This window comes from Nymphaea colorata, chromosome 13 (assembly GCF_008831285.2).
Source record: "Nymphaea colorata isolate Beijing-Zhang1983 chromosome 13, ASM883128v2, whole genome shotgun sequence".
NCBI classification, from domain to species: Eukaryota; Viridiplantae; Streptophyta; class Magnoliopsida; order Nymphaeales; family Nymphaeaceae; genus Nymphaea; species Nymphaea colorata.
In genome coordinates this window covers 5,766,798-5,838,886 of record NC_045150.1, presented here as the reverse complement: position 1 = coordinate 5,838,886, position 72,089 = coordinate 5,766,798, and the positions used below count along the sequence as shown (strand labels likewise).

Below are 72,089 nucleotides of genomic sequence, written 5' to 3'. Positions count from 1 at the left end.
GTGAGCAACATTTACATTTGATCGGGTTCAATCAATTGGGAAACTGAAAAGCATGACTAATAGTTGCAGGTAACAAGCAAATTCTTTGGAAAATATTTACTACTAGCAACCGAATCTATTCAACCGGTCCAATCTTCCTACCTTCTCAAACTGAACAAGCCCTGAATTCAGGCAGATTGGAACTGATCTTGATAGCACAGATCAGGAGAACAAGACTTCAACTCTCAACCATCAAGCGAACTAGCAAGTTTTCGCAAGGATAAAGAACCTAAGCCGAAGCTTAAAGAAAACAGGCATTTTATATTTCATAAGCTTCATTTATTATCATCATATTAAGCAGTACCGAGAACCAAAATATAAGTAAAAAGTTGGTACAGAACCAGAATTTAGATCAATTAAATTTAAGGAAAATTGGTATATTGGCACGACCACTTTATTAGATTAGAAAAATAAAAAAATCACAAAAAAAAAATGAATTCAGGTTTGATACTGTCAACAGTATGAACCCACGCATTTGATATTGTCAGCCTTGTCGTGGCAACGAAATAAAAAGCAGTGGGAGACCAAATCTCAAATCCTTGAAAACAAAAGCAGCAGATAAGCGAACAAGACCAACAGAAAAGGGCAAACCATTTATGATACTATGTACATAATAACATCACTCAAAAGGCTAAACAGAGCAGCAGCAGCAGCAGCAGCAGAAGAGCTTTTCCTTTCTACAGGCATACAGCAAAAAACCGGCATCGTTATCTCTTCTATCCTTCAAAATTTACCTCTTTCTTGCTCTGCTTTCAGGAAAAAGAAAAGAAAAACAGAAGAAACTAAACTCCCAAGTCTCCATCATGCCCAGCAAGAAAGCTAGAAATCAATAGGTCCACTCAGCGGGCAGGGCGACATCAGGGGACAAGAGTTCCCGCGGTCTCTGGGGACTGTGTGGGCCAACATGTCTCCCCATTTCTCCTCCTCCCTGTGCTGAAGGAAGCCGCCCTTGAATGTCTGAGCAATAAAACCAAAAAAGAGAGTAAAAAATGGATCAAAATGGCTGTCAGTTTCCCAGGGTGCTTTGGTGAGCGTGGGATTTCCAGTCTCTGGTTAAAAGGGCATCTTCAGGTCCCCATATAATCATAAACATTAGTTACTTTTCAGTCGCTAACTTATTTCTCCCTAACTATTGCCAGGACAAATACTGAAATTCCTTCAAATTTTGATAACGGACGAAAATTTTCGAGAGCAGAATCAGGATGGTGACAGTAAAAAGTAAGGTACAAAAATTTCAATGCTGTAGAACATTGCACCATTAATTAAATTAAAAGAGCATCTTGCTCAGTACGATTATTTTAAACATACAAGTAAACCTCTAGTGTCAGATGAGTTAAACAACACTGGAGTAATTTTTTTTTGTCTCAAATGGGTTCTCTGCCAACTTCCATACTTTCAAAAACTTCCTGCAATGAAGCATCTAATCTTTCCTAATGAAAACGTCCACTTTTTTCAATTTCCTGTACTATATGCACAAACATGCCCGCCATTCGCTTAAGCATGTAAAACTAAAGTACAAAAATTTCAATGCTGTTAAAAGAACATTGCACCATTAATTAAATTAAAAGAGCATCTTGCTCAGTACGATTATTTTAAACATACAAGTAAATTTCTAATGTCAGATGAGTTAAACAACACTGGAGTAAATTTTTTGTCTCAAATGGGTTCTCTGTCAACTTCCACACTTTCAAAAACTTCCTGCACTGAAGTATCTAATCTTTCCTAATGAAAACGTCCACTTTTTTCAATTTCCTGTACTATATGCAAAAACATGTCCGCCATTCGCTTAAGCATGTAAAACTTTATCGGCATTGCAATTTTATTGCTTGACAAGAAGAAGAGAAAATGGCTTCGTCTGTCTGGAGACAAATTCCAAAGAGAAGCCGCCATCAAAAATACTAGAAGTAGAAGACACTGAAAAGATCGAAGAAGATGAGGCAGAGACCAAAAGAAACAAAACATCCATTTACAGAGAAGCGGCTTACTCGGCTTCCAATTGCAGAAAGCTTCCGCACTGCGAACGACGCGGGGTAAGAAAACACCCGTGCCTCCCGATTCTCGGATGAAACCGCTCGCCCCCGAACCCACCACCCGGAACGGCAGCCCCCGGCTCTGGTTCCCGAGTCTCGGCGACACGAGCCCCTGCACCACCAAAACAACACCCATTCGATGTCGAAAACGAAGTCTATAAAAAACAGCCGCACAAGAAATTAGGGACAGGAGGAGGGCGCACACTCACGTTCACTTTGAGCTGAAGATGTCCCGGTCTGACCAGCAAGCGAGCCGACGAAAGAGCCGGCTTCGAGACGTTTTGAACCGGTTTTGTTACTCGAAAATCCTGGTAGGGGCACCATGGGTACCCTTGAATGCTCCTCCGGTAATTAACCTGACCAGAGCAGAAGAGAGAAATTAGTACAGAGAAGGGAAAAAGAGCAGAGGAGACGGGCCTAGTTGAAGTGGAATTTTATAATTTCTACCTCTGGAAAGTTAGTGAGGTGGGTCGTGGGGTTATCGATGGTCTGGTGGTGGTTCTCTTCCAGGATAGAGAAGACAAGTTGGTGGGCAAGCGCTTCCATGGAGGAGATGAGGTCGGAAGCCAACTGATCAGATTCCAATCTGGGGTGCGAGCAGCGGTCCGAACGGCAGATTCCGTCCACCACTGGACCCGACAGCAGCGAGAGCCTGTTTTCCAGGCGAGCAGGCGAACCCGCCATTGCCCTCCCACACTATGACACTAGCCTGCCTGTGAGAGAGAGAGAGAGAGATTTTGGAATGGCTAGGGTTTTGGAGGGAAAATTAATGCTCCCCTTGTTCTCTCTTTCTTATTTTATGGCGGAGCGCTTCGACCGAGGGTCCCAAAAGTTTCTTTTGGAAGAGAACACAGTAATTCCAGACAGAATGAGGTCTGATCATCATCCCGGCGCATCATAGGCAAAAGGCCGTTCTAATTTCTAAATGCAGCCAAATTACAAAATTTACGGCACCCCCACACGCCTGCAAAGATGACGGGGCCTTTATTTAATGAATTCTGACCTTAAAAGAATATTATATTGTGAGGTTAGAAAATTGGGAACTTCGCGCCTTCTTTGGTGTTTCAAAAGCAGGCCCGTGTGGTCAATTTGCCGGCACTTACGGGGGGAATAGAAAATAAATATTTTGTGCCGTGAGTCTCTTTCTGTAACATAAGGTGAAGCAATGCTCGGGAAGGAAATTAATGAATCGTCGCTTCGCTTTCCAGGCGTACCGCCGTCGGCCGGCAAATCGAAATTCTGGCGGTTTCCCGAGGGTGCTGCGCCGGCGGAGGCCAGGAAGGAATATACGATTCGTCCACAAGCGTTGGCGGGAAAGCGGTGATGTCGGTCCCGCATCCGCCGGCGAAACCGGTGGCCAGTTGCGCTCATTTCTTCACGATCTGTCGTCTTCACGGGTTCCGACGGCCGGTTCAGATGCGGTCTGGTTTTTACTGTTCCTACCGCGTTTTACTGTTGCTGAGTTGGTATGAGGTGGTAAGACTTTTTCATTAAAAAAAAAACATAAACCTCTCGGAATCCAACTTTAAACGTACAGCCAATTTGAGCTATCCCTCTCGGAGGAGCTATGGTTGTGACATCCTAGACAAATCAAATCTACAGTGATCTACCAAAAGTCTGGCCTACACAGAGGGAAACCGTCCATAGCTCAGATATCTACTTATGGCGACCTACGGAAACCCCAAGTTACCGGATAACCGGTTGGTTGAACAGAAACCGGGCCCCTGATTCAGGGAGAGAGCGGTATTCCGATCTTCGGCGTTCGAGTTTCACAATGTTAAAGCGAAGAAGCAACCAATCCATTTTTCAAGGAAGAAGTAATGGCACGTCTGGAGAAGCTGAGATGAATGTTGATATATTCTTTGATCATTTAAGTATAGGAAAGGGTGCCTTGCATCATTTTTCCATGTCTTGTCTCCCCGCCCTTGAGGAGATGTGAACGAAACGAGGCCATATGACGGCGATGTGAAACGAAGAGGAAGAAGTTCACGTGGCCCCTAATTTTTTTTCAAGCCTTTTGACTTCTTGCTGGTTAGAATTGACGAGGGATTTGAAAGCCAAAGGGACGGGGAGAGAGTTGAAAGATACCGTTCAATTTCAGATGAACGGTTTGGATTTGATGTTTTTGGATGTATATTAAATATAAAGTTAAAATTTTTGTTAGAAAATTTATTTTAAATAAAAATATTAACATCTTAATGTATTTATAAAAACTATTTTCATATTTAAAGGGTTTGGTTTCTGTCTGTGTCTGTGATTTATTGGTTTCTATCAATCCAATATATATATATATATTTGTGTATTACCGCGAAAGCATCGAACGGGTGAAATGTGTATTTCTGATTTGTTTATTTCGCTTTCATTTTTTTTTTCACGATTCTTTCGTAGGTTTGTATGTCATACAGAATATCTGTTTGCCTTTTAATTGAGATACATAGACAAAGACTCCATCATGGAGCTAAAGAATTTTACGCATCTTTAAGTGCATTGTTCTGGTCTCTGCTTAAAAGAGAAATACAAGGTTTTTATGCTTGTGAAAATGATGAATAGAAAATTGTTGCTTTATTTTTATCCATTGACCATTTGATATTTGTTATTGTTGTATGCTTTTTGTAATGGAATGTGCCGAAGATTGTTGCTAAATCGATCGAATGACCAGTTGACAGTATGCAAGCTATAGTACAGAAATTTGTTGTTTATGCATTTGTGCAGAAATGTCATCAAATATATTTTGCAGTTGCAGCTATAGTGCTTCTATGTTGCAGGAAGCTAGACATGTTTGTAAGCACAAATGATGGTGTATATTTAGAAGATGTAAACGACTAAATAAATATGGATGGAGATACAAACATGGATGGTGAAATTAATGTAGATGAAGAAAACACCCTGGGCGATGAGACATACAAAATTGGAGAAACTAATGTAGATGAAGATATTAATTTAGATAATGAAGTTGATATGGATGAGGAGATTAACATAGACAAATCGGTTACAAACATGCTGAAATCGAAACTTGTGCAGAAGAAACCAATTTAACTCCAAATATTGACCATGAATTTGTGCCTTATGTTGAAATGAAATTTGACAATAACAAGAAATAATGCATGTATGACTATTGAACTTGACCCACATACAAATAAGTGGCATGCGTGCAACATTCAATACGCATACAATTTCTACTTGCATTCTCCTTCAAAAGTGATTTTTCGAAAGACATCGAAGAAGATTTGCACTCGTAAAAACAAATACAGTGAATGCTATGGTTGAGTTTCGTGTAAAACCATCAACGGCTATAGAGGTGTTCACACATGATGCCAGTGGAATGGAGCATGTGAGATTTATGCATCATCAATTGTACAAGCACTTACAAAAGGTTGCAAGTAGTTGGTATGGAAAAGATAGTAAAAAACGCTAAAGTATTTGAAGAAAAAACGTGATAAAAACCCAAAATTTTATCACACAATTGAAATTAATGGGACAGACCAAATACGAAATTGTTTTTGGGCAAATACAACTGCCTAGAAATTGCTATTATTATGGTGTGGTGTCATTTGATAAGACATATATATATCATGTCATTGCCCTATAATTATTTAAAAAAATTTATTTTATAATTTGAAAACTGTTTTTTTATTGTCAAACGGTTGGGCCCGGGCCGGCCCGACACCCACCCTTACTAAAAATAACGTAAAAAGAAAAAGAATAAAAAGAAATACAAAGAATCAAAGTTTAAGAAAAGATTGTTTAAAATTCAAACAACTTTGTAACAGTCCCTTCAAAAATCGTGTATAAATATCATCATAAGGGGAACATCACATCATCCCATCAATCCTTTTTCTTCAACCTCCAGCTAAGAAGAGTTCGTCCCCTTCTTCCACCTCCCATTCCTCCATAAATTGATGATCTCAATGACAAGACCTGGCTCTTTTATCTTCGTTATCTTTTGTAACCTGCAACAAAATGTCAAAGTCAACATAAAGAATTTTGTCAATAGACACCAACCGAAACAAAGTATACCAAGCTGAATGGTATTAAGAGAAAGTGACATGCCGTGGTTTGCCATCATTGCAGAGGCGGCAGCAGGCGAGGACCATGATGACCACGCTTAAGCCGCGGGCTAATAGCCCAACAACTGCCATTTCTCTCATTTTGCAGGAGTTTAAGAGCCCAACAACCACCAATTTTCTCGTTTCTGAACAACGAAATGCATACAAAAAAGAAATGAGTAAATGGTTGAAAATATATAATAAATACTTATTTTTGAGAAAAAAAAGAGCCTGCGGGCTAACATTTTCATATAAAAGTTTGTTTCGTTAAGGGGCTGTTTGATGCATTGGAAATATAGAGTTGGAGTTTGAGGGCGAGCACTTGTCTCACCAAGCTTATTCGGTTGAGGACACGACTCGAACCGGGTCCGTGCCTCAGCTGAACCGATGCGAATCAGCATTTCCGTTGGTTAATGCTTCCTGCTCTTAATTGATCAAGTGAACAGGTTAAGTGGTCATAGTTCGTTTGTCATGTCAATGTAGCAGTTTCGTCAATACCAACCCGATGCAGCACGTTAACTTTTTTATTATTATTTTTTAATTTAATAAATGTATTTCATTATTATAAATAAATTTTATATTACAAAAAATTTTATTTTATAATTTAAAATTTGTTTTTTATTGTCAAATGGGTTGGGGCGACCCGACGCCCACCCTTACTTAAAAGAACGTAAAAAGAAGAAGAATAAGAAAAAATACAAAGAGTCAAAGTTTAAGGAAAGATTGTTTAAAATTTAAACAACTCTATAACAGTCCCTCCAAAATTCGTGTATAAATATGATCATCAAGGGAACCTCACATCATCTCCAACATTCTTTATTCTTCAACCTCCACGTTCATTTGCCAAAATAAATTTTTTATGAAATTCTCTGCTCTGGTGTACAATTTGTATGCTTCTTCCACCTCCCCTTCCTCCCTAATTTGATCATCGCAAATGGTTGGGATCTCAATGACAAGACCATCACTATAGGTGTCTCCTCTATCTTCGTTATCTTTTGTAAACTGCAACAAAAAGTCAAAGTCAGCATAAAGAATTTTGTTAATAGAAACCAACCCAAACAAAGTATACAATGAAGCTGAATGGTATTAAGACAAAGTGATATGTCGTGGGGTTTGCCGTCGTTGCAGAGGCAGCAACAGGCGAGGACCATGACCACCATGCATAAGCCACAAGCTAATTGCGCAACAACAGCCAATTGTCCCATTTTGCTCGAGTCTAGGAGCCCACCAACCGCCAATTTTCCCATTACTGAACAGCAGAATGCATACAAAAAGAAATGAGTAAAGTGCTTGAAAATACATAATAAATACTTATTTTTGAAAAAAAAGAGCTTGCGAGCTAAAATTTTCTTATTATAAGTTTTTTTTCACTAAAGGGCTGTTTGATGCATTGGAAATATAGAGTTCAAGTTTGAGGGTGAGCACTCGTCTCGCCAAGCTGATTCGGCGGAGGACACAACTCAAGACGGGACCGTGCCTCGGCTAAGGACATGACTCGAGATGGGACCGTGCCTCGGCTGAACCGGTTCAAATCAGCATTTCCCTTGGCTAATGCTTTCTGCTCTTAATTGATTAAGTGAACAGATTAAGTGGTAATAGTCAATAACTGATTGTCATGTCAATGTAGCAGTTTCGTCACTTCCAACCCGATCCGGCCCGTTCACAATTATTTTTTTTATTTTTTAATTTAGTAAATATATTTTATTAATAAAAATAAATTTGATATTATAAAAAATAATTTTATAATGTAAAAATTATTTTTTTTTATTTTCAAACGGGCTGGGGTGGCCCGACGCCCACCCTCACCTTAAAGAACGTAAAAATAAGATGAATAAGAAGAAACACGAATAATCAAAGTTTAAGGAAAGATTGTTTAAAATTCAAGCAACTTTGTAACAGTCCCACCAAAAATCGTGTATAAATATCATCATCAAGAGAACCTCACATCATCCCCAACATCATCCCCAACATTCTTTATTCTTCAACCTCCCCGTTCATTTGCCAAAAGAAATTTTTGATGAAATTCTCTGCTCTGGCGAATAGTTCATCCGCTTCTTCCATCTCCCCTTCCTCCCTAATTTGATCATCGCAAATGGTTGGGATCTAAATGACAAGACCATCACAACAAGTGGCTCCTCTATCTTCGTTATCCTTTGTAAATGACAACAAAAAGTCAAAGTCAACATAAAGAATTTTGTAAATAAAAACCAACCGAAACAAAGTATACAGTGAAGCTAAATGGTATTAAGAGAAAGTGATACGCCATGGGGTTTGCCGTCGTTGCAGAGGCAGCAGCGAGGAACACGACAACCATGCTTAAGCCGTAGGCTAATAGCTCAACATCAGCCAATTATCCCATTTTGCTAGAGTCTAGGAGCCCACCAACCGCCAATTTTCTCATTATTGAACAACGGAATGCTTACAAAAACACATGAGTAAAGTGGTTGAGGGGCGAGCACTCGTCTCGCCAAGCTGATTCGACTGAGGACACAACTCGAGACGGGACCGTGCCTTGGCTGAACCGGTTCGAATAAGCATTTCCCTTGGCTCATTCTTCCTGCTTTTAATTGATTAAGTGAACAGGTTAAGTGGTAATAGTCAATAACTGATTGTCATGCCAATGTAGCAGTTTCCTCACTTCCAGCTCGATCCGGCCCGTTAACAATTAAATTTTTATTATTATTTTTTAATTTATAAATGTATTTAATTATTAACAATAAATTTTATATTATAAACAAATATTCTTATAATTAAAAAATTATTTTCTTATTGCCAAACGGGCCGGGGTGGCCCCACACCCACCCTTATTTATAAGAACGTAAAAAGAAGAAGAATAAGAAGAAATACAAAGAATCAAAGTTTGACGAAAGAATGTTTAAAATTCAAACAACTAAGTAACAGTCCCTCCAAAAATCGTGTATAAATGTCATCATCAAGGGTACCTCGCATCATCCCCAACATTCTTTATTCTTCAACCACCTCGTTCATTTGCCAAAAAAAATTTCGATGAAATTTTCTGCTCTAGCGAACAGTTCCTCTGCTTCTTCCACCTCCCCTTCCTCCCTAATTTGATCATCGCAAGTGGTTGGGATCTCAATGACAAGACCATCACTACAGGTGGCTTCTCTATCTTCGTTATCTTTTGTAAACGGCAACAAAAAGTCAAAGTCAGCAAAAAGAATTTTGTGAATAGAAACCAACCCAAACAAAGTATACAGTGAAGCTGAAGGGTATTAAGAGAAAGTGATGTGCCGTGGAGTTTGCTGTCGTTGCAAAGGCGGCAGCAGGCCAGGACCACAATGACCATGCTTAAGCCGCAGGCTAAAAGCCATACACCTGCCAATTGTCTCATTTTGCTGCTCTCTAGGAACCCACCAACCGCCAATTTTCCCATTACTGAACAACAAAATGCATACAAAAAGAAATAAGTAAAGTAGTTGAAAATATATAATAAATAATTTCTTTTGAAAAAAAAAAAAGAGATTGGGAGCTAAAATTTTCTTATAAAAGTTTTTTTTCGCTAAGGGGCTGTTTGATGCATTGAAAATATAGAGTTGGAGTTTGAGGGCAAGCACTCGCCTCGCCAAGCCGATTCGGCTAAGGACACGACTCGAGACGGGACCGTACCTTGGCGGAACCAGTTTGAATCAGCATTTCCCTTAGCTAATGCTTCCTGCTCTTAATTGATTGAGTGAACAGGTTAAGTGGTAATGGTCAATAACTGATTGTCATGTCAATGTATCAGTTTCGTCACTTCCTGTCCGATCCGGCCTCTCAACAATTAATTTTTTATTTTTTAATTTAATAAATGTATTTTATTATTAAAAATAAATTTTAAATTATAAAAAAATATTTTACAATTGAAAAATTATATTTTTTGTTGTCAAACAGGCCAGGCCAGCCCGACGTCCACCCTTACTTAAAAGAAAGTAAAAAGAAGAAGAATAAGAAGAGATACAAAGAATTAAAGTTTAAGGAAAGATTGTTTCAAATTCAAACAACTCTGTAACAGTCCCTCCAAAAATCGTTTATAAATATCATCATCAAGGGAACCTCACATCATTCCCAACATTCTTTATTCTTCAACCTCCTCGTTCATTTGCCAAAAATTTTTTTTGATGAAATTCTCTGCTCTGGCGAAGAGTTCGTCCACTTCTTCCACCTCCCCTTCCACCCTAAGTTGATCCTCGCAAATGGTTGGGATCTCAATGACAAGACCATCACTACAGGTGGCTCCTCCATCTTCGTTATCTTTTGTAAACGACAACAAAAATTCAAAGTCAGCATAAACAATTTTGTTAAATAGAAACCAATCGAGACAAAGTATATAGTGAAGCTGAATGGTATTAAGAGAAAGTGATATGCCACGGGGTTTTCCATCATTGAAGAGGCGGCAGCAGGTGAGGACCATGACGACCATGCTTAAGCCGCAAGCTAATAGCCCAACAACAGCCAATTGTCCCATTTTGCTGGAGTCTAGGAGCCCGCCAACCGCCAATTTCCCCATTACTCAATAGCAGAATGCATGCAAAAAGAAATGAGTAAAGTGGTTGAAAATATATAATAAATACTTATTTTGAAAAAAAAAAAGAGCTTGCGAGGTAAAATTTTCTTATAAAAGTTTTTTTCGCTAAGGGTTGTTTGATGAGTGGGAAATAAAGAGTTGGAGTTTGAGGACGAGCACTTGTCTCGCCAAACTGATTCGGTGAGGACACGACTCAAGACGGGACCGTGCCTCGACTGAACCGGTTCGAATCAGCATTTCCGTTGGTTAATGCTTCCTGCTCTTAATTGATTAAGTGAACAAGTTAAGTGGTAATAGCGAATGACTGATTGTCATGTCAATGTAGCAGTTTCGTCACTTCCAGCCCGATTCGGCTCGTTAACAATTAATTTTTTTAACTTAATAAATGTATTTTATTATTAAAAATAAATTTTATATTATAAAAATTTATTTTATAATTTAAAAATTATTTTTTTATTGTCAAACGGGCTGGGGCGGCCCGACGCCCACCCTTACTTAATAGAATGTAAAAAGAAGAAGAATAAAAAGAAATACAAAGAATCAAAGTTTAAGGAAAGATTGTTTAAAATTCAAACAACTATGGAACAGTCCCTCCAAAAATCGTGCATAAATATCATCATCAAGGGTACCTCACATCATCCACAACATTTTTATTCTTTAACCTCCTCGTTCATTTGCCGAAAGAAATTTTTGATGAAATTTTCAGCTCTGAAGAACAGTTCGTCTGCTTCTTCCACCTCCCCTTCCTCCCTAATTTGATCATCGCAAATGGTTGGGATCTCAATGACAAGACCATCACTATATAAGTGGCTCCTCTATCTTCGTTATCTTCTGTAACCGGCAACAAAAACTCAAAGTCAGCATAAAGAATTTTGTTAATAGAAACCAACCGAAACAAAGTATACAGTGAAGCTGAATGGTATTAAGAGAAGGTTATATGCCGTCATTGCAGAGGCGGTAGCAGGCGAAGACCACGTTGACTATGCTTAAGTCGTAGGCTAATATCCCAACAACAGCCAATGGTCCCGTTTTGCTGGAGTCTAGAAGCCCACCAATCGCCAATTTTTCCATTATTGAACAACGGAATGCGTACAAAAAGAAATGAGTAAAGTGGTTGAAAATATATAATAAATACTTATTTTTGAAAAAAAAAAGATCTTGCGAGGTTAAATTTTCTTATAAAAGTTTTTTTCGCTAAGGGGCTGTTTGATGCATTGGAAATATAGAGTTGGAGTTTGAGGGCGAGCACTCGTCTCACCAAGCTGATTCGATTGAAGACACGACTCGAGACGGGACTGTGCCTCGGCTGAACCGGTTGGAATCAGCATTTCCCTTGGTTAATGCTTCCTGCTCTTAATTGATTAAGTGCACAGGTTAGTGGTAATAGTCAATAACTGACTCTCATGCCAATGTAGCACATTTACTAGATATATTCACTCAAGTATGTTTAGCAAATACTTCAAAATAGAGTTCTTGGTATGTATAATTTGTTTACCTACTTTTATAAAAGAACATACTGGTGAGGTGAGAGAGTATTTTATTAATCAGAGCTAGAAGTTACAAGATATAAAGAGTACTTAATTTCATGTGATCGTAGCACACAACTTTTGTCAAGTTGTCTATGCAAATTGTGGGAGTCTATGGATGTTGTTTGTTACCACATGCTTGTAGCACACAACTTTTGTCAAGTTGTCTGTGCAAACTGTGGGAGTCTATGGATGTTGTTTGTTACCACATGCTTTTAATAATGAGAGTGAAAGAAGTAAAGAACTTCCTACGGTATACATACTTGAAAATTAAATGAAACTTGCCAAGAAAGGGGTAGGGAAGGATGAATTTGCTGCAATGCGATTAGCAGATGTAAAGTTGCCTTTGATTGTAAAGGAAAGCTTTCAAATGCTGGCAAACATGTGTGTTAATCATGCATTGTCCAACAATGCATGTTATATCCTTGCATCAAACGTGTTGGCAAAACTACTAGAAGATATGCAATGCAGGTTCACAAAAGATGCTTGCTGAAATAAATGATATTGCCAATGCAACAAATTGTGGACCTGTTTGTGCTAAGGGAACTGCAAAAATGAATTGAGTCAGGGATTGAGCAAACCAAACAATAAAGGTTGTGTGCAACTTGTCAAAGACATGGCTATGACTCCCGCATGTGTCTTCTAAGAATGAAAGCAAGGTAAAGTCATTGTATTCTATGACCGGTTGTCTTATATAGTACTAATTAGGCAGCTATAATTAATAGCATTTTGTATTTTTTTTTTGTGCAGGAGCACTTCAGATGACAATGACTTAGCAAAACACAAAATCTGCCATGAATGTTGAAGATCTGATCATGGTAAGAGAAATTGCCCAAAGATAAAACTTATCAGTATAGACATTTACTTACCTCACATTTTATGTAGCTTTTTACACTTACTTCATATCTTATATGCTATGGTCAGTGGTATGAACTTTAACTTGTACACATCATTGTTTATTTTTTTCTTGTAGTTTGTCAATGAGAGCCATACACTAAAGTGGATGTAGTGGACGTGGCAGTGTTGGATATGGAGCTCTAATTTTCCGGATTAATTATTGTATTTAGTGTCATGGAGTGCCTTTTAGCTTGAAAATATTTATGTATATGTTTGTTATACTGATGACTGTGTATATTTTTTTGAGATACTTGAACATGTTTGCTTGCTTATTGTTGGTTAGTACCAGTTTTTTAAAAAAAAATGAGTTCTTAGGCTGACTCTTCCTACAATATGTAAATAAAATTACGCTTGTGTTGCTTGTTTCTCTCCACAAACCTAATTGCATCTGAAACTCATTAACTTGAAATATTTTTGTTTCATCTTTTTCCTTTTTTAGTGCTTTCAACTTTGTTTCCCTTGGTAATATGGTTCTCTCTCTTTTTGTCTCTTACACACACAAGCATTTAATGATGGATCCTACTCTGCCCATTAGAGTTGGACGAAAAAAGCTTGTCATTTCAGTATTATGTTATGTTCAACACATACTAAATGACATCAAGATTGTTGTTTGCCCCATTAACTTTACTAATATCATTACCAGCCATATATTAAGGAGTTGGGAAGGCTAAAAAGCAATATTGGACATGAGAATGTGGTGAATGTCGAGGGGAACTGTTGGGAGGCACCATTTTAGAATTGAAGCATCATCACATTAAAACCACTAGAATTTGTTTGGGTAATTTGAAAGCTATAACGCATGCAACTTCGACATGTAAGTTTAAATTGAACCTATTAAGACACCCATCTAAACTTTCAAACAACATAATTGAAATATGAACACAAAACACTAATGGGCTTTTCAGAAAGCATGTGCAAATCATCTTGTTCACATGCATTGCAAACATATGTGTCATACATTGCACAAGAAAACTCTGTCTCTCATTCAATACGCTTTCATATATGTTGTCACATGGAACACAGTCGAATGATTAATATTAATATTTATATTGTTAATATGGTGGTGATTTATGCCATCAACCACTTTTTCTTGTCCTTTCACTGGAAGTTTAGCTTCATGCAATGCTTTAATATTCTTGTTCAGGTACTCGATCTTTGTTCTTGCACAGTTCAATTTGCTCAGCATGAAATGCACATTCTATTCTTTTTCAAATGGCAACATTTGCTTGTTTGCTGTCAAAGCAACACAAAAAAAATTAATGACACTGAAATTTTATCCAATAACAAATCCAAGGTTGAAGATAATGAGATTAACAAATCCAATTTTGGCATCCATAAAAGAGACTTCCCATGTTCAGTCCATGCTATATAATGCTAACTGGTGCTACATGTTCACACGTACAATGCAACAACGGGTATGTAGATGAGCTCATCATTGCTACTTCCATTTTTCCTTATATGGGAGACTGAACAATAACAATGTAAACATTAGCTACTGCAACTTTACTAAAGTGAGATCAAAGGATAACCAAAATGTGATCAAAGGAGAGAAAGAAATTTAAATGGATTATGATTTTTTTCTTTTGTGTCTTTAGGTCAAAAATTTTGGAGATGTAAGTAGTTTTGATTCTATAGTAGCTTAAGTTGGCCAAGGTTTTGAATATGCTTCACCTCATGCTTAAATAGGACCTTTTTAGTTATTGGTGGATCGTAGTCAAGAAGTATCAACGGGGAAGAATGAAAACAAAGTTTGTCATCAATTTAACTTATTATACACACCACTTGCATGCACCAGTGAGCATGTTTGGGTCTATTGAGACACATGAATGCTTATGTTGTCTATCTACTTTCCCTTTGCAATGGATGTCTTTTTTTATTGTTTTGTGCTTTTGCTCAATTCTTTGCGATATAATATCATGCATTTCATCGACTTAACAGACCTGCTTCGATGACTCTTCATCTCCAAGTGATACTATTGAATTTGTTTGGTGTTCCCATGCCAGCCCAAGAATTGGTTGATCATGTGCAAGAACTTCAGTAATTTGAAGCACATCCTTGAAACCCACCATGGTCGAAACCTTGTGGCTATCAAGGTTCATCACACCGACGGGACTTGAGGCCAATTGGATTTCAAAGAGAGGGAGGGAATGAGTACCGTGTAGTGGAGGGTATTATTTATAGCATCATCACATATTCCATTATGAAATGCACAAAACAAAAATAGAGCACAAATGTTTCAAAACAAATGACATACTGGGTTGTAGTTGAAAAAGCAAACGCAAGAGACAGTGAGGGTGTTGAGACGGTTCTTCAGGAGGCTTGTTATGGCAACATTAATTTTAGATCCATTAATCATGGTATTTCCATGATTAGTTGACCGTTACAAAGATTGACATTACCTATGGAGTTAGTGAAGTAAGCAAATATATGCATGCCCCCAACATGCTCATTTCTATGCTATTGATCGAATTTTAAGATACTTAAAAGAAGCTCTTGGGCGTGGTATTTGGATGAAGCGAAATGGAAATATCGATATAGAAGGTTTCTCAGATGCAGACTAGATTGAAAGTATATCCGACAAAAAGTCAACTACAGGGTTTTGTATTATGGTTGGTGGCAATTTGGTCTCATAGAAAAGTAAAAAACAAAAAGTGATTTCAAGATCCAGCGCCGAAGCCGAATATAGAGCAATGGCAAACACTACATGTGAACTCACTTGGCTCAAAGCGATGCTAAAGGAAATAGGCTTTGAACAATCACATCTTGTGAAGTTGTATTGTGATAATTAAGCTGCAATACATATAGCCACAAACTCAGTTTTTTATGAAAGGACGAAGCATATTGAAATTGATTGTCACTTTATACGCGACAATGTTCAAAACAAAGAAATTATCACTCCTTTTGTTAGAAGTGAGGAGCAATATGCTGATATCTTCACCAAAGCAGTTACCAGAGAAAAGCTTAGGAGCACTATGATCAAGTTGGGAGTTGTTAACAACTTAACAGACACTTCCAATTTGAGGGGGAGTGTTGAGACAGTTCTTCAGGTGATTAGTTAGATAGTGTTACCTATATTAAAAGTTGCCCATCATGGATTGCCGATAATATATCTTTCCATGTTTTCTTACCTTGTATCTGTTATATTGACCACGTTAAAAGAGTGGTGATTGTAAAGTGAAATGACATAGAAAAGAAATACAACAACGAGTTCTCCCATGCTTCCGGTGGACATAGGCATTCAAGCCGAACCACGTATATTCTGTGTTTTCTCATTCTTCTCTCTAATCTTTAGAGGGAATGCGTACCGTAGTAGAGGGGCGATCAGATTGCTCTATTGGGTGTTGTTGGTAGTGATGGTCAGACGATGTCTCGCTGGAAACCAAGGCCAGTCAAATTTTACAGAGAGCGTAGGGAATGTGTACCGTACCTTTTGCTCAACTTTGGCAGCGACGGTGGTGGTTGAGTGACATCTTACCGACAAACGACGGTCGACCACACACGACCCCTGTCGAGAGAAGAGAGATAAGATGGGATAGAGAGATGAAGAAGCAAAGCTTGTCTTGCTGGTCAGATTTGTAGATGCAAAAAGGGAGAGGGCGACACAACATGAAAGAGAGTTTCAGCAAGGTTCGCAGTGTCACCACCATCAGGAGGAGAGCGAGACAATGGGAAAGGGAGGCGAAGCGAACTACAAGACACATCGAGGGAGAGAATTGGATGGGGGAGGGAGACACAGTAAGGGAGAGGGGCCTCGTAGGTGAGAGGGAGAGGGTTCGATCAGAAAGAAAGCTATATATATATATCTGAATCTGAGAGAGAGAGAGGGTGGTGCAATCCTCCAACTATCTGGATCTCCATTCGATCTTGGCTGCATGCACTGCGTAACTAAACACACCATTCGATTGCATCGGGCCGTATAATGTGAGAGGTCGAAGGGCTTCTCCTCCAAACCTGGGCGAAGATAAAATTATACTTGTGCTGCTTGTTTCTCTCTACAAATCTAAGTGAATCTCAAATCCAGTGCCTTGTAGTAATTTTTGTTCCATTTTTTCCCTCTTTTTTAATGCTTTCAACTTCTTTTTCCTTTGGTTATATGGTTTTCTCTTTATTTTTCTCTCTCTCTCTCTCTCTCTTTGTATCTCTTATGCACACAACATCAGGGGCGGAGGGAAGGGTGGCCGGCAGGGGCCTTGGCCCCCCCACAAATTTTAAAAACTTAAAAAATTTATATGTAAATGTAAAAAAAAATTAGTTTAATATAGATAAAGAAATTTAAAAATTTCTATTTTGGCTCCTGTATCGGAAATGCGAATGTGATGAATGTAGAGGGGAACTGTTGGGTGGCACCATTTTAGAAATGAACCATCACCACATTGAAACACCTAGAATTTGTATGGGTAATTTGAAAACTACAACACATGAAACTTCGACACTTCAATTTAAATTGAACTCATTATGACACCTACTTGACACTTTTATTGCAGATAATTGAAATATGAACACAAAAATACCAAGATAGTGTTTGGATGACACTCTCAAAAAACATGGTTTTGTGAAAACTTGGTTAAAAACTCAGTTTTGTAAACTTGGTTTGGATGACAAGTGAAAAAGTTTGCTTATAGACAAAAATAAACTTTACTTAAAGAACCTGGGGATGCATGTTTGTTAGGTCCTTCATGAAAACCAGGTTTTTGACAAAACCCAGTTTTAATGTCATCCAAACATTATTGAAATAGTGTTTTGGGATAAAACCAAGTTTTAAGAGTCGAAACCCAATTTTAGGTTGTCATTCAAACACCACCTAATAATTCATCTCATTCCACATGCATTGCAGACATATGTATGAGACATTACACAACAAGCTGTCTTCCGTTTCAATACACCACACTTTCATCCATGTTGTCACATGCAATACAACCTACCTACTAATATTAATGTTTATATTGTTGTTAATATGGAGGTGACTTATGCCATCAATCCTTTCATTGGTAGTCTAGCTTCATGCAATGCTTCAACACCCTTGTTCAAGTGCTCGATTTCTATTCTTGCACGGTTTATTTTGCTTATCAAGAAGTGCACATTCTATTACTTTTCCACAACTTGACCATCCTTTTTGTTACACCGTTGCAAGAAATGACAACATTTGTTCGTTCCCTGTCAATATATATATATATATATATAATAGTGGCGTGAGTCACTTATGTCATTTAACAATGGTAGTTCAATTCAACATGGTAACAGAAAAATAAAGAAAAATACAAATAAAAATATTTATAATAATAAAATATATAATATTATTAAAATAAAAATAATATTAAAAAATAATATCGAACTGAATCGGGTCTCATAGAATAGACCTGGGCCGGTTTTTTAGGCTCGAATCTAAGGTGGGTACCTGGTTAGGTACTTGGTCCGATGTTCAGTTATACTTATTTATTTATTATTATTGTTAAACAATATAAATATAAGAGAACTTGCCGATTCACAGTTTCAGCCAACAAATTGTGATTTGGCTAAACACCAAACAGGAATATACAAAAATATTTAAACGGAGAAAAGTGCCGACAGCCTTCAATCGACCAATTTCGCACCCAATTCAAATAGATCTATGACGTCATCAACATGGTTTAGATCCGTCGACGTCCCTTTGACCTTTTGACCCTCTCCTGCCCCTTCTAACTAAAAACATAAAAGAATTCTCCGTCGACGTCCCGGTTGTTTTCAGTCCGTCCGATCCATGCTGTCTCATTTCTCAGCCGTTGGATCTTGAAAGTAGAGCAGGAACGAAGCGTGAAGAGATAGGAACCTCCCCTCACTGATTGGCTGTACTCTTTCGTAAATTTATCTTTGGGAAAATGAAAGCCTCCGAGTGGATTCCTGGCTGGCTTCTGATACCTCCTCCTTTCTCTCTCTCTCTCTCTCTCTTTCTATCCCTCCTCTCTTGCTTTTCGATTAATTTTATTTTCGGAGCTGTTATTATTTTTTTCTTGCTTCTCTGCGTTCCTGTCGGAGTGATCGGCTGATTGGTTCAGTGAGGGACGGAGGGAGAGGGTTGGCAATGGTGGGGAGGAGTGACCAGCCCTAGGGTCGATCGGTGATGATGGGCGCGGACGTCGCCATGGAGGGCTTGAGAGAGCGGGCGACCTTCATGAGGGAAAGCTTGCAGAAGAGCCAGGAGATCACGGACAACATGGTCTCGATCCTCGGTTCCTTCGACCACCGCCTCTCTGCCCTCGAGTCCGCCATGCGGCCCACCCAGGTAACGAGATCTTGGAGGTTCTCTCCTGATAGCACCCTAGGGTTTTGCGATTTCTTTCCTTTTCTGCTACCGATCAGCTCCTTCAGCCTCTATTTGAAGCGCTTTTGGTTGATCCCGTGTTCTTTGTTTTCCGAATTTAAGGTTTCGTATGGGTTCGTGAAGGTTGAGTAATTTGTTTTGTTTTCTTTGGTTTCTCTTTTTCTTTGTGGTGGTTCCTCTAAGTTCGAGTTTTGCTTTTTTCAGGTGAGGACGCATGCGATCAGAAGGGCACATGAGAACATTGATAAGACGTTGAAGGCGGCAGAGGTTATTTTAGCTCAATTCGATCTTTGCAGACAGGTTTCCTCGCCTTCTTATTTTTCTGTCAAGCTCGTACCTTTTTGTTTCTCGCATGGGCGGGAAAAGGTTTTGCTTCTTTTTACTTTAAGATTATAACTTAATAATGATGTTGAGCTGCTGGAAGATTTGGAATACGGGAGAGGCTCGAGTTTGCAGGCTTTACTCTGTTCCAGTCCTTTACTTTCTTTTGTTGCTTCGTTGATTCAAAAATGTAACCCAGAGCCTAGCATCGATTTTGCTAGGGTTTAGAAACTTGAAATTTTGAACAAACTTGTGTATGCATGTGGTGATTGTTGCTATTATTTAGTCAAGCATTTTGTGTTAGTTTACCTTTTTTCGCTTCAGCCTTTCCATGTTGTTTTTCTAAGAACGGTTTGATCTGGGAAGGAGTTCTTCTGACGTTTCAAGTGAAGCAAGGATCAATTATAGATGCTTAGCCAATGCTGCAGGAAGCTTCACTGTGGTCTCGTTGTAATTGGCAATTCAGCTGATGAGGCTTGGTCTTGTCGCTTAGCGGATGGGCGTATTGGTTGCTATGATCCGTTGGAATGTTGTTGCCTTCATCTGTTAGATTGTATTTGGTTCTTTAGGTAGACTATGGTCAGTAGTGAAATGAAAACCGCAACTAACACAGATGCAACTTCACACAGACGCAATGAACATACCGTGCCAACCCATGGATATGTCATTATTCTATGCTCATTTATTCACCAGTATACCGAATAAAAAAAGTACCACAATTATCAACCAAAAACATACTTTAAGCTGCGGTGTGAAGTGTGAACAACTCAATAGTTTCCTCATATAACCCTGTGGTGGCTCATTTTTTTTGGGACATGCAAGACTTGGTCTTGAGAATATTTCATCTTTATCTCTTTTACAAGTCCACAAATCTAAATCCCCTTTGCCAAAGGTCGATCAGAAAAAAAGAACCCAATACAATTCTAATTCTAAGACAATTCTTCAAGTCTAGAAACTTAGTAGTCAAAAGCATATTTTGGCCCTTGGCATCCACCTTCCTAACTAGGCTGGGCCTCTCAGGTACCCAAGTCAAAATATAATCTTTTTCCTCTTTCTTTTCTTCTTTTAAATTTACCTTATTCATTTTTTCCCCTTCTGTTTCTTTTTTGTTCTACTTCTTCTTCTAATTTTCTTCTCATTTTTCTTTCTCATTACCTTTTGAAGAGATACATTGGATATCCAAAAACTGCTCGGCAATAGTCAGACAGGCGAGTAATATCTGGTGATCCAAAAAGGTTTGGGTAAAACTATATCTCAATGTTGGCTGGGTAAACATCCTTTAGTAAGAGGAGTAATTACGAACCCTGTAGAGTGTAGACTATCTCCCCAGAAGCAGGAAACAAAATAAAACTCTAGGAGAATCCTTTGGTGGTAACATTCCACGAAGGTGAAATCTTATTGGAATTTATTGCAAATTGATAGAACGCTTGTGTATATGTACAAGAAATGAGGGCAAGTTTGAAATTTATGGTCCATATGTTGACAGTATTGTAAAAAATGATGCACATATGATAAATGGACTCAATACTTGGTATTACTAAGTATTGAATCCATTTGTCATTTTTGTGTTTTTTTCACAAGCTTGTTTCTCATTTTGAGGTAAGGGAGGTTGTGAGGTATTATCTATGACAAGACTCATATGTCCACAGATGATTATGAATGTTGCAACCCATTTAAAACATAGGAATGAAAAAAATTGGAACTCAACAGTCCATATGTTGATAACATGTGAATGTAAAAATAGCTAGCTACAAGTTATTTATCTGTATATGGTTTGATAGTTGACCCTACAAAGGGTTATAGAAGTTATTTGACAACATGTAAATACAGGAGCTATGCAATATGCATATGATTGTCAATATGGGATATGATCATTTTGTGAAGCCTCAAAAAACATATCTATATTAAGTTTCATTAGCATCAAAAGGTTGATTCATTAAAAAAGGCAATCATATGCCTATAACAGTACCACTAAATGTTATGTATCATGAAATATTATGTGCAAGGAAATGCATTAATAATTTATCAATCGAACACTAACATTTTTGTCACCTGTGAAAGACTGTTTTTAGGAGGCCATTTAGTTAAGCACATCCATAGAGTACAACTCACATGCTGCTTTGTTTAGTAACTTTAGTTATTTATGGTTAAAGGTGATGGCAAATAAATCTAGGGATTGGTGTCACAAAAGCATCAGAATGTATGTTAGGGACCCACATGGTAGGACAGGTCAAACAGAGAAAGGCAAGAGAAATGATAGACTATTCCGGTGCTGATGGTCTATGAATAATCTCAACAAGGGCAATTTGATAAGACATCACATTCTCATAATATCATTTAGCTTGCATGCACATGTGTGTGGTAAGGAAATCTCGCAATATTTTTTGAACTATTGTAATGACAGTCCAAAATTGACTCGTGTTCTCAGTATTCAGATCCCAGTCGAACCTGTACTTGGTTTCAGGCTTTCAGCTCACACCCCAAAAAAGCTATGAACTGAGACAATTGGTAGTATGTGACAGACAAGCATACAAACCTTTAAAGAGATTCTAGCTGATCTTCAATATAAGACCATCCATAGTTCCCCTCACATGAAGTGAATTATTTACCCTCCCTTAAGGAACACACTGTTGGTACATGTTGGACCCTAGGTCCTAGTGTTGAATTTGACTCTTATACCACCATAACGAGCTGGTCCAAATTGACCATGTACTTAGTTGGGTTGTCCTCAGTTTGCTTCAGAGCTAGCTTCTGTTCACACTTAAAAATTCTACAATCAGAACAATTAATAGCATAAACCCCTACAGCTTTTCCAAAATTTTTGATGTAGGACTGTTCTACGTTCCTTTGCACAAGTGAGGTGCTAGAATGCCAAAACATATTATTGTGATAATGTCATGATATTTTTCCTTTTCTCAAAAAATCTCCATCTAATGTATTTTAAATCTCCATCACGATATTTGCTTATTTTAAAATTTTAGAAATTATTTTGAAACTCTGTTGATATATTTGTTAGGATTTAGGAATTAGTAGAAAACTCTTAATTTCATTTGTTCTGTTATTCCTATATTTGTCATTTTTTTTATTTTCTGAGTTTGTTATGGAGAAGCTAAGTTGCCAAGAAATACACAACAGAAATCTTGCCAGTAAAAATCTGGGAATATATATAATATCTGTGTGTTTGTCAATATAGTCGTAAGAGACACACAAAATTTTACAAACCTTTACCCCTCCTCTTGAGGGATACAATATGAAAGGATGCATGTAAGTCTGAGTGAAAGTGATTCCTTCGTATCACAAGTGCCTTCTCCCTTGATTCACCACTTGGTAGTTTGAGAGGTCAAAGCTTGTCCGTGCCCCTTAATCCGTGTTGTAGAGCCAGTAGGTGTTGCTAGTTAACTTGTTCTAATGGCTTTCTGTTTTGATCAATATAAATTAACTAATTGTTTTTCTTCACTTTTGTCTGCTTCTTGAGGGCATGTTGGTTTATCTCTTTTACTGGGCTTCTTCTGGAACTCAAAGTACTGAAAGATTGGTATGGTTGTCGTGGGCTGATGTGGTCTCTTTAAAAATGGCAGGCAGAATTTAAGATAATGAAGGGGCCTCGAGAGGATCTTAGTGGCTTTCTGGAAGCAGTGGATCAGCTGAGAAACAACGTTAATTTCTTCAGTTCTAACAAAAGCTTCAAAAATAATGATGGTGTCCTTAATCATGCAAATGGTTTGCTTGCTAAGGCTATGCAGAAGCTTGAAGAAGAGTTTAAGCAACTGTTAGCTTCTTATAGGTATGCTTTTTGCTTCCTTGTGACAGATGGTTTTAGTTGATATTCCTTGATAGCTGTATTTTGTTAGAGCATGATATTATTTATTGAGAATTGAACCATAAGAATGCCATGAGTTATCTTTGTGCAAATTCTTTCAGCATGAGTTTTTTGTCAGCCAAGCACCAGCTTTGATCTGAAATACTTAGATGTGATGCATATGGCAAAAATGAAATGCTTGACACCAATTTCATGTCTTTTTTTCCCCTGGCCATGTTAAAACAACTTTCTGTCCATTCTCCCACTTGTGAACAGCTGTTAGGTGTGCCTTTTTTTGTGTTGCTTTATCTTTCAGTTTTCCATTTGAATAGTTCCTGTATGTATGAATCACACTGATCTAAACCCTTAGGTTGCACTTTTACATGATATTCAATTTTTTCTTACATAAACTAACTGCATTTGTAATTTCTTATGGTGCCAAATAGTTCCGTATTTGGTGCAGGGAAGTTTTTTAGGCCTTCAATACACTCTAATAATATGGCTTTTTCTCCACTTCAGTAAAGTTGTGGAGCCGGATCGACTGTTTGAGTGCCTTCCCAATTCTTTGCGGCCATCTACTGGATCTCCTGGTCCACATGGTGATTCTGGTGTCAGGAATGCTCCCATTCCCAATCATGCTGAACAAATGAAAAGTACAGATGCTACAGTACATACACTTCCAACGCTTATACCTCCGAGGATAATGCCACTGTTACATGATTTGGTAGAACGGATGGTACAAGCAGGTCACCAGCATCAATGCATAAAAATCTACAGGTATATAGACCTTTGCTTTTTGGCTTTTGTGGCTTTGCTACATTTTCCCAACTTTATGTTGGTCTTTTTTTATTTTAAGTTATGTGTCAGTGGAACTAATTGAATACTTGTAAAAATTTAGCTAGGTGGACACTGGACATTCATTGTGAATAAAAATTGCAAATTCTGAAATGAAGCACTTGTTGGTACAAAATGATCGCACTAGCCATTTCGATTGTTTGGAGAAATATGCTTCTCCCTACATTCCTACAATTATAGGATACAAATTGCTTTTGCTAAAGAAAATGTTTGAGAAGCAAAGGGGACTGTTTGTCACTTCCCTCCCACCACCATTACATGTCTGCACTGCATTTATAAGTTACAGATAAAATGTGGTCAACGAAGTAAAATTCTTCAAAATGTTGTATGTGGAGGGATTTTCTGTTTCTGTGTATGTGTCTGTGATGCAGACTAATGCATGTGTTCATGTGCCAGGAGATGGTCTTTTTCCATTCTAGTGTCGTTTCTCTTCCTTCCTATCAGAGTTTGAGTCGGTTTGACACTCATCCGCCTGTGTCTGCTCCTATTCCTTCATCACATGGGTGCGGATATAGAACTGCGATGTATTAGTGTGCACTCTACATGAATAAGAGGTCATCAACAATAAAGTTGGGGTTTTAAAAAGTATAAATTTTAAATATTTCAATAAATAATTGACAACTATCTTTTTGTATTTTTAAAATTCTGTGAATAATAATTTTAATATTGAAAAAAGTGCAGGCTGTTGCCCTATCTCTTGCTCTCCTCGGCAATCAGGTGGAGAGGGGCACCAGCTTGCCCCCCAAGTGTCCCATCTCCTGCTGCCATGGGGAAAAAGGAAGGCTTTCTCTCTTTCTACATGCAAACCTTAATCAGGATGCAATAGATTTGGAGACTAGAGGTATTCAGTCCCTGCAGCATAGGCTGTTTCCTTGTAACACTTCTATAAGATGAGAAGTTTGTGTTTAGTCCATGGCTGACCGTCTGGCTTTGAGTGTGCAATGTTAGAGGCATAACAGAAACAAGAAATTTAGAAAGGAAAATGTCTGGTCATGTGATTACATTTTTCCTTAATTCTGATTATCTTTGCCTTTATGCTTGTGATGCTGCTTAGTTTTGGGTATTTTGAGAAGGGCATTTTGGACGATATAACAACCTTGAAATTTGAGATCCTGGTTTTCTCACATTTATGTGCTGCATATCAAAAAATGTGTCTTTCTGACCTTGTCGGTTTTCATATTTTTAAGTTAACTTAGTTACATGGTTAAAAAAAAAAAACTGAATATGTTGTGGCATGATGGCATCGAGGTGTTGCTAAAACTGGAATTGGCCGATATACTTATTTTTTGTGTCATAAAAGTTTCTTTCTTCTCCACCTTGGATGTATTATTCTAATCCAAATTGCAGATACCTTTTATATATGCAAATGAGCTTATTTTACAAAATGTGCACATACAATATATATATATATATATAATATTATATTATGTGAAGAGGGAGAGTGAGAGAGAGCCAATGCTGCAGGATGTTAGTTGCTGAATGGTTAAAATTTAAGAAGTCATTGCTAAAGGACCATAAATTGTCACTAAAGTCATCATAAACCATTGCCGTTCCATAAACCGTCACTAATGCAAATGTAGTGATTGCTTTTTAGTGACAGATTGTAAAACTTATAGACATTCAACATTCGGCAGGATTGAATCATTATATATATATATATATATATATATATATATATATATTAGCATAATCTATGTCACACGGACGCGGCTAAATAGGCCACGTACCCGTGTCGACTCGCCGACAGGGTGATTCCGACACGGGGACTCGGCTGGACACCGTTTGGATTGGTTTTGGGTCATATCCAATCCAAACCCGTTAAACTGACCCGACTTATTAACTTTACGCCGAAAACCCTCGTCCCTCGCCCTCGACTTCTCTCCACTTCACTTCACCGGCGTGCTGCAGCAGAGGACTTCGGCGGCAATGGCAGGTGACGGCGACGGCATCCGGCGGCAGCCGGAGAGGGAGAGGTAAGTGGTTTTTATTTTCCGATAGTAGAACTTAGGTCTAGGGTTGGGGTTTTTTATTACGGTTTTGGATTTGTCGATTTGGGGGTTTTTTTCCGTCGTTCTTCATCCTAATCTCTTCGTCTATGCACTATGGACATTTTATCATTTTTTAGAATATTTAATGTAGCCGTGTCCGCGTATCCAAAAAATTTGAAAATTGCCGTATCCGCACCCGTATCCCTGTATCCGCACCCGTATCGCATCCGCACCCGTGTGACATAGCATAATATAATACAAAAGACAGTACTTGAGATTTGAGAAGGAGACATATGGGTCTTGCCAATGTTGACTATGATTCCGAGGCACTCAGCTCCTCGAGCAGGGGCATCTATTGCCAAGAGTGCCAGGCATGCTGTTGACTCATGATGTTTTGGACATGTTCACAATGATTTTATCTTAACATTTCGTGTCTATTTTTTTTAATGCTTATGAATAAGCCTACATATTTCTGATGTTTGCATATATTGTTCATGTTCTGGAGCTACTGATATCATTTATACCTGAAATTATTTAAGGGTCATCATGGCTTTGGTATTTGGTTGCATGCTTTTAGGGATAGCCGTGCTACCGTTTTGGAACAGAGCCTTCGGAAGCTTGGTGTAGAAAAGCTAAGTAAAGATGAAGTCCAGAGGTTGCAGTGGGAGGTTTTGGAGGCTAAAATTGGCAACTGGATTCATTTCATGCGCATTGCCGTAAGTTGTGAACCCTTTAATTTCCCTTTTTTTGTTCTGCCTAAATATCTGAATCTCTGTGGTTCAGGTCAAGATACTTTTTGCTGGGGAAAGAAAAGTTTGTGATCAGATATTTGAAGGTATGAACAATCTTAAGGACCAGTGCTTTGCAGAAGTTACTGCAAGTAGTGTTGCTATGCTCCTTAGTTTTGGAGAGGCTATTGCAAAAAGCAAGAGGTCGCCTGAGAAATTGTTTGTACTCCTGGACATGTATGAAGTAATGCGTGAACTTCAGCCTGAAGTATGTAGATTGCTCCTTTATCTGAAATATATTATTTCATTTCATAGCTTGGCATATCATCTGGTTGGCAATTGCTTTATTATATTAATGTATAAATAGATTGAATGCCCTGGAAAGTAGTTAATGCTGTTTTGTACAATACCTTGCCTTGGTATCTAAAGTCTAAAGTCTAAACTTTTCTATCATATGTGCTTAGATCTTGTGTTAGTTCAAGTATCTTCTTTTTTATCACATGTTTCTTTTCTCTTCTGTGGATAAATTATACCGCAAATTGTTAGGGTTATTCCAGTTAATTTACCCGTTATCTGAGAAGAGACTTTATTTTGGCTTCTCCTTATGCTGCATAGAAGTTTGATAGGATGTCTCTATCTTGTAAGGGCTATGTTCAAGTTAAATGATGTTAGGCTCTCGGGCTTCTGTTTGTGGGTTGTTATGCGTTAAGCCTCAAACAAATAAATTTAACTTAACTGGTGAAAAAAGGAGCCAAATATTTGTCATTGGCTAGTGAAGATGTGTACTTTAATATGCATGGACTTGGTGTATTTAACTTTGGGGCAATAAAATAGCATAACTGGTTAACTAGGAACTGATCCTTTCCACTGGTTCCTAAGATAGTAGAAGATATTTTTTTTACTTAGTTTGCAAGTTAAACTAGATAGTCCATATGTTGTTTGTTAAGGCCTCGCCTAGTCAACGCCTAGACATAGACTAAGCGTGAGTCCACACCCGTCCACTACTTAGGCAGCAGGGTATGTCCTGGCGCCTAGGCATGCTTAGGCTGGGGCCTAGGCGCCAGCACACCTAGTCCATGGAAAAGTGAAAAGTCACCTTCCCTTTCAATTAAAGTTTCTTAATTGAGTATATATTGTTATGTACTTTATTTTGTATTGATTACTTATTTTTCTGTTGATCATACTGTTATATGTATACTGTTATGTGTATATACTGTTAGTCACTTAGTCTGTTATATAGTATTGTGATACCTCATACGGTCATACCTGTTATATTTATGTATATGTTAGTATGGTTATATTACGTACTTATATCATATTGTTTTATGTATTGTTCATTTTTTATATCTGTTATGAACTTACATGTATATACTGTCATGTATTATTAGTCCGTTTTGTTATATTACCTGCTGTTGTACCTGTTACATGTATTGTAATACCTTCATATGTTTTGTTGATTTGTTATAATACTGTTACTGTTGTACCTGTTATATGTATTGTAATACCACTTGTTATTCCTGTTATATGTATTGTAATACTTGTTATATGTATATACTGTTAGCCTGTTATATAATATGTAGTATTGTGATACCTGTTATATGTATACGTTGGTATGGTTATGTACTTATATTTATTGTTACTGTTATGTACTGTTAGTCTTTCTTATTTTATTACGTTTTCCCAGATGGATTAAAGCCTCCTTGCACATTTACATTCCTTCTTATAAGGATTAGATTTAGTTTGTTTTTTTTTGTTTCTTGTATTAGATTACATTTAATGAGTAACATTATACTTCTGCTATTGATTTTGTATATTCAATAAAGCCAACAATTAATTTTTGATTATTTAAGTTGATTATGCTTGTTATATTACTACTCTTCACATTACAAATATTAGTCATAGTTAATCAAAATAACTTGACATATGAACATAACTAAAAAAATTAAAAAAAATTGGTTGATTTTTTTTGCCTAGACTCGCGTAGGCGCCTTGACAACATAGGATAGTCCTGTTGGTGAGATAGTTATTTCCTAAAATAAAGTGGAATATTTTTCCTTTCTGGGGAGGATAAATTCAACCTACATAGGAGTCTACCTAAATACGTTGTCCATAAAAAGAAAACCTTAAAAAAGAAAAAGTTTATTCCTACCAGTTATATGTAGTTAAAAATCTGACTAGTCTTGCACCTTATCTCCTTGTGAGACCTAGGAGAAAGAGTTCCAGATCACTTGAAAGTTGAAACAACTGGTTCGCCTGCATTCTTATTTAAATTCCAAAGGATAGCAACATAAGTGTTCATTTTTCTTATTAAAACATTAAAATAGGGGTTGATCCCCATCTTCTTCTTTCCTTTCCTTGCGCTTCTTCTTTTCTTCCTTCCAAATGTCCTTTCTTTTTTGTTAACTTTTCTACTTGTCTTCTTCTTGCCAAGACCCAACACTATTTTGTTCTTCCTTTTTTGTTTATATGACCTATTTTCTTCTTTTCATTTGTTCATACTACTTTTCTCTAAGTAACTTAGATTCGTGTGTATGCGTGTGTGACGGAACGTACGACACGGCAAGTTCAAAAAGGCATGGGTTGGGGGTACATCTGGGTATACATGCAACATATATATATATATATATATATATATATATATATATATATATATATATATATATATACATAGATAAACACTTTGATTATCATATTTAAACCATCTGGTTTTTGTCCCTGATCTAATGGTATGGGACCTACCAATTTCCTTATATATAGGTCCCCATACCTGTGCTGGTGTGCTGACATGGCAATGCTAGTATTTTTTGTGTGTATGTGTGTGTATATATATAACAACATCAGGGCATGTTTTGGACCAGAACCGATTCAAAACACATTAAATCTTTTTTTAACAAAATGCATGAATTTTTTGTGGGATTGTATATATATAAGACCCGATTCAGAATGCATTAAACCTTTTTTGCTTTTAACCAAATGTGTAACTTTAGGATTTCGTGTGCATGTGTGTGTATACATCTAAGTCACATGGGTACTTTAGTAAGGTCCACGTGCCCGTGTCATTGTACATATAACCAAAATGGGTACCTGGACACACTTGGGGTACCTATAGATCCAAACTGCTTAATTTTATTTTGATTTAATTTTTTTCACCTTACTTTTCATTCTATTCTTAGAGTTATTGTTCCTTAACATGTAATGTTTTTATTTATATCACTTGTTTATTAAAATGTTGCTTTCATTTTGATTTTTTGTGTTATTTTGCATATATACATACATATATCCTGTCGTACCCTAGTACCTACATTTTTTTAAGTTGTCGTGTCCGTACACGTATCTCTGTACCCATACCCAAACCGTAGCCATACCCATGTGACTTAGGTATACATATGTGTATATATATAGAGGTTGTGCTTCCTTAAGCACGGCCTCAGCTGATAGAGTTATTGGCAGTGGTGGGCTGTCCATGCAGATGGCCCACTGTGTTTTACCATGTTATTTGAAAAAAAAGAAAGAAAAATAAATCATGTTTGATTACATGCATGCAAAGCTCATGAATTAAACATAAAGTTTCATTTTTGCTTGAAATCATATATATATATATATATATATCAAAAGGACCGTTTTGTCAAAATTTTATTTTTTCACTAAAATTATTGGGTGGGATCTAGGTCTGATCCAAAATGTACCCACCTGTGTCCAAGTACCCGTGTCCCATTCATGCTGTGTCAACACCAATTCTTGTACGCTTCTGCGTGAGTTAATGTTTTTGTTACATACTACATCTTTTAGTGTAGTTGCTGACAAATTACACACATTTTATCATTTTCTACCATTAGTTTACCATGGTCATTTGTTAATACATATCATTGGTAAGACATTGCATGTTTAGTTGTGAGCATTAATTTATTTACGGCTTATTTTTTTTTGTCTGGTCAAATGGTTATTGTCATTCAGGAGCTTTTTATGTATGTTATGAATTATGTAAGATGCATTAATCTTTTCTACACATTTTTTTGTGCAAGTGATTCATTTGCATATCTTCAACAGGGGAAAATTGCGGAATATGTCCACCTATAGACTAAAACTGCCTTCTGACTAGATATTGTTCATGCATCTCTTCTAGTATGATGCCTATGGTCTAGAAACCAAAACATGTATATGATATTTGAAAAGCCTAAGCAACAGGGTGGCAAGTCTCTCCAAATCCTATTTTGCCGACTGGGGTGGGAACTATAATCAACATATATATGAAATAATTAGTGTGTGAATTGCAGAGTTCAACTAGAAAATTTACAGTATTTGAACATTTCACATGATATTATGAGCTAATACTGATTTAAATTTCAGTATGTTACTGTTGTATTTCCTGTCTTCGGGATTGCTAAGGGTAGTTGTAGTGCTTTTACCTTCTCAAATGACTGCCTAAGCTCTTTAAGTCTTGTTCCTTTGTAGTAACGTGGGCTTTTGTTTGCCAGTTTGAAGCAATTTTTGAAGGCAAAGCATGCACTGATATGCGTGATTTAGCAGTGAGTTTGACAAAACGATTGGCACAGACAGCCCATGAAACTTTTGGTGATTTTGTGGAGGCAGTTGAAAAAGATGCTACAAAGACAACAGTTCAGGATGGAACAGTGCATCCGCTGACTAGTTATGTCATTAATTACGTGAAATTTCTCTTTGAGTAAGGCCAGATTCTCTCAGCTGTTCACTTGTTCTGTTTCCAGTTTGGGTATTTTTTCTGTATAGGTTTTATCTTTCACATATTTAAATGAGAAATTTATCAAGAAAATAAAGGGGAAGAATATATAAGTATATTTTGTATTATAGACCACATTATATAGGGGAGGCAGCCACCTATTTAGAGGAGAATGATATTAATCACATACCGGGAGAATGTAAAACATGTGTATATTTTAAATAACATGATAGAGAGGATTCTGCATCAAGTCACCTCTTTATCCTTCTCTTTTTAGTGATACGAGAAAGAGGAAAGCCAACATATCGCTCTCCTTGCTAATGTTGTTTATTCTGCCAACTGTTTGACCAAGAGTCTCCTCATGTAAGTGGGGTAGTGGGTGAGGGTAATATGGCACCTTCCTCTCTAACCATATACATGCATGTATCAGAGAAGGAGAGAGAGAGCTCAATTCTTTTCTCAAGTTCATGTCAGGGCCATATAGGTGCAATGGCTAAAAAGTACCATCTCCATGTGACACGTCACCAAATCTTAAAACGAAGATAAAATATTCTTAACAATGGCACATTATTTAATGTCGCTTGTAATTACTATTAGGTTACTTTTTTGGAAATTGAGGAAGACTAAATTAGGTTATGCAACTTACCATCAGTGAAAACCTATGTGGCTATGTCACTAAGGTGCAAGTCCAAAGCAAATTCAAAGAACTTGGATGTGTGGACTGCACACACACACACAGATATATATATATATATATATATATATATATATATATATATATATATATATATTTCTAAGTCACATGGGTACTTCAGTAAGGTTCACGTACCCGTGTCGCCGTACCCGTACCCAAAATGGGTGCTTTGACACTTGGGTACCTATAGTCTATAGATCCAAACTGGTTAATTTTACTTTGATTTAATTTCTTTCAACTTATTTTTTATTCTATTCTTTAGATGTGAAAATTCGATTGATGTTCATATTTGACTAGGGGGCTGCTTGGTTGTCCATATGTTTAAAGTTTTTCATAGGTTTCTTAAACACACTGCTGCAAAAGCCGTTGATATATATTTTCTATGTTATTTATTTGTTTATGTTGATGTATATTCTTTATTTTGATACATATTTTTTAAGTATTTTTTATTGATTATATATATATACAGCCGTACTCACGCACCCAAGATTTTTGAAAATGGTCAGTACCTGCACCGGCACCTGTACCCGCACCTATGTGACATATATATATATATATATATATATATATATATATATATATATATATATATATATATATATATATGAAATGGGTAGCTATCAGACCCTTATATAGCAAACTTGATGGGAATTGTCTAAGTCATTGATTTTAAGGAAAATCATATGGTGGAGATTAAATTAAAAAAAAATTGGAAATCCATTTGTATTTTCAAGAGATTGAAATGCCCTTCAAAGGAGGAAACAAATGAGTTTTCTTAATCAAAACCCCAAGTCTCCTGTGAGGGATGTGTTTCAGTTTCTTGGAAATACAACTACGTTTTCATTTGTTTTTAAATTTAGTCTTCAGCATCTGATCCTTTTAAAATTGAAACTTAGACAATTCACACCAAGTCTGCCATACAAAGGTTTGGTAGCTATCTGTTTTCTTATGTACACATCATAGTTATAAAAAACCCATTTTTTTAAAAAGGACCCAATAAAAACATTAAAAACAAGGACAATGAAAAAAACCCTGCCTTTTTCCTTATTTTGGAAAAAAACACCAACATGAACTTTTTTTATGTTTTTTTTTGCGTTTTTTTCTCATTATGTTTACATTATTTTTGCTTTACAGATTAGAACTCAAGTCAAAGTTATTTATCTTCATTTCTATCATAACTAAAACATCGTTTTTATCATTTTATCAAGTTGTTTTTATGTTTTCATGCTAGTTTTCATTTATTTTACATTTTCCTAATTTTTAGGATTTGTTATTTTCTTAAAAATTACCGATTTTCCCCAGGATTTTCCCTGTATTTTCAACTTTACTGAAAGATGTCCAAGAAAACTCTCGCTGTTTAATCCCCATTAATGATATTTGTGAATAATATATAATATATATATTATATATATATGTTTGATTTATGTATTTATGTATGAACTATGATGCTCAGGTTTTTACAGCTATATTTTCTTGGAAGCTTTCTTAAGATTTTTGTTTTCTTTGGAAACTTCCAGAAACTAAAAGCAGAAAATTTTTGCAAAAGCCCCTAAAATAACAGGCAATAATTAAAAGTAGACCTATGTTTTTTCCTTATTTATTGAAAACATTCATAACTATATGTCTGTTATGTCAACTATTAAGTTGGTGAACTATTGCTGTTTTGCCCTTAAAAACAGGACATAAATATATCATTTTTGTAATTACACCCTTCTTTTACATGACATTCTAAAATGAATGAAATAATACACTTAACTAATGACCAATATTAATATAAAATATGGCTCATATTATTTTTGAACATGATTTAATAATATTTTTTGGTTTAGTTAGGCAACTAATACAAACTAAATCAACATAAACATTGTTTATACCAATGGTATTTTACTCATTTTATCTTATTGTTCCATCTTAAGTTTAGGGGTTCTATTGATGGAATGTTTAGGTGATTTTTGAATTGGGGAGCAAACTTATGATTATTTGTAGCAATATTGAAACAGTAGGTACATTTTTATCATCCCCAAATCGTTATGTGTGGCTTGGAAATTGGAAATTTTCGATCAGAGATGTATACAATCTGTAAATAGAAAATTGTGAGTTTGTTAACTATTTTTCTAGAGAAATATTGAAACGTGTGTGCTTGTGTTTGTGTTTTTTGGGGGAGGGGGGGAGGAATGGGGGAGAGAGAGAGTCTGATATTTAATGAAGTTTTTCCCCCCTTTTCGTAACTTTTTTTTTTTTTTTTGGGGGGGGGGGGGGGGGGGGTTTGGGGTTTGGGGACATTGTGATAAAATACATTTTGGCTATAAATTCAAAATATTTTGATGACTTTTACCTTTCTTTTCTTCAATTTTGCCATTATTATTCTGACCATTTGAATATTGTGGCATGTGGCAATGATGTGTGTGTAGAATATGAAAGTACTCACAATTAAAGGGTAATACAGGAAAGGATGATACAGTTGTGAAAGAAAAATTCTGAAAAGGTTTCAAAAGTTTTAGAAAAAGGCTTGCTCCTTGTCACAGTTGACTGAGTGTAGAATTGGGTTAAAAAATGGTGTAACATGCACTAACCACAGTCTACAAGGATTTGACCTTGTCCAAGCACTGCTTTGTGGCAGCATCCTTGTACTGAAGTGTAGACACAGGTATGGCCGCCTGTTAGGCTGCCTGTGTGACAGTCTACCTTTCTGTTGCCGATATAATGTTTCATTTTTTATTTTATTATGACTTTTTTGGGTGGGTAAGGGGCGCGGGCATATGATCTTCATTGGTTTATGTGGCTTGTTTTGTCATCTGATATGAGTAATGGAATTATGTGCAGCTATCAATCTACACTGAAGCAGCTGTTTCAGGAAATTGACAATGGTGATGAATCAAATTCGCAGTTAGCATCTGTGACAATGCGAATAATGTCTGCTCTTCAGGTCAATCTGGATGCAAAATCCAAGCAATATAAGGACCCTGCATTGACTCAGCTGTTTCTTATGAATAATATTCACTACATGGTTAAGTCTGTTCGTAAGTGAGTATCTTTACTTGCTTTTGTTGGGGCAAACGCTTGGCCCACTTCTGGATTGCATACACAATGATTCTTGTACTTTTCAGGTCTGAGGCAAAGGATTTGTTGGGCGATGACTGGGTGCAAAGGCATCGCCGGGTGGTACAGCAGCATGCAAATCAGTACAAGAGGATTACTTGGAACAAGGTTCTGTATCTGTGTTCTGCTTGCCAGTTCCTTGCTTTTGTTTTAGAAAAATTCCAAATTGCACTCCAAATAGTAAAACAAAAATGCTGGTCAGTGCATAGGTGATAGTGCATCTAAAAATCCTAGATGGGGCCTAAAGCAACGATGTAAACGGTTGAAAATTTCACCTATTGTAAAATCTTTAGCAGAAAAAATAAAAATATAAAGATGGACTTTCAAGCTTCCTGCACTGGTGTCTGTGGAATCTGCCTAGGTACTAGCCCATGTATAGGGAGTATAGATGCTCCTATTTGGGGCATAAGCACAGCTTTTGGCCACATAGAGGCCCCAATGCAAAAAAGCGTTTTCTCAGGTTGACGAATTTTTTCTTTAATAGATAACTCTTTTCTGAAATTTGATGAGAAGAATTTCTTGAAGCAATAATCTTTTAAGGTATTTAAGTTTATCATTTCTTCAATTTCCGCCAACAGATTACTTTCTGCCCTGAGTACAATTTTTTAATCATGTATGCCTGCTACATGAGAACAAGTTGACGCTTCTTTCGAAGCTCAAAAGCCACTCATAAGACCATGGGTTTGTTTTCAAATGAATTAAATGGTCCTGAGCTGTTACTTGGTTTTGAAGAATCTTGTAGAGGTAAAACTGGGGGCTTTTAGGCTCATTCCAGGGGACAACGTTGGGTTTGATGCATTCCCCTGAAGAGAAAGGATTCTTGGTTTTCTCCTTTTTAATGTTGTGAAAAGTAATAAATTTTTTGGATCCCTTAAACTGTTTTTTCTACTTATAAAGATCTCCTGTAACAGTCACTACCAATGTATTTATGATGAAATTCCTGGATTTTAGGAATGTTTAACGAAGTAATTTTGTATTGGTTTAGCTTAGAGATAGTTGCTGCTTATATCATTGATATGTTATGCTTACTTTGCTGTCTAACTGAATCAAGATAGCTATTTACTCTCTTGTTTGTATTAATCTATCAATAAAAATCCTCAGATTCTTTTAATTTATGTGTCCAGTTGATATCCTATTGATGATAATAAAAATGAATGTGTCCTGGAATTTGTTTAATTTATGCGGCTGGTTGATATCCTATTGATTTTTATGGGGCAATCCGGCCTTGAAATTAGTAAATGCTGGAGCAGACCTTTCATTACTGTTCTTCTCAATGTCCTCCAGATTGTACAGAGCCTGTCAGTTCAAGGTTTGACTTCGTCAGGTGGTGGTAGTGTTGCTGTCGCAGATAGTGGAAACAGCAGTGGAGTTTCAAGGTCGACGGTCAAGGAGAGGTAAAACCAAGCAATCAGAAAAGGTTCCTCTACATATTTCTATTTCTATGAATACATATTTCTATTTTTATTGAATTGCGTATTGATGAAAACCAGGTTTAAGAACTTCAACATCATGTTTGAGGAGCTTCACCTAAAACAATCTCAGTGGACTGTGCCAGATAGTGAACTTCGTGAATCTCTAAGGCTCTCTGTTGCAGAAATCCTCCTACCTGCATACAGATCTTTTGTCAAACGCTTTGGGTTAGTTGCTTCGTATTGCAATGACAGCTTTCCTATTTTGGTAACTTATTTACAGATCATGATTACATGGTCTGTGAAGAAAGCAGTTTGATTTCAAACAGTTTGATTTCAAACAGTTTGATCTCGTGACTGATTCACTTTACACTGTCAAATGATTTGATGTAAATTGATCTAATTCATTGTATGCATTAGAAAATGCAGCATAATTCATTAGTCATATTTGTGGTTCAATAGGAAGAGGTAATACTTAACCAAATCCAGCTCATTGATTAGACATAGTTGTCTTAATCCATTTTTTGGTTGGATTTGGATCTGGGTTCAGTCATATGGCTGCAAACTTAGCTGTAGTTTGTTTTTAATTTGATATTGCTGTATATTACTTTGTTAGATTTCGTGACAGCTCAAATCTGATCCTATATTACTTTTTAGCCACTTATTGATTTTGGTTCATTGTTTGAGTGCAGACCGCTTATTGAGAATGGAAAAAATCCTATGAAGTATATCAGGTATACACCGGAGAACCTTGAGCAAATACTGAACGAATTTTTTGAGGGTAAAACATGGAATGAACCGAAGCGATAGTGGGAGACAATGTCTGTTGCTCCTAATGTGTAAGTAGACTTGTTAGTACGTGTGCTGGTATTAATGATTTGTCTGGAACTTTTATTCATTTTTATAAGCAATAAAGTGGGAATCTTTGATTCCCGGTCATGTTATTTCTATCTTGATTTATTTTGCTGCCAAGGAAATGTTCAATCAATAATATATATATATATATATATATATATATATCGCTGTGTGTGTGTGCGCATTAGTTGGACTGCTTATTAAATTCCTTTGCAAAATCCAACTTTGGCAGATGTATTGATGGGTTTAATGGAACGGAGAAACTTTTCAGTTGTTGGAATCCAATGTGCGTCAGGATTTTTAGCGATTTAAAAATTAATGTCTGAAAATGCATCAAATTTATAAGCTCAAACGAATATATTTTTTTGGTGAAATGAAAACACCAACACAGGGTTTGCTTTATATGTTTCTGATTGCTGAAGTTTTCTCTTAGTTCAGGTGAAACAATTGGGGTTGCAAGATATTAACACGTAGGAACGAAGAATGTGTATGGTCTTTAGTTTTGTGTCAACTATTTTATGACGTCATTTATACCAACCAAGATTAAGCAGAATAACTAGGGTTGCTTTATATGTTTCTGATTGCTGAAGTTTTCTTTAGTTCAGGTTAAAACATTTGGGTTGCAAGATCTTAACACTTATGAAGGAAGAATGTGTATGGTCTTTAGTTTTGTGTCATCTGTGTAATGATGTTATTTACATAAACCATGATTAAGCCGTTAGCCGAGAAAAGAGCAAAGAATAATTAGAACTCGAGTAATGTTAACGTAAATCCAGAAATTAGAGGGCGGACATGAAGATACCAATCTGCTTCATTCGTGTTACGGAACAAGGTCTTTTTGGCTTTTCAATATTTAATTAGAGCGCAGGTTAGGTATTATTCTGGCGATTGGCTTAATTCTCGCCACTACATTTCTCTGTTTTGGTTATATAAATAACTATTCTAGTTATTCAGTGTTATACTGTGTCGTCATCGCGATTCTCCAAATTAAACCCTAAGCATATTCTTGCATATGGGGCAAGAATGTCACATCTTTTCTTCGTCATTAGTCATGTCCGCTTCCATTCATTTATTATTTTTAGAGATCATTCGCTATTTTATAAGAATAATCCTTTTTCCACCATCGGAAGGATTCCCAAATTTCATGGCATCACTGCTGAACAAGATGGCGGGAGTAAGTGTACAGGTAGGTTTTGTTTCTATTAGTTTTCAAAAGGCTGAAATAATTTGAGATTAATTTGATTCCAATAAATGGTATGAGGTTCAATCAAAGGTTCCCGAAAGTGAATTAAGGTATTGTCCAACATTACCAATTTGTGAAGGCATCTTTGAAGTGGCTTTGGTGTAGTAATTCATTTTTTTTGGGTGGTTCTGTGCTGCGTCTCAAATTGATATGTATGAGGGCTCGGCTCACTACAAGGAAACAAATGTTTACTGGCCCGCAATAGACCATTGTTAGGTGATTCGCTATTAGGTGATGCAGATGAACTAGAAAGACATACGACGAGTGGCTCTTTCATGTCAGCAGTGAAGGAAATGAGTTTGCATTGCGAAGCAAGCGAGTTTGTAGCGTGAGCAAGGAAGACGTTTGATGCTGTCTAAAGGTGAAGTCAGAAGTTTGGTGTTATTTAAACATGGAAATGTCATGTCAAGTGAAAAAACAAATCATTAAAATTCGAAGACGCGTCCATTGTTGCGATCTTCTTTTAGAAGGAAATGGCACGATCTCAAATTCACGGGTCCTATGGCTTTGGCTATTCTAAAAAAAAAAAAAAGAAAAAAAAAAAGACTTGACTCGACATCGTTGCATGAAACAGGTCAAAATGGTCGTTGAGTTCATTCACAAACATCAATCCTCACGCGGATCAACCTTCATAAATGCAGCCATAAATGACTTGTCACCAGCAACATCAGTTTGGCAATTGGGTCTTCTTACCCTTTGAATTTTCTCTCTTTGTAATACCTGCACCTTCTTCGCTTCCAAGAACTTGCATGACAAATAAATGTCTTATAATACCAACAATAAACGTACATAATTCATCATAGATCTTGGCATCCAAACAATTCAGAGAAAAAGCACTTTCTGTAATAAGCCGTGTTGAACCACACTGTATATGAAAACATTAGGAGCTGATATGAAAAAAATTTTAGACCTCAGCGTGTTTACATAGTACTCTCAAAAGTTAAACATGTTTATATATGTTTTGGATGCATCTTTTTTTCATGTTCCGGGTGAATAGGATGAACATTTCATGCTTAGTTTTTATCAAACACTTTGTTTTTTTAAGGCATATGTGACAATAGTTACTGTCTTACCCAAAAAATTAGCAAAACATCGTGACAATGCTGACTTGTTTTGGGACAAATTATTTTGAAAGTAACAATTAATAAAGGACCTTTTAGGATATATAAAATACTTTTAGTATTTTTGAGTGCCTTTTTTACCATGCTTTTATTATTTTTGAGTACCTTTTTTACCATGCTTTTAACTTACAGTAACTCTTCAACACAGAGTCAAGGTTCCCATGAATTCGAAATGAGATGAATTCGACCCATATGACCGTTGCGCCAACTCCTTATCAAACATTTTCATTCATTAGTACCGATTAAAGAAAACTTGATACCGATTAAAGAACAAAAAAAAAGGAAATGTGGTCCGGGCCAAACGCTCAACGCGGTGAGGGCGATGGATGACGTCCGTCTGGAAAATCCCGATCTTTACGCGTCTTATACGCGCCTCATTAAGCCGGGGGCCCTTCACTCTCTAGTCTTGACTCTTTCCCTCTTTTTTCTTGGTTTATTTCTTACTCGCTGCTCTCTACCCAAAACAGCGAAGAAGGGAGAACTTCTCCAAACTTGCCTGAGAAGAAAGCGCTAGCCGTCCGGCATCGAGACTTGACGGAGCCCCAAAGAATGGCGGAGCAACAGAAGCCCGCTACCGGCTATCCGGCCGCCTCCAGCCAGTATCCAGCCGGGTACCCACCGCCGCAGTCGTATGCCCCAGCCTCCAATGGCTACCCTCCTTCCGGCTACCCTCCATCGTATTATCCACCGCCGCCACCTCCTCACCCGAACCAGGCATATTATTACGGCGAATCTGGGGGATACCGCGCGTCGCGCTTCTTTCGGCTGCTGATCATCGCCACGATTGCCATCTTCCTCATTGTGGGTGCGTTTTTTTTCATCATCTGGCTTATCTTTCGGCCGCAGACACCCGGTTTTTCGGTCAACGCCGTCACTGTCCGCCAATTCAACGTTTCTGGCGGCCAATTGACCGCCAATTGGGATGTAACTTTCGCCGTCGACAACAGGGACAAGAGGATGGCGGTTTCCTACGGCGGGATCCAGGCGTTGGTCTTATACAACGAAGCCAAATTGGCTGACACGCCCCTCTCTCCTTTCCAGCTGGAAAAGAAAAGTAACACAACCCTCACGGCCAAGTTTGCTGCTGTCTCGGCGTTCGTCTCCGACAGCGGCAAGTTGGCTTCTGAACGAAGCGCAGGTCAGGTACACTTCAGGTTTCGTGTATTGTCGGTCGTGCAATTCCAGGACGACGGGTGGCGCATGCGGTGGAGGTCGTTGGATGTCCGCTGCTACGACGTGGAGGTCGATTTTCCAAGAACGACAACTAATGGGACTGAAGGAACCTTGAAGTCGCCGAGTGGCTGCTCAGTGTACATGTGAGTTCCGTGTCCTGCTTCTTGCGCGCCTCGTGCTCCGTGTACGGACGATTCACCGAGATGAACCCGACACTTGTACTCTAAGATCCGCGGCTACCACAAATCTATGTGAATTTTAAACTTGTGATGATTCAGTCTTGCCGATTATCGTTTTTTTTGTGTGGTTGTGATGTTTTTACTCCACTTCTCATGAATGGTCATTCGGATATATTTCTACCGTTACTCCACTCAGCTATTTCGACCGTTACATGATAATCTATTCGGAATTCTTTCTGGCTAGTAGGTTTGATTGACCATTTCCAACATTTTCACACACACACACACACCCGCACACACACACAAAAAGAAAATCATAGAAGTACTATAACCCTCTCAAAATTTCTTAAGAATGAAAAGCTTCATAATTCTTACAGAAATTTGTTCGCCTGGTTCCCACTGGTGCTCACATCCATAGCCACGTATGTGTTAGGTTTTCATTTGGTCAAAGATGATGCTGCATATGGTTCAACGACTTTGGTTTACGATTGGCATCTGTGGCCCATTTCGCAGGTATGCATCAGCCAAGCATTTAGAATATGCTGGAGCTTGAAATATGCTCCATGCCATTGTTCTCGGTTGTGAGAAATGCGATATTCTACGGGACCATTTTCCGGGAAAAATTGCCATATCATTTCTTTATTTTGTGGAGGCAAGGACATGCCCGCCCCCTCCTTCTTTCACAATAAAGCTTGACTTTCCTCTTTCAAAATCTTTTGTAATAAATTATGGCTCCCTCGAAACTGTTGAAACATTAAAATAACAGATGACAAGCAGTTTTTCTTCCTTGAATAATTTGCTATTGAAAAATTGTTAGTGGTGGACTGTTATTCTTTTTGGAGTTAATTTTGTGTACTCTTGAACGTGTTACAAGCAATGGAAGGATGTTGTTTTGCTTTGCCTTGCTCTTTTGCAATCTATGCCTCATTGCTTGCTCCATCCTATACACCACTTGCCCCTCCTAGACAATTTTTCTAGTTTTCCCTGTTTATTTTGTTTTCCAATCAGATGGTCCTTAAATATGCTTAGCCTAAGCCACATGGGTACGTGTACGAAAATGTGGAGATAGGCACAACACCTTTAGAAAATGTGGATATGGGGTACGATAGGGTATCCATATGCATGCATACAAATTACAAAGTACCACAAAAATTTCAAAGTGCCCACAATATTTAATTGAACAAGTGATATAAATAAAAGTAGTCCATGTTAATGAACAATAACACTTTAAAACAAAAAGACAACTGAGTTAGAAAACAAATTAAATCAAGTAAAAGTAATTTGTTTGGATCAGTTTCTATCCAAAAACTGATCAAGTGTATCCAAGTACCTGCTTTGCCGTGTGATTGTGTCGGTATAGTGGCAGGGGTATGGCATACGGGGACCTTACTAAAGTGCCCATGTGATTTAGTGCTTAGCATATTAAATAAAACTGGTTTGTAAAAATCTCAATCCAATAATTATAGGTTGTTGCTAATTAAGTGGACATGGTTTTGATCTAGATGGACCCATAAAGTCAGACTACTGTATTTGACTTGGTCATGGATTTGGCTTGTAGCGAGTTTGATAGTCTTTTACCAGTTGAGAAAGATCATTTCCTAAATACATGAATGTACGTGTGTGTGTGTGTGTCTATATATATATATATATATATATATATATATATATATATATATATATATATAGAGAGAGAGAGAGAGAGAGAGAGAGAGAGAGAGCATTTCTGGTTCATAGCATTGGTGATGAGTGTTATTTTGTATCGTACGATACAATATGTTTTATAGGTGGGAAAACCTATATGATAAGAATACACAAAATGCATGTGTATCGTGCTTGTACTGGCTCTGTCTTACAATATGGCTCTGTTTTTCAAAAAGGGTTTGATGTCCATTTTTGTTCAGATTTTCTTAAAAAATCTCTCCCCGTTCAATTTCAACATTTTTAAGAGTTGTGATAGAGTGTGTTTTCTCTATTTAAAAAAAAATCGCCAAGAAGTTGTTGTCTTAATGGAGAAATCACCATCTTGAAGGGATGTGGATGAAGATGAAGAAGATAATAATTCTTGTATCCATTGATAATGATCTTGATGTTACTTAATCATAAACATCATTTCAATTCTCATTTGACAGTGAATGACTGCAGATTATTTTTGATGTGATGTAAAATAACTTCAAAGTTCAGACTTATTATATTATCTAGCTACCTATGAATGATGAATGTTGTGTGTAGTGAGTTTTTTATATAAGACCTGTTTTTCTTGATTTTTCAAGTTTTTTTTTCTGAATTTTTAAAATATTTTTCCTGATTTTTTTTTGCCATGTGGAATCATCTTGTTAGTATATTTTTGATAAAATAGGCTAGAGAAACAGTATGGGGCATTGGGGTGGACACTATGTCACACGGATACGGGTACGCAGACACGGTAATTTTTAAAATTTTAGGATATACAAACACAATGAATATTATATTCAAAAAAATTAAGAATGATAATAAAAAAACATGAAATTAATAATTCACTCTTACAATCTCATAAATCATAAGAAAGAAAGCATCAAAGGCAAAATCCCCAAATCGTCAAAATCCCCAAATCTCCAAATCGGCAAAATCGCACATAGCATTGAAGAATAAGATGAAGATCGACGGATTAACCGTCCAATCTTCAAACGAAAACATCCCCAAATCGGCAAGAAAAACCCAAACAAAAAAAAAACCCAAATGAAGCATGAAACCCTAGCTGTGAAATATCGAAATGAAAAAAAAACACTTACCTGTCTGTCGCCAGCTGCCGCCGGACATCACCGGATGTCACCGTCGATCGCTGGACCTCGTCGCCGTCGCCGTCACCCGCCATTGAAGAACTCTGCTGTCGCCGGTTATCATCGAGGGTAAAGGAGGACGGTGAAAACGTAAAAAAAAAAAATCAAAGTTAAGACTCAAGTCGGGCTATAAAAGAGGTTTGAATCGTGTCTGACCCAGACCCGATCCAAAACGTATCCAAGCATGTCGGGATCGGCGTGTCGAAGTGTCGACGCTGGTACGTGACCAAATCTGCCATGTCCGTGTAGCATAGGGTGGACACAGTGTCCTTGTATTTCATTTCTAATTCTTATGTGTGCCTTTGAAAAAGTTCATTTTCATATGGTGCATCATGAATGGCTTTGTGGCTATTCATGGAAAGAGAGGTTCAATGACCATAGAACAAGTCTAAAGAAGGCTGAAGCAAGTACATCTATGGAGCATGACTCCATTTCTTTTTCCATCTTTCACCTGATGAGAAGCTAGCTCTTGTAGCATTCCATTAGGCTGGGGGTTTTATATTGTATGTTTAGGTTGAGTGTTTATTGATTGTTTGAGCTTGTGACTGTATGGTAGCGGCCATCACAAAATGTTACCATATGGTAGCTTTTGGTTGCTGTTATATTCTTGAATGTAGCTACCCTGTTGTTAGGGCTGAACACGAGCCGAGTCGAGCCCGAGCTCGGCCAGCTCGAACTCGATTCGACTAAGACCTCGAGCTCGGCTTGACTTGAGCTCGAAAATAGCTCGACTACGCTAGCTCGATCTCGACTCGATAGTCACGTGTCAAGCTCGAGCTTGACTTGATTAAGCTCGATAAACTCGTTTGAAACTACTCATCCTTACTTGTTGAGCTCGAGCTCGATTAAGGCTCAATAAACTCGTTTGGTACTCATCCTTAATCCTTATCGAGCTTGATTAAGGCTCGATTAACTCGTTACCATGGAAATCAAATGTCTCATTAATGTTTATCCTCATAATTATTCTTTGCCTATGATTTCCTTAAAAAACTTCAATTTAAAAAATAATAATAATAAGAGGTCCTATTTGAGTTGACAAAATTAAACATTATATTGGTTGGGAGTCAGATCTTCTGAAATTTCTTTATACACATTAAATGGAAGAATAATGCTAGATCACAACTTATACAAATATTAACAACTCAGACATTGAGATTATATCTGCCCTGTTTAATGCTTTTACATTTTTTAGCAGGAGACTGAATGATGTACAAATTAAAAAGGATACCTTTCCAGTTATCTCAGAGGTCGTTTGATTGCTGTCCATTGAAACAGGATACTCAGGACGTCCTGTCCTCATGAACAATGACGTTCTTTGTCCAATGTTTAATGATTTTAAGAACAGAACACCATATGTTCTTTTAATCCAGCGTTTGTTTTGCATATTTCTGTTTAGTCGATTCTATCCGTCTTGTCTAATGTTTGTTCGCTAATAAACAAATCTAATTATAATTATAAAAGATAAATTGAAATTTTGTCAGCAATACCAGATACTTTGTTGTTTTATTTATGTCAATCTAATATAAATTGGAATATGTCAATGAATCCAGATTCATATTAGATATCTAATTAACCAATCAAACTGCTTAAACAAATTAGGTTTGGATGTAAAAAAAAATCGTAATCCAATTAAAAAATGAGATATGTTCCAAATTTAAGAAATATCAAATTCAAATTCCTTCTTAAATGAATATTCTAACAAATAATAATCATTAATATCGTCAATATGTACATACATAATTTGAAAATCTGCTGTTAAAAAAAACATATAATGCAGTTCATATTTCATAAGTGTTGTTAAAAAAAGCATATATAATGTCGTTTAATATTCTGGTCAGATTCGGATTTAAATTTGAAAGTTAGACTCAAATGTGTATAAAGTTTTTCAACTACCAATTAAATTCAAAATATGCAAACATTCCAATGAACAGAATATGACAAAAAGATTCAATACACTGACATTCATGCATCCACCTCAAATGTGCTCAACAAAGACAATTTTAATACAGGCAACCCTATGAAACAACAGCTCACACTGAATCTACTCCAACAACAAATTCTCCTCTTGAGCTTCTCGCTGTCTCAAAACCAAGACAGCTTAAGCGATGAAAATGCAGTCTTTCTGCTTGAAACCATAGACTGCCACTTCCTCCCCTTCTTCCAACATGAGAGGATTTGTAGGCAAACATCCTTCCCACCAATAGAAGGCCAACCGTCTGGGATGATGCCATGAGTGGACCAGACTCCACGCGAACGATGACTTGAAATACATAAACTAAAATTCCTCAAGGTTCTACAGTTTTGCTGCTGAACAACAACGAAAAATGGATGGCAATAACTTACTGGCAGCACAGGTCCTTTCTGCATAATCAGTAACAACTTTTACCTGTATGAATAAGAATTATAAGCCATTTTAAATTGACGTGCAATAATGAGATAAATGCAGGCTATGCACGAAGTTAAGATATCGAAAACAAGGAACGATGAATAACCTCCACAGTTTCAAAGTACATCAATAGCTTGTGCTTTCGTTATCAGTTTAGAAGTACAACAATAGATGAGAACAATTTAAGTACTAGAACTTCGTTGAATTATACCAGCTCATAAATTGAGAAGTTGAGATATGCCCTCATCATGAACTGGGAAAAAAAATAAAAAACAAAATCAACGCAGACATATCCAAAAAAGAAGACTTTTTATTCATTCCGTCTGAAGGTACCTTAATTTTCCTTTTTACATGATTTTTGTAAGTCTTCAAATTGCCATTACAAAATTAAAACTGAAGAGAGAGAGAGAGATAACTGCTCACGGCTCTCCCTCGAACTCTCTCTCCCTCTCTCTCTATGCCAGTAAGGAGTCAACAGTTGCTGACTGAGAGTCTAGTCTCGCCAGCTTCTGTGGAGGCTGCGATGAAGAGGGTGATGCAGGGGAAATGACGTCAAGGTCATTGCATGGCAGTAACGAAATAATCCTTCAACTTCCTCTTGCACGATTGAGCTTGAATCCCCACTCCTACTTGCTCCACCACCTTCTTCCCAACAAGATAATCCTTCAACCTCTTTAAATCAGAGGGCTTCACCGGCTTCACTATGAACTCCTCTGCCCCTTCCTCCAAGCACCTACTTACACATTCACCACATGCTTATGCTTAGAAGCAGACTCAAAAAATACAAACTAGAAACTGATAATCGAAAAAGAAATATTGAGGGGCTGGTGTCATCATGTATTCTTCCAAAAAGTCAAAAGTTGTATCTGCACACCAAATTACCAAATGCATGCTTACACTTGCCAGCACTCAGGACATTTGGTGTAAGAAACATAAAACTGCATATAGGTATCCTGAACGTAACTTTTATATAGCAAGGACTTGGTATGCTCCAGGTTTTGGAGAGCTGCTTTTTACCAAAAGTGGTTATACATATCAGTTCACATATTTCAATCGTTTTATGAACTTTCCAAAAGGAAATTGAAATAATGTCGTACAGGGAAAGACAAACGCACACATAAAAGGTATGGCCGTATGGTTATGCGTATCAAGAATCACAACAAAAGGATCTCAAGGATGTATAGTTAAAAGGATGTATAGTTAATGGTAGTCGTTCAAACCAAATGATCTCCCTTTGCATAAACCACACTTGAGCCTCAAGCACCATGATTCCATGAATTAGTACTTAATGCATCATCAAACATTTCGTAAGCATGATCAAATGAAGAAGAAAACATAATCGTACTGAAAATTTTGAACCAGCCATGAATTTGCTTCCCTTTCTTTTCATTCATGACCTTTTATATTTATAATTACTAAGTCGGAAAATGTAAAGAAAAAGTTCAGGCAGAAAAATACACCACAGCGAAGTGGCTCTGTGCAGAGAGAGAATGAGAGAGAAGGAGAGAAAGGGGGATGAAGATTACCATGATTATGGCCTTGATGTTATCTCTTGTGAGCTTTATAGAGAGGGCAGCTTCATCCGGCGCATTCCCTGTTCCTGCAGAGGCAACATCTCCGAGAAAGGCTAGAAGCTCGTCCACCATGTCGGGGTGATGGTCAGCTTTGCTCCCCGTCCTCGCCATGTGGTCATCAATGATCTGAGATCCAGAGAACAACAAAACAAAATGAAGAGGAAAAGATTGTGATGTTGCCAAATAGAACAAATCTCCAAAAGAAAAACAATAGGCAAAAACAAAACTGACCAAAAGGGATCGCTTTTATTTTCCAGATGGAAGAAAAATTCAGGAAGAAGTTCAAGACTAAGAACATCAACTAAAGACTCCTTTTCGTTCTCCACCAACACATACTAAAAGGGGAAACCAAATACTACAACCGAAAGACAAACTGGAAATAGAAACAGCCATTTCTTTCATCGGTTTTAGGGGCAATAGTCACTCACTCGAGGGAAGACGACGGGAAAGAGGGGAAAACAACCGTTGGAAGAATGAAAAGAAAACATAGGTACATATTTAAAAACGAAAACCCCAGATTGAATCATCAGATAGAACAAAGGACATATAATCAGAAACGAATATCATAACTTCCTTTTAATCAATACCTCGGCTAAGAGATGCTCGAGCATGGCAAAGAGGTAGAGAGGCGCACCCGCACCGACTCGCTCAGCATACTTTTTGGCTTTGAGAAATCGGGCGATCTACTCACCGGAAATTGCAGACTGGCCTTCTTCGATGACTTCAGTTTCCCATGCCCGCCCTTGGCTCCTGTAGAACTCATCCTCCTTCTTTTCCTTGCGGAAGATGATAACATAAGATGCAGGAACGCCGAAGACGAAGGAGATGGAGGGCAAACTAGATTGATCGGTGACAGATTTCGCAGCTTAAATATACAGCGATCTTTCGACAAGGGCGAGGGCAGCTCGGGGGCAGAGACGGAGAAGAAGGAGAGAAAGAGAAAGGGTGAGCAGCTCACCACAGAGACGGAGGAGGAGGAGGAGAGAAAGCGAGGGCCGATCGGGGGTGGGAGGCTGTTCTGTTCCACGCTGTACCGAGGGTTAGCTCGGAACAGCATGGAACAGAGAATAATTTATAGTCCCTGTCCAACTGTTCGTCATGTCCATCCTGTTCTGCGGACGGTGTTTGATGAAAAATCAATAAAACAGAACACGCGTGTCCTGTAACCATCAAACGCCCTCTCAGTGTACATCGTGAAGCACCGAGATTACATCTGCCCTGTTTAATGCTTTTACAATTATATCTTCTCCTCGTTTGTTAACTTGAAAACCAGAAAGCGTGCAGGACAGCTTTCTAAAAAATTAAAAAGGATACCTTTCCAGTTATCTCAGTGTACATCCTGAGCACATCGTGCATTGTTGACTCAAAGTGTGTTGTTGCATCATAGCTCTGCATAAAGCATCAATTATCGTTTTTGACTTCTAAGAAAACAAGTATAGGTTTGAAAAGAATAAAATTTATTTCCCAAAGTGTAGGCAATGGATAGAGCAGGTCTTAAAAACTTAGGTCCAAGTGGATGACTCCCAAAGAAGAAGGATTACTCACAGTGGATATGAAGCAATGATCGCTAGCAAAGTCATTAGCAGGTTCATATCTATCATAAGTATCAAAAAAGGTCACCTCAACTGGTCCAAGAAGATCAATGCCAGGCTTTAGTTCTGTCTCTGGATTGTCAGTCTCAGCTTCCGTGGAAACAAAAGCAACATATTTTCCTTTTGGTGCTATGTTGTGAGAGTAGGAGCAACAGAAGAGATACCTGTAACCAACATAAGAATAAGTTATACGCATCAATATCAAAGTCATTTTCAGTGATTGGTGAAATAATGGAACTAACACTCTTAAGGGAAAGCTTTCCGACTCTACCATGCAACCATTTACAGTTTAACCATCTCCTTGGCCCTAGAGTGTGTGATCAGTGTTGACCTTGCACTTGATGAAAATGTTTTTACTGATGGACAATAGAGTTACAAAATCTTCATTGCTTATGGTTAGGCCAGTGATCCACAAACCGAACTTGAGAATCTAAAGGTGGAGTATTGCTGAAGAACAGCAACTCCAGCTAAAAATGTAGACAAACAATGAAACAAGTAAAAAACTTGGACATGCAGCCGAAATAAATATTGCTGAAAACATATAATGACGGCAACTGGTGTCACAAGCACTTCAAAAGTTAAATGCCTACATGTCTGATTTGCGTTCAAGCTGTTTCTGAGGCAGAATAAATTGTACTGAGTGTGACTCATTTGTATTTGGAATGGGATGATTCATTATACAAATAGTCCGGGCAACCTTCCCAACTTTTTTAACCTATTAAATTCAAAAAATGGTAATTAAAAGTCAGTCATGAAAAAGAAAAAACAACTTGAAGCAAAAAGCTGAGACTGGATGCTGGAAAATGTTTACCTTGTTTGGTAAATAAGATGGATCCATACAACTTTCTTGCACTTAGCAGTTTCACCTTCAGATGTCACGCCAAAGGCCTTTCCACTTTCATCAAATTCCACCTGCAAAAGGTACCATATGTTAGTTAGTTTTTTAAAGGTTCATGGCTAGCTAACGAATTTTATTTTTACCTATTTCATGAACATTCTTATATATAACAAAAGATCTTTGCTAAATATGAAAAGGAAATCAAAATTCCAGAGAAGGTATCAACACAAAATCTGAACAACAAGAATACATAAGAAATATATCAACACAGCATATACTTTAAAGAGAAAACAAAAAAATGACAAGGGCTGCTGCATCTCTGCTTATAATTCCTGACAGGGCAAAGTTCAGGGAGTTGGTCCTCTAGGTTCTTATGATTATCAAATGTCAGTTTAAACCAAACTTCAGCGTCTCAACATTAGCGGAAGAAAGATCGAGTACCTTGCACTCAGGCTTGTTCAGCATGTAGGTTCCCCATACACAGCACTTAAACGAGCAAATGCCTACATATCTTGTTAATTTAATATGGCTAAGCATTAAGAGAAGAACTTAAAAATTTGCAAGTTAAGAATTGAGAGAAACCTGGGGAAGCTCTCCCAGTCCATACAGAGGATAAATGTAAGGTGAACCCCCTTGAAAGCGTGCCAAAGATTCTGCATAAAGCTAACAAGAACAAAGCCTGAACTTAGTCCCCCATAACTGCACAGATGCTGGCCGATACATGAGTTCAACTATAAAGCGTTTTTTGGTTTATTATATGTTTATAAAGTTTTATTAATTGCTTTGAATAACAAATAGAAAGTAAAAATTCTAAATTTGAGGCCACTCACTTATTTATCAATATATTTCAGTGAACATTGCAATTCACGAACATTGTTGATGTGCTTCATGTGAAGCTTCGACTTGTCATTGTTGCTTGAGATAGTGTTGTCAATATCAATTCACAGCAGGTATCATAGCGCAAACCAATACTGACAACAGTGGAAGGAAGGTTGCATCTTTTCCACTGCACTTCACACTTTTCATCATCCACGCTTATGACTTGTTTTCCCCAACAAAGGGATTCAAAACCATGTGCCTGACCAAAATCTCTACTCCCCTTCAGGCAACAAGGCGTGTCCTGATTTTCCACTAGTACTGATTTTCCTGTGGAACTGTTTTCTACTGCTTCCTTTCAGATACCACCCTATAAAAAAAGCCTTATTCCACCGGATTGTTAGACGATTTGTTGGTATTTCTTTCCCTTTCCAACAGGATCAAGCAGTGAATGGGAAAAGGAAAAGGATGAATTAGCAGTGAGTGGGAAAAGGAAAAGGATGAATTAGTTTGGCAAGACGTCGTTGTTGGGTGCTTTTGGCTACTATTGATTATAAGACTTTGATGTTTATCTCTATCCCCAATTGTAAATCGAAGTTGGTCTAACTCCGGAGAAATTTTTTTACAGCAGGCTAATCAGCCAAGAAACCGGCAGTCCCCAACAGACACGAACAACCAGTACCACCATGCTCAAATGCTCAAAAGAGTCAAAACATAAAACACTCGTTCATCAAAATAGACTTTACGAAGAGAACTTACAATAATAAAAGGTTCGCAGAGACTCACCTAAGCACAGGTAGTGACCTTCCTCGCCCAAATACCCACACACTGACACTCGAGCACTTACCCACACGCTCCAGGCACGGACAAGTCGGCGGTAGGATGTTCTGCAACTCACAACAACATTTCATTGTTACTTTATTACTGTGGAAAGCAGCATTAGGGCTGGGCATAAAGAAAACATATGAAATATCTTCCGACAAAGCACGGGAAAAAAGAAAAGAACAAAAATGCCAAGGAAACTTGCCCTCCTTGCTGCATGCACAGGCAGGAACCTTTGGCTGAAGGCTGAAGGGAGAAGGCTGAAGCGGCCGCGGGGGGCAGAAGATCTTCGTTACGGTTGCAATGGGGGAAAAGTTACAAAACAAGAGATGGAGAGAAGAAGAAGTTTCGAGACGGAGAGAGGGAAAAGAAAAAAGAAAATGAAAACTTAAGACGGTTTCCCGCCTGAGACCCTTTTGGAAACCAGTTTTTAAAAACCGAGTCAATTACACATTCGAGGCGAGTCCAGCTTTAATGAGTGTAATTGAATGAACTCGAACTCAACTCGATTAGTTAAACGAGTCGACTCACTGACTCGAGCTCAACTCGTTTAACTAATTATACAGCTCGAACTCATCCACGAGTAGCTCGACTCGTTGTGCACCCCTACCTATTGTGGAATGAATGAGCGAGCTCTGTGTGTACCTAGATGCATGTTAACTGGGACTCAAATACCTTTTTCTGCCCTCTTCTACCTATTGTGAAATGAAGGAGCTCTGTGTTCTTATCATTCATGCTGAAAAGTGCACATGAGGGCCCTAGGTCCTCAACTGCCACCTTTCTGAGTGCTTAGATGCATATTAACTGGAACTCAAATACCTTTTCTTGCCCTCTTCTTCTTTTTCTTTTTCTTACGTTTCTTGACATCCAGTTGGTCCTCTTTGAATGCCCACTCACTAAGCCTGCCCAGTTTTTTTGACTACATTGCTTCCATAAGCCATATGTCCTCTTTATAAACGTTTATAAACGTATGTATGAACCTATCTCATTTAGTTACTTTATGCCTACCACAGCTAGTAATTTCAGTTTTCTACTGACTGCTTCAACTATAACCCCAGCTCTATTGGTCTGAGTTAATCTACAGTTCCGATGGAGACATTTCTGGATAAGTTTTGGTTTTATGGTTTTGGGAAATCGTTATACTGTGCAGGCACTTGGATATTACTTGGAGTTTTTTGTTGCTTGGTTGAAGTGAGAACACATGGCTTTTAGAAAGTTGATTCACTGCTTTTGTTATGGAAAATATAAACTTTAACTTGTGTTTTTGCTTCTAGAGAGTGTGAGAGGGCCTCGTCCTTAATCAAAGGATATACAACCAACTGATTCAACTCTAGTTGCAATTGGTTTCTTCTTGGACCTCCGTTGCATATGGTAGAGCTTGATACCGATTAAAGAACAAGAAAAGGAAATTGGTTCTGGGCCAAACGCTCAACGCGGTGAGGGCGATGGATGACGCCCGCCTGGAAAATCCCGATCTTTACGCGTCTTACACGCGCCTCATTAAGCCGGGAGCCTTTACTCTGTACTCTTGACTCTTTCCCTCTTTTTTCTTAGTTTATTTCTTCCTCGCTGCTCTCTACCCAAGACAGCGAAGGAGGGAGAACTTCTCCAAACTTGCCTGAGAAGAAAGCGCTAGCCGTCCGGCATCGAGACTTGACGGAGCCCCAAAGAATGGCGGAGCAACAGAAGCCCGCTACCGGCTATCCGGCCGCCTCCAGCCAGTACCCAGCCGGGTACCCACCGCCGCAGTCGTATGCCCCAGCCTCCAATGGCTACCCTCCTTCCGGCTACCCGCCATCGTATTATCCGCCACCTCCACCTCCTCCGCCGAACCAGGCATATTATTACGGCGAATCTGGGGGCTACAGCACGTCGCCCTTCTTTCGGCGGCTGATCATCGCCACGATTGCCATCTTCCTCATTGTGGGTGCGGTTTTTTTCATCATCTGGCTTATCTTTCGGCCGCAGATACCCAATTTTTCGGTCAACTCCGTCACTGTCCGCCAATTCAACATTTCTGGCGGCCAATTGACCGCCGATTGGGATGTAACTTTCGCCGTCGACAACAGGGACAAGAGGATGGCGGTCTCCTACGGCAGGATCGAGGCGCTGGTCTTATACAACGAAGCCAAATTGGCTGACACGCCCCTCTCTCCTTTCCAGCTGGAAAAGAAAAGTAACACAACCCTCACGGCCAAGTTTGCTGCTGTCTCGGCGTTCGTCTCCGACAGCGGCAAGTTGGCTTCTGAACGAAGCGCAGGTCAGGTACACTTCAGGTTCCTCGTATTGTCGGTCGTGCAATTCCAGTCCGGCGGTTGGCGCACGCGGTGGAGGTCATTGAATGTCCGCTGCAACGACGTGGAGATCGATTTTCCAAGATCGACAACTAATGGGACTGAAGGAACCTTGAAGTCGCCGAGTGGCTGCTCCGTGTACATGTGAGTTCTGTGTCCTGCTTCTTGCGCGCCTTGTGCTCCGTGTACGGACGATTGACCGAGATGAACCCGACACTTGTATGAACTGTATTTCAGCCTTGCTGATTGTCTTTTTTTTTTGTGGTTGTGATGTTTTTACTCCACTTCGCATGAATGGTTATTCGGATATAGAATTCTATGTTTTTGTGAATGATAACTAGGAAAGTCTTGCTTCTTCGTTCTTGCGTTTTCCAGTGTTAAGCATAGGATTTCCTCGCTGATATTTACTCAGCTATTTCTGCCGTTACATGTTGCTTCTGATATTTACTCAGCTATTCGGAATTCTTTCTTGCTAGTAGGTTTGATTGACCATTTCCAACATTCACACACACACACACACACACACACACACACACGCACACACACACACACACAAAGAAAATCATAGAAGTACTATAACCCTCTCAAAATTTGTTAAGAATGAAAATCTTCATAATTCTTAGAAAAATTTGTTCGCCTGGTTCCCACTGGTGCTCACATCCATAGCCGTTACCTCTCAAAAAAAAAGGCAACGTATGTGTTAGGTTTTCATTTGGTCAAAGATGATGCTGCATATGGTTCAACGACTTTGATTTATGGTTGGCATCCGTGGCCCATTTCGCAAGTATGCATCAGCCAAGCATTTTAGAATATGATGGAGCTTGAAATATGCTCCATGCCATTGTTCTCGGTTGTGAGAAATGCGATATTCTACGGGCCCACTTTCCCTTCAAATTTTGAAAGAAAAATTGCCATATCATTTCTTTATTTTGTGGAGACATGCCCGCCCCCCTCTTTCTTTCACAATAAAGCTTGACTTTCCTCTTTCAAAATCTTTTGTAATAAGTTATGGCTCCCTTGAAACTGTTGAAGCATTACAATAACTGATGACAAGCAGTTTTTCTTCCTTGAATAATTTGCTATTGAAAAATTGCTAGTGGTGGACTGTTATTCTTTTTGGAGTTAATTTTGTGTACTCTTGAACGTGTTACAAACAATGGAAGGATTGTTTTGCTTTCCCTTGTTCTTTTGCAATCTATGCCTGATTGCCTGTAGGCTGTTTCATCCTATACACCACTTGCCCCCCCTAGACAATTTTTCTAGTTTTCCCTGTTTATTTTGTTTTTCAATCAGATGGTCCTTAAATATGCTTAGCCTAAGCCACATGGGTACGGGTACGAAAATGTGGAGTCAGGTACAACACCTTTAGAAAATGTGGATATGCGGTACGATAGGGTATACATATGTATACATACAAAGTACAAAGTACCACAAAAATTTCAAAGTGAAAACAATATTTAATTGAACAAGTGATATAAATAGAAATAGTACATGTTAATGGACAATAACACTTTAAAACAAAAAGGCAACTGAGTTAGAAAACAAATTAAATCAAGTAAAAGTAATTTGTTTGGATCAGTTTCTATCCAAAAACTGATCAAGTGTATTCAAGTACCTGCTTTGCCGTGTGATTGTATCGATATAGTGGCAGGGGTATGACATACGGGGGACCTTACTAAAGTGCCCATGTGATTTATTGCTTAGCATATTAAATAAAACTGGTTTGTAAAAATCTCAATCCAATAATTATTGGTTCTTGCAAATTAAGTGGACATGGTTTTGATCGAGATGGACCCATAAAGTCAGATTACTGTGTTTCGACTTGGTCATGGATTTGGCTTGTAGCAAGTTTGATAGTCTTTTTCCAATTCAGAAAGATCATTTCCTAAATACATGAATGTACATGTGTGTGTGTATATATATGTATGTATATGTACACACACACACACACACACACACACACACACACACACACACACACACACACACACACATATATATATATATATATATATATATATATATATATATATATATATATATATATAGAGAGAGAGAGAGAGAGAGAGAGAGCATTTTTGGTTCATAGCGTTGGTGCTGAGTGTTATTCTGTATTGTACGATACAATATGTATTGTAGGTTGGAAAAACCATATGATAGGAATACACAAAATGCATGTGTATCTTGCTTGTACTGGCTCTGTCTTACAATATGGCTCTGTTTTTCAAAAAGGGTTTGATGCCCATTTTTGTTGAGATTTTCTTAAAAAATCTCTCCCCTTTCAATTTCAACATTTCTAAGAGTTGTGATGGGGTGTGTTTTCTCTATTTAAAAAAAAATCGCCAAGAAATTGTTGTCTTAATGGAGAAATCACCACCTTGAAGGGATGTGGATGAAGATGAAGAAGACAATGATTCTTGTATCCATTGATAATGATAATAATGTTACTTAATCATAAACATCATTTCAATTCTCATTTGACGGTGAAGGACTGCAGATTATGTTTTGATGTGATGTAAAATACTTCAAAGTTCACACTTATTATATTATCTAGCTACCTATGAATGATGAATCATGAATGTTCATTATGTGTGTGGTGAGTTTTTTATATAGGACATGTTTTTCCTGACTTTTCAATTTTTTTTTCTGAATTTTTTTAATATTTTCTTGATTTTTTCTAACATGTGGAATCATCTTGTTAGTATATTTTTGACAAAATAGGCTAGAGCAACAGTATGGGACATTGGGGTGGACACAGTGTCTTTTTCACAAGCAGCATGTATATTTCGTTTCTAATTCTTATGTGTGCCTTTGAAAAAGTTCATTTTCATATAGTGCATCATGAATGGCTTTGTGGCTATTCATGGAAAGAGAGGTTCAATGACCATAGAAGAAGTCTGAAGAAGGCAGAAGCAAGTACATCTATGGAGCATGACTCCATTTCTTTTTCCATCTTTCACCTGATCAGAAGCTAGCTCTTGTAGCATTCCATTAGGCTGGAGGTTTTATATTGTATGTTTAGGTTGAGTGTTTATTGATTGTTTGAGCTTGTGACTGTATGGTAGTGGCCATCACAAAATGTTACCATATGGGTAGCTTTTGATTGCTGTTATATTCTTGAATGTAGCTACCCTGTTGTGGAATGAATGAGCGAGCTTTGTGTTCTTATCTTCCATGCTGTGTAATGAAAAGTGAACATAGGCCCCTAGGTCCTCAGCGGCCACCTTTCTGACTATGCTATAGTACCTAGATGCATGTTAACAGGGACTCAAATACCTGTTTCTGCCCTTTTCTTCTTCTTCTTTTTCTTACTTTTCCTGGCCTAGCCCCTGCCTAGGCACCAGTTCCTCTTTGAATGCCCACCCACTAGGCCTGCCTAGTTTTTTTGACTACATTGCTTCCATAAACCATATGTCCTCTTTATAAACGTATGTATGAACGTATCTCATTTAGTTCCTTTACACCTACCACAGCTAGTAATTTCGGTTTTCTACTGACTGCTTCAACTATAACCCTAGCTCTGTTGGTCCGAGTTAATCTACAGTTCCGATGGAGACATTTCTGCAGAAGTTTTGGTTTTATGGTTTTTGGAAATAGTTATACTGTGCGGCCCTTGGATATTACCTGGAGTCTTTTTTTTTTTTTTTTTTTTTTTCTCGGTATTTTTTTTGCTTGGTTGAAGTGAGAACACATGGCTTTTAGAAAGTTGATTCACTGCTTTTGTTATGGAAAATATAAACTTTAACTTGTGTTTTTGCTTCTAGAGAGTGTGAGAGGCCCTCGTCCTTATCGAAGGATATACAACCAACTGAATCAACTCTAGTTGCAATTGGTTTCTTCTTTGACCTCCGTTGCATATGGTAGAGCTTGACTGTATGCTTTATGCATATAATGTGTTTATACGCGCGCACACTTTTTTTTAGCAAAAGTATACTCTTTGTTGAAGTTTTCTTTACTGGTTGCTAGTTATGCGTTTGGTGCATATATATTGCATCCTGTGAGCATTTTTTCTATTGGGTGCTTTGATTTGCTTGAAGCGGATGTTTTGTCTTGCGCGTCTCGAGGGTCTGTTGACGCTTGCTGTATATAATCCTGCTAGTTCATTTGAAGGAAATCTTTTGGTTAAATCTCGATAACTGAAAGTGGGCCTGAATCACGATTCACTTCCTGTTACAAAAGTGATTGAGGTGAGGCGACCAATCTGACGTCAAACATAGGGTTGGGGTCTCTCCTTTTAAAAGGCAGTGAGATCATAATGCCAAAAGGCACTTCTTGCGTTAAATGTTGACACTTGCATGTGCATGATGCCGAACTTACGCCGGTCTTTTAGTGAAGCTCTTCTATCTGGTGATCTCATTGTTCAGTATTTCTTTAACAAGTGGAAATTTTGTGGAATAGCTTTAATCGGCAAAAGTATTTGGGCTTGATCTTCTGTAACTGATATAGTCTTCACACTCATGGGTTGATATCTCTAGGTTTGCCTCTTAGTTATGCTTTTATCCAGTCAAAACCATGGACTGAAGAAATATGGATTTGGGAAAACAGTATTTAAGTGTGAGAAGAAACAGCAGCAGGATCAATTTTTTTGAAGAAGGGAAGTATGAGAGAAATTGTTTATTATTTCCCCATCTGTATCCTGTAAGCTGGATAACGAGAGCAGAGGTTGTGCCGAGTGGTTTCCCCCCGTCTGGTCGTTCCAACTTTCGAGCGTCGTGAACAAGGAAAAAGGGGGACTTCAAAGTTTCACCAATTTACAAAAAGTTAGAACTGTTGCTGAATCTGAAATTTAATTCAGAAACCAACAGCTCACTGATGCAGCGACAAAGAAAAAGGAAAAGAGGATTCCTCCTCTAATTCACCATCAACGCCTAACTAATGTGAGGTTAAACAAAAGAAATACCAAGAGAACGGAAAAAGAAAAAGAAATGCAAAATAGCCATTAGGGTTTCATCCATTTAACCAAAAAAACTGATTACAAATAAAGTCTTAGTCGTCCTTAAACAGTGCAAAGAAATGGAACCCGTGAATTTGGATCCAAGTGAAACAACAATAAATGAAACGTAAAAATACTATAATTAGTCCCACCCCCCCCCCCCCCCCCCCCCCCCAAAAAAAAAAAAAAAAAAAAGCTAACAAACAAACCCAAGTTGTGATTGAATTTTTCTTTTTATGCTTTGGTCCTGCATCATTCTTTTGGGGTTGGAATCTTTCAGCTTTGCAAAGATTTTCTAAGGGAGTGCGTTTATTGATTCCTGACCAACTTGGGTCCCAAACAAGGCAAGCCCGTCAACAGTCTGTTTCGGTTAATGTGGGACTTGGTCTTCTTATGTTGCTTGAAGCCATCGCCATTAACTTTGGCTCCACCCAGAGGACTGGATTTGATTATTGGCACAAAATCATAAAAAACAAGAGTAAGAGCCCTATTTGGATCTTGATCGGGGTTCTGGACCCAGTGGTTCAATCTAAACTTAGGGCTAAGGATGAGAACTAGTTCGGTGGTTGGGCAGGACTAGGAGGGAACACAAGCTGAGTCGAGCCTGATTTCAGTCAGCTCGAGCTTGGCTCGACTAATGAAACCTCAAGCTCGAGAATAGCTCCGTGGAAGTAGCTTGAGTTTGACTCGGCAGTTACGTGGAGCTTGAGCTCGACTTGATTAAAGCTCGACAAACTCGTTTGAATAGAATTGATATTCATCATTATGTGTTGAACTCGAGGTCGACTCGATTACAGCTCGACACACTCGTTTGAATAGAATTCATATTCATCGTTACGTGTTGAGCTCGAGCTCGACTCGATTAAGGCTTGACAAACTATAAACTCGTTTGAATATATAGACCTTCGGTTTTATGTAATTTTTATAGATGACTATAGTCGATTCACATGGCTTTACCCACTCAAAAACAAATCTGATTTCCTGAAATTTTCCAACAATTTCATAAATTTATTCAGTGTCAATATGACAAGAACATCAAGGTTTTCCTATGGCCTTTGGCCCTTCTCGTCACTCACATGTTGGATTAGGAGAAGATGACAGACATCAATGCCCTCAACCACATGACACAAGTCCAATGGGTCCTCTTGGCACCACCATTAATTCTACACTATGTCATAATTATGGTCCAAATCCAAGTGTTTCTCCATCAAATGAGTTCCCTATTAACGAGGATGTGGCAAATTCCAACTCCAACAGAAAATATTTCTAGCGAGCAAAGGACTTCAGCTGAAACACAAAAAAAAGCCAGATTTGGTCAGAACTATCATCACTAGATGCATGAATGAGATCCAAAAACCATGTCCAAAATATACTCTCCTGGCCACTAATCATCCTGCCATTCCAAAGGAATCAAAATCTATCACAGAAGCTTTCACCCATCACAGTTGGAAAGCAGCCATGGATGAAGAAATGCAAGCACTCGTCGCCAAGGGTTTCACTCAAATTGAAGGACTTCCATGAAACCTTTGCTCCGGTAATTCGTCCAGCAACTAAGTGCTAAGTGTTGCTCTCATATCACACATTGGGAAATCCACAACCTGAGATTAAAAATGCATTCCTTCATGGTGTTTTACATGAGAATGTGTTCATGTCCCAACGTATGAAGATTCCAAAAATCCTAATAAAGTTTGTCATCTTTAGATGAGCTCTCTATGGCTTGCGGCAAGCATCCAGGGCTTAGTTGATCCATCCATATAAGTTTGGCATCATCATGAAAAAATTATGAATTTACTCATAGATGTCGATGATCTGATCCTGACAGGTAGTGCACTCACTTCATTTGTGACAACTCTAGGGACATCGTTCGCTATCAAGGATATGGGGCATCTCCATTATTATTTCCTTGGCATTCAAGTCCTTCGAGATGACGCCGCTGGGATGTTCTTGAGTCAATGTAAGTATGCATATGATTTACTTGCGCGGTTCAAGATGGTTGATTCAAAGCCGGTAAACAAGTGGCTCGGGAACAATTCGTGACAAGGTTTGTCCCTTCCAAATTACAACTGGCAGATTTATTTATCACTAAAGATCCATTGATGGCTCTAAGAAACAAACTTGACCGATGTCGTTCGGTCAGCCGGCGATGCCGGTTAGTGCCGCCCGGTGAGTTGGCAGAGGTTGCCGGAGGCTTCAGTTGGAAAAAGTAAGGAGGGGCGGTTGCCTATTTTTTGAAGCAGCGAGTACAGGGCTTGGTAGTAGGGTAGGCGGCTTGGGGCCTGATCTGCCGACTCCATCCGCCCAGTGGCCGATCGACGACAGACATGGTTGGTTCCGCGCGACTAACCGGCGGAGGTCTTCTGCTACCTTGTCCGGTAAAGACAAGAAGAACCATTCACCTCATGTTGTTCGGTAGTCTTTGGCTGCGGTAGTAAGTTCATCTTTGGCTTCAAATTCTTCACAACATTTTTACAGTGCCACAAATCTCCTTTTTTCTTCCTTGGGCATGACTTCGAGGATTTGATATTGCTCCTTCTATGTTGCATACATTCCTCGGACCGAATTGGCCAACAACTGTAGTTTTTATTTCACAACATTCATGTTCTCTAGCATTTGAGCAAGTCTTGCTCTCATCTGTTCTTGCGTTGCGACGATCGAATCTCCAAACGAAGCAATAACTGATTGTTACTCATCGTGATTAGTCTGGAGAAGACGACAATTGAGTCCATTTTTTGGGATATAATTTAGAAGATATTTTTTGTAATAGCAAAAAACACAATAGACTGACACAGTAAATGTAAAATAACTGATTTGCAGAATAGTGGTGAGTCAGGTTGTATCTACAGTTGAAAACATGGACCTAAATAATTTAATTATGAGATTGGTCATTAAATTATGATATTACTTAAGCTCTCATGCTTGGTCACTCATGAAAATTAAATATGTTTGTAATTCACAATTGGCAATCACTTAGTTCTAACTGTTCATGTCCCATTTATATAGTTGCAAAACAATTTCTACAAGTTATTCTCTATTTCTTAAGCATGACTTAATTTTCCAGAACTGCCCTGGTTTACCGTGTCCAAAGAAGGCACTTTCCATGTTATGCCGTCAACATGAGAAGGCATCTTATCAGAGGGGTATTTTGGTGACTTTACAAGGTGAAAATATCCCAAGTTCTACCCTTGCCCATATTATATATATTGAGGATCTTTTCATTTAACTAATAGCACCATTTTGGTCATTTTCAGCCCATATCACATGGTCCGCATTCGGAGCCACAACGTGCTCCCTTCATTGATTAACAAACAACGGGAAAGAATACATCAAGGAAAAGAGAAAGAAACAAGCAGAGCACTAGTCTTTCACAAACTAAAACAGTTACTAAGTACTTCACACACACGCACATACAATATATATATATATATATATATATATATATATATATATATATATATATATATATAGAGAGAGAGAGAGAGAGAGAGAGAGAGATTGGTAGGTGTGTGACCTTTAGGTGCATGGTTTATAAAGAATCATCTTGGTTGTTAATCTTTTGAAGATAAAAGACTCAGTGAAAATCAAAGAAAAAAAAGGTTGTCAATTAATGCTAGACTTTTAAAATATTCTGTCACATTTTTCTCCTTAATTTGTTTTTTTGTCAATCTTTTATCTTAGAAAAATCAATAGCTAAAATGATTCGTTATGGGTCTTGCACTTAAGGAGACATTTGATGGTCTTGGATTTTGATTCCAAAAGTAAAATTCTAAAAAAAAAAATTGAAATAAAAATAAAAATTGTAGTTCTAGTTTCCTTTTGGGTTTGGTAGTTTGAAATTTTGATTTCAGAATTGAAAATGACATGTTTGACAAAACAGAAATTAAAAATTTTAGAATCGATGAATTAAAAAGAGATGATTTTTTTTTTAAAAAATTTAGAACCATAATTTCATACCATTCCAGAATTCTGATTCAAGAATGAGTTCATAATTCAGGAAGATTCAAAATTCTTTGTTTGCAAAGCAGAAGATAACAAAAGGCGTAGGGGCATCCAGACATGCTTGGTGGAGATGAAGGCTAGAAGGAACATATGTTTCACAAGTTGGCTTTGGACCCACAAAGCATCAGCCTTTTTCTCTTTTGAACACATCATGATTGTTGTCACTCTACTTTGATTCTTCAAAATATATTATATTCTCGATGGCCCAAAGTATCTCACCACCAAACAAGTTAAGTTAAGCCCGTGCCGATGAATTTTCCTATACTTTTAACATCTCTCTCTCGACGATGGTCTTCTCTACTCACTTTATTCTCATCTCTTTACTTTTGTGGAATATCTTTGTCTACAAGTCCTTGTGACTAGAACTTTAATTTTTATCGCAAACTTGTCATCGTTAACGAGAATATTTGGTATCACTTTAGTATCAACCACAAATATTCTGGTGGCCTACTGAATATCTCGTGAGGACAAGACGGATTTGGAGGTTTAGAAGCAAGAATCAGTTTTACTAATGTGAAACTTATGTAGGTTAGTTGATTTTCCTTGGATGGCAGGCTTTGTTGAGTTTGTGGCACCAAATCCAATCCTTTTCTTTTATTTTCTCTGTTTCTTTTTAAGGGCAGTTTGACAACAGTAACAAAAATTGGTCTGATTTATGGAACACTAGATTACAGTGTTCCACGAATCTACCTTTTTTTTAGCAGATTCGTTGAACAATAACATTTTGTTGCTGTTGTTTCAATTGGAAAAGTATAAATTGAAAAATTTTCGAAAAACTAAGTGTTGAAAAAATATATTTCATGTGACAAGACTTCAAGAGTGCGTGTATATATATATATAATCGATTGGAATATGGATAAATGGATCGAATTAGGGTCCAATCCGTTCAACTTATAGCGGAGTGGATAGAGCATGTACTGGAGATCAGGGTCATACATTTAAGTTGGGTTGGATCTGGCAGAATGTACTTTCGGGTCCAACTCTCATTTAAGTTACCATTTACATTTAAAAAAAAAATATGCATGTTATACGAAGGTTTTTGACCAACTCTCATTAGTTTTCCACTCTTTGTGTGACCATTTAAATTCTTTTCTTGATTCCCAAATTCTTATCACAAACCTGTTTTCATGCCGTAGAAATTCTTGAAAAGGCAAAATGTGAAATAAGTCGGACAGTAGAATGTCATAAAACAATTTTCCATATACCAAAAAAAAAAGGACCACTTTGTTAACTTCATAACTCTAACACAATGCTAGGTTAGATAAAAAAAATGGACTTATTTTAAATTTGAAAAATAAAAGAAACTGGGTTTCCTAAAGGAGTCAAAGATAAATTTACCATAGTTATAAATTAAAAGGGCAAACGGTCGAAGCGTGAGTAATCGTGGAAAGAAGGTTGCAGTCATCTACGATAAAATGAAAGAAGGAGAGCCATTTAATAAAATTGACATATCGGTCCATGCTGAGAAAAATGTTAGATATGAAAGTGAGGAAGAATTGCAAAGGGACAAAAGTTAGGTAGGCCATCGTTATAATGGAGCACATAAAGTGGATCCACTTTTCAATGACCATAAATAAAGCATATCCCAAGTAGCCATCTCCCTTCTCTACTTTGCCCAATGAGAATGGCGCGTCCAACATTTTCTTCATATTCGCTTTTTGCTTTTTTTTTTTTCTAGGAAATTGAAAAATCTTGCAGTTGTCTTGGTTGGATCATGGTTATCTGATCTTTAATCTATAAAACTTGTGGAACCCATAATCAAACTCGAAAAAGTTCAACTGAAAAGAAAAGCTACGCTTCGTGTTCTTACCAAGTTTGATGTTATTGATATATGAATTTACTCTAAAATTTGGGGTAGATTCATAAGACACTCAGACGCATGTTATTCATAGGTCATTGTTACTGTTACCAAACAACCTCCTGTATGGTTGTTTCTAAAAAAGGGTGGTGATGTAAGACTTTTCAAATTGTTTAATGATTCTAACCATTTTTTGAGTTGGGTGCATGATACAATATCCCAAACGACTCCATAATTTGGGGGCCGGTCACGAACTGCGGGCAGTAAAGTCTGCCAAGTCTGTTCTGGCAAGGCACGTTGACCTTGTTCAGCTTGAACCTTGAACCCTCTTGAGTCTTAGTGGCCAATGCAGCTCTTATCTCTGCATATTATAAATTGAAGAACAAAAAGTTCTTTGCATCTCCCTTAATCAAGGGGCACAAGAGCTGGGTTATGAAATGCTTAAAGACCTCAAAGGTTCTCTTACATCCATGACCGCATAGAGTTTTTTTTACTATCATGGAAGAATCAGGAATACAATATGCCCCTCTTAAACATAGGGATTGAGACAAACCTGTAAAACATAAATTTAAATGACTGCCCTTAAAAAAAAAATTCACCCCGGGGGTTACTGTCTCTAAACCCCGAGCTTATGGGTTTAATAGAGAAGCCTGGTCAAGCTCCACACTCCAACATTGAGTAGACTACATTGAGACTGCTAAAGGATACGATGAAGATGTATACCATATTAATTTCATGCACCCAAGTGAGAAGGAAAGCCAAGGACAGATGTTCATTTGGTAGGAAACCTCGCTTGATTTTTCTGTCATATGTCTTATTGAAGCATAGTTTAAGATAAAAACATCCGGTTTAGAGTTTTACAAAAAGTTGATCATACCATTTGCTAGGACGAGATTCTCATGAATGAATCTATTAATACAAGGCAGCAAAGCCCCTTTGAGAATAATTGGTGATCCTACTAAGAATAACCCTGATTCTACCAAGTTAACTTTCTGATGATTTTATCAAACGCAAGCAAAGAGTAATCGGTCTATGAACTCTATTAGCCACATTTCCTTTAGGGCTAAAACTGTTATTGACAGACTATGTTTAGCCCGGCCAAGCCAGCAGTATGAGATGTTGTTTTGCCAGCTTGAGCATTAATCAGAAAGCATGTAGGATCCACGCTGAGACAAGAAAAAAATAATGTACTTAGAATTTGCAACGTGGCGGTATAAAGACAAAGCGTATAAGTGCATCATGGTCGTCAGTCCATTTGAAAGGTGTAAGTCTGTTGGTACGTTTCCCACATGTAGCGTTTGGATGTGCACGAGAGGTGCTCTTGAGTTAGTGCTAATTCCCTCGATGGATGCATAGGCTGTATCCACAACCGTGTAAAGTCATGCGGGGGTGAGCAAATGAAAGTTCATCGTCAAGTAAGACAATGGTCGACCGCCTTGCTTAATGACATATAGTCGGTAATTGGCTTTGGCTGAAGACTTCCTTGAAGAAAGTCTTCCCCCACCCAGATTTCATATGAAAGTAGATAGATGCTTGAAAGGATGACAGTATTTTGATAGGGCCTTATGGCCACGGCTTACTGATGGTCTACTGTAGGATAATCCAGGGTAATGATGTGCCGAGTGCCTAACACTCCTCATCTAGTCTATGGTCCCAAAAAATTGATGAAAGCTTTCACTACATTAAAATTGAGTTAAGGCTTGCCGAAGGCTTATGAAACCCTCAGTGCCGCACGGACCAAATAAAGCTTGCAAAAGTCAGCCCGTGATAGGAACAATGAAAGGTTTATTAAAATTGTCACTGAAGCAAACAACCCAATTCTTCATTATATAGAAGTTTTGTGACAAAGACATTGCAAAGCTCCCGAACTTTGATATGTCGTAGCTTTTTTTATCTCTGATCTCCAAGGAATAAATGTCATTTCTATATGTGTTTGCATTTGTACACTTCTAAAAAGAAAAAAAAAGGGCGGGTGCTTGGGGGTACATAAGCCAATGAGTGTTAGCAACATAAACCAGTATAAATGGTGAAACCGGCTTGATCTCTCTAAGGGGTATAGCTCAAACAGGCGGGCTTAAGGTATATAAAGCAGTGTGTGTGTGTGTTAGGTTCCATCCGTGGGGTGCTATATCAAAAAGGGTGTTGAGTTTTAAGTGTAAGTTGAAACACGTAAACATCTCACCACCTGACACTGACTTTAAAGTAAAAGCAAGGAAAAGAAGGGAGCTTCAGCTTTGTCGAGAAGTGGGATTAATCCTATCGCTCATTGAAAACCAACTCGATCATGACAGAGAATACCATTTTTTTTGCAGAACTAACGAAGAATATTGGCATGTCTCTACACTGTACTCCGCTTTTTGACTTATTATGATCATGTACCACTCTAAGAAGAAAGCTTGTGTAGGCATGTTGCCCCACCATAAGGTTTAGTAAAGATCAAGTTGCATGCACCCACAGCCACTCGTTTTTAGTACTATTGGATTGCTGAAATTGTGTCGCAAAAGGCATCTCTTATTGAATGAAACGTGTCTTCAATTGAAATTTAAACAGAAGAAATCACAAAGCGTGCTGGAGCATTTGGTTAGTCATTTTCCTGGATGCTATTAATGTTGGTCCTCATGTCCCCATTACTCTTAGTAATTTATTCATTGTCCATTATTTTCCTTGAATATTAGCTGTTAACTTGTCAATTAATGTTTACTCTTATTTACTTTTGACACTTTCACCCTTAACCACGTTATATGATGCTAGTTCTCCGCATCTAATCTGGAGAGCCCATTTTCAAAAACTAGCTATGAGATGCAATCTTTAGATCCAAAAACTTAGAAGTTGATTCAAATATTATTTTTGGTTGTATAAATAGAATTGTATAAAACTAAAAAATTTGCTGATGTTTTAAATCCTTATAAAATTCTCTTTGTAATAAGAAACATATTTCAAAGAATATTGTTAGGTTTTCCAACACAGAGATTTGCACCTAACTTACGTTTTTACATCAGTAAAAATATCTTCCTTATGTTTTTACATGTGTCAAAATATCACCCTTAATATACCATACTCTACATAGATCCTGTCTGCCCAAAACCCCAAAGATATAAGAACAGAAGTGATATTCAGGTTCTTTTTAGGCGGTGGATTGTTGACCTCCTACTCAATAGTAAATTATACGGTATGATGTTTTCATTATTTTCTCTTACAAATTTTGCCTTCTTATGGGGCATGAATGAGGTTTTTTTTCCCCTTTTATCAGAATCTTAAAAACACCGATCAATATCGAGCCATATCACGGCCACAAAAGAAAATTAACTAATTATTTGATCATACCAACATAAACATATTTATTTTCAAATCTAGTTGGATTGACTACATAATTATTTTCTTGACGCATTGTGTTATATTTATTTGACCGTCATAATGAAATGACACAAAAAAACAATTTGTTTTTGTTTTGCTTTTAGTATTTTATAAAAAATCTTAGATGAAAAATGTTCCAACAAATGAGAAATAAATCCCAAGGATTTAACTGCCCAGTTGCTCATATCACCGTCCCGGGCTTTGTTGTTATCTTGGCACCTTATCTTCACTCCCAACAAGATTCCTTAATACTTTTTGAAACTTATGTTTTCTTTTTTAAAAGTCTGAAATTATTCCTCAAACGTAAGCGGTTCCTGTCTTATTTTATATAGTTAACACATTCATCCTTGAAGTTTAGTATAGCTCACATAATATTAAAAAAATACCTTCCAATAATTAATTGGAAAAGTTTAATTTGCCCCTAAATACTTTTTTTTTATACATAACTAGCGAGTTTTTAGTATTTAATAAACACTTTTTCAACGATATATATAATTTTAATACAAAATATTATTTCGTGTCGCATTGTAACATGCCATGTCCTGCACATTTTCGCCGTCCACGAATGGAAGAACGATAAGTCCACGAGGGATGTTCACGGCGTCACTGTTTGAATGCGATTACCATGTGAGCTGAGACTGCCGACGCTTAAGTATTGATAGGGATCCCCACCTTCCTTTTCAACGTCATTCCACCATTCGTTTAAAATCCTCGCCGGGGCCATCGCGACCACTCCTCATCACAACCGTTCAGTTCACTCGACGCCTCCTCCTCCGTCACCGCCATGTCGAAGAAGGACTGCGGCAACCACTGCCACGACGGAAAGGAGAAGCTCTACCGCCGCCTCTTCGGATGCCTCCTTGCCACCATCTTCGTGATCCTGCTGATCATCCTCATCGTCTGGCTGGTCCTCCGGCCGTCCAAGCCGTCGTTCGTCCTCCAGGACGCCACCGTCCTCCAATTCAACGTCACCGGGGCCCCCAACCTGCTGAGCGCCACGCTGCAGGTGACGCTTGTCTCCCGCAACCCCAACGATCGGGTGGGCGTCTACTACGAGCGGATGGAAGTGTATGCCGCCTACATGAACCAGCAGGTGACCCTCCGTACGGTGCTGCCGCCGACCTACCAGGGCCACGGCGAGATCTCCGTCTGGTCCCCCTTCCTCTCCGGCAACAATGTCCCCGTAGCCCCCTTCCTCGCCGCCTCCCTCGCCCAGGCCCAGTCGTACGGCACCGGCATGTTCTCCATCCGCGTCGACGGCTGGGTCCGGTGGAAGGTCGGCAGCTGGAGCTCGGGCCGTTACCACCTTTACGTCGACTGCAACGCCTACCTCACCCTCACCGGCCGCGGAAAGCCTGCCGTCTTCCCCATCGCCCACTGCTACACCGATGTCTGACGGCCGTCCGATCTACGAAGCAAAGGGTCAAATGCAAGAGAAATAACTCGTTATGCCTTGTATATTTTTTATTAATAGTTATTATTATGAATATTTCCTCGAAAAAGAAGAATGCATCCCTCTTTGTACTGATTCAGAACTGCAGACATTTTCAATAATATGTTAAGAATTCTGTTATTCCTCTTGTTCTAGTCTTATGTATGGATGCTAAAAAAGTGGGATAAACTGGGATAAATGGGGAACTCTTTTTTGGTTTCCTTCAAACTAATGTGGTGCTTTTTTTTCTTAATATGTGGTATTTTGGATTATACTAGAAACTGAATCCCACCTTGCCGATTGCATGTATTTTCGGGGGTTCTCTTCCATGAGAATTCGGAATCGTTTGTCACAATTAAGAACATGAATCCACGATGTCTATTTGGATGGGTGTTGGAAATCCTAGTCTTGCAAAAAAAACAAAAAAAATCGTGATACTGAATCTTTATTTTCTTATTCCAAACGCTAGAATTGATGTTGTGGGGGCTCCTTAATTTTATAATGATTCTCTAATTCTTCTCACGTTTCTAAAATTTAAGTAGTACTTGCTGATTGTAAGCAAATTCCTGTTTATTTTAAAGTAAAATTTTCAGCATTTGAAAATGTAATTTTTGCTTTTAAAAGATGTCATCAGGGGATTAGGCGGCTTCTCATAATTACTACTTAACATCTTTTTATTTTTTATTTTTTCTAATTTACCTTTTCTACGCACTTTTACTCCCTCGGCAGTCCACACCACATATATTTTAAATTTCTCTTCTTAGTTTTTACACAAAAATAACAACTTGGATCTAAAAAATATTAATGCCGCCCGCCCCGAGTGGGTGAACTATAAGAGGCACTTTAGAATTATTAGGTGTCACCTTTGTTCTTTCTTTGGAGAGGAACGATCTTACCAAGATACTCTCACTTGGTCTCTTGTGGTAAGCCGTAGGTCGTAATCAATGCTGGCTTTTCTTCCCTTGGCGTTTGCTTGTGAACTTCTTTATTGCGCGAGCAGCTTGTTCTATCGTGGACCCTCTTCGATGAACCACATTATTGGCAATTCAAAACACAAAATATTTACAAAGAACGAAGATATTTTAGAACATGGTTAAAAGTTTTGGTGGTGAGTGAGTAGGAGGTTAATAACCACCACTTGAAGATGAAGAAGACCCCGAAGTCTTCTTCCTTCAATTCCAATCGATGTTAAATGTTAATCCAATCGATGAATAATGCTAATATGAAGAGGCACAGTCAACGCAAGACAAAAATTTCACGAGGGAAATTTATCTTCCATTTTCAGGAAGTGAAAGCGAAGACCCCGCTCTTCTTGAGGAAATTCGTTTACCTGCTTCTTCACGAGTCGCTGTAATACTACTGTCTCTGGCCTCACTGTTCTTCAAATTATTGCCAACAGTGGACGTGACGAATTGCTGACCTGTTCCAACTCTCTTGCATCGAATGACGTCACAAGGGATTTGAGATGATTAATACTAGAAATGTGGAAACTTGCTGGACATCCTTTGGTAACTTACGTTGATAAAAAGTAAACTTGTGACATGACATGCAAAGAAGAACTGCCCTTCACGCGGTTGAATTGAATGATCCCAATCCTAAATTTGAATATTAATACGTTGACAGGTATGCATCCATGAGTTCTTGTCTATTTATGAGTGAGATTTTCTTCTCAAAAGCTTGTCTTTCTAAATTTAAAAAAAAATGAAAAGCATATTAAACAATATTAACACTGACTCTGTGAAATAAAGGATCAATAGAGATGGGAGAGATCTGCTAGACAAATGATGGTGTTGCTGTGGGAGATGAGCATCGAAGTTACACAACTACATGGGAATTGGACAACCGCAGACCTACCTAATATGCTCCATGAAATACACAGTAATTAACGGGAAGAGGGAGAGAGAGAGACAGAGACAG

General features: G+C 37.9%; 5 protein-coding genes and 1 pseudogene across 5 annotated transcripts; 4 read left to right on the top strand and 2 right to left on the bottom strand.

The window, feature by feature from the left end:
- Window positions 1-617: 617 nt before the first annotated feature.
- Window positions 618-2,976, bottom strand: LOC116267240 (uncharacterized). Its single transcript, XM_031648865.2, has 4 exons — window positions 2,517-2,976; window positions 2,279-2,425; window positions 2,025-2,181; window positions 618-996 (listed from the first exon to the last, which is right to left on the bottom strand). Exons 1-4 carry the CDS (start codon window positions 2,751-2,753, stop codon window positions 866-868), a joined length of 672 nt encoding a protein of 223 aa, XP_031504725.1. The 5' UTR covers window positions 2,754-2,976; the 3' UTR covers window positions 618-865.
- Window positions 2,977-18,937: 15,961 nt separating this feature from the next.
- LOC116266826 (exocyst complex component EXO70A1-like) lies at window positions 18,938-37,898 on the top strand. Its single transcript, XM_031648228.2, has 12 exons — window positions 18,938-19,322; window positions 19,566-19,661; window positions 23,261-23,466; window positions 24,001-24,258; window positions 26,902-27,040; window positions 27,108-27,320; window positions 31,528-31,733; window positions 35,266-35,466; window positions 35,550-35,649; window positions 36,826-36,935; window positions 37,032-37,178; window positions 37,643-37,898. Exons 1-12 carry the CDS (start codon window positions 19,161-19,163, stop codon window positions 37,758-37,760), a joined length of 1,956 nt encoding a protein of 651 aa, XP_031504088.1. The 5' UTR covers window positions 18,938-19,160; the 3' UTR covers window positions 37,761-37,898.
- Window positions 37,899-40,718: 2,820 nt separating this feature from the next.
- Window positions 40,719-41,489, top strand: LOC116267267 (uncharacterized). Its single transcript, XM_031648896.2, has one exon. It carries the CDS (start codon window positions 40,719-40,721, stop codon window positions 41,487-41,489), a length of 771 nt encoding a protein of 256 aa, XP_031504756.1.
- Window positions 41,490-47,015: 5,526 nt separating this feature from the next.
- On the bottom strand, window positions 47,016-51,756 carry LOC116267034 (guanosine nucleotide diphosphate dissociation inhibitor 2-like; annotated as a pseudogene).
- Window positions 51,757-53,788: 2,032 nt separating this feature from the next.
- LOC116266585 (NDR1/HIN1-like protein 26) lies at window positions 53,789-55,016 on the top strand. The gene has a single exon (XM_031647848.2). The coding sequence runs from the start codon at window positions 54,037-54,039 to the stop codon at window positions 54,805-54,807; it is 771 nt and encodes a 256-aa protein (XP_031503708.1). The 5' UTR covers window positions 53,789-54,036; the 3' UTR covers window positions 54,808-55,016.
- A 14,375-nt stretch (window positions 55,017-69,391) lies between these two features.
- Window positions 69,392-70,313, top strand: LOC116266984 (NDR1/HIN1-like protein 1). Its single transcript, XM_031648530.2, has one exon. It carries the CDS (start codon window positions 69,525-69,527, stop codon window positions 70,134-70,136), a length of 612 nt encoding a protein of 203 aa, XP_031504390.1. The 5' UTR covers window positions 69,392-69,524; the 3' UTR covers window positions 70,137-70,313.
- Window positions 70,314-72,089: the final 1,776 nt, after the last annotated feature.

Excerpts from the sequence above, each read along its gene's own strand:
- LOC116267240 (XM_031648865.2), bottom strand. The coding sequence starts at position 2,753 with ATGGCGGGTTCGCCTGCTCGCCTGGAAAACAGGCTCTCGCTGCTGTCG. Across the intron at positions 2,426-2,516 it reads ACCTCACTAACTTTCCAGAG|GTTAATTACCGGAGGAGCAT; the intron begins GTAGAAATTATA and ends TGCTCTGGTCAG. Across the intron at positions 997-2,024 it reads TTTCTGCAATTGGAAGCCGA|ACATTCAAGGGCGGCTTCCT; the intron begins GTAAGCCGCTTC and ends TTTATTGCTCAG.
- LOC116266826 (XM_031648228.2), top strand. The coding sequence starts at position 19,161 with ATGATGGGCGCGGACGTCGCCATGGAGGGCTTGAGAGAGCGGGCGACC. Across the intron at positions 23,467-24,000 it reads CAACTGTTAGCTTCTTATAG|TAAAGTTGTGGAGCCGGATC; the intron begins GTATGCTTTTTG and ends TCTCCACTTCAG. Across the intron at positions 27,321-31,527 it reads TGCGTGAACTTCAGCCTGAA|TTTGAAGCAATTTTTGAAGG; the intron begins GTATGTAGATTG and ends TTTGTTTGCCAG.
- LOC116267267 (XM_031648896.2), top strand. The coding sequence starts at position 40,719 with ATGGCGGAGCAACAGAAGCCCGCTACCGGCTATCCGGCCGCCTCCAGC.
- LOC116266585 (XM_031647848.2), top strand. The coding sequence starts at position 54,037 with ATGGCGGAGCAACAGAAGCCCGCTACCGGCTATCCGGCCGCCTCCAGC.
- LOC116266984 (XM_031648530.2), top strand. The coding sequence starts at position 69,525 with ATGTCGAAGAAGGACTGCGGCAACCACTGCCACGACGGAAAGGAGAAG.